The sequence below is a fragment of the Macaca nemestrina genome, chromosome X (genome assembly GCF_043159975.1).
Source record: "Macaca nemestrina isolate mMacNem1 chromosome X, mMacNem.hap1, whole genome shotgun sequence".
NCBI lineage: Eukaryota > Metazoa > Chordata > Mammalia > Primates > Cercopithecidae > Macaca > Macaca nemestrina.
In genome coordinates, this window is record NC_092145.1 from 123924694 (window position 1) to 123985641 (window position 60948).

At 38.5% G+C, this 60948-nt stretch overlaps 1 pseudogene; it reads left to right on the forward strand.

Annotated features, from left to right (window-relative positions):
- Positions 1-24511: 24511 nt before the first annotated feature.
- LOC105499039 (dolichyl-diphosphooligosaccharide--protein glycosyltransferase subunit STT3A-like) lies at positions 24512-57052 on the forward strand (annotated as a pseudogene).
- The last annotated feature ends 3896 nt before the right edge of the window (positions 57053-60948 follow it).

Here is a 60948-nt window from a genome sequence, read left to right on the forward strand (position 1 = left end):
GTTCTCTGCTCTTGAACCCTGTTTTCTGTTGTTTAAGATGTTTATCAAGACGATACGTGCACTACTGAGCATAGACCCTTATCAGTAGTTCTGCTTTTGCCTCTTGCCTTGTGATCTTTGTTGGACCCTTATTAGTAGTCCTGCTTTTTGCCCTTTGAAGCATGTGATCTACTCCCTGTTCTTACACCCCCTCCCGTTTTGAAACCCTTAATAAAACACTTGCTGGTTTCAGGCTCAGGTGGGCATCACAGTCCTACCGGTATGTGATGTCACTCCTGGTGGTCCAGCTGTAAAATTCCTCTCTTTGTACTCTTTCTCTATTTCTCAGCTGGTCAACACAGAAAATAGAACCTACGTTGAAATATTGAGGGTGGGTTCCTCTGATAGACATGAGATTTTGGAGGTTCCAGGGTGTAATGATATAGTTTGGATGTGTGTCACTGCCCAAATCTCATACTGAAATGTAATATTCAGTGTTGGAGGTGGGGTCTGGTGGGAGGTGATTGGATCATGAGGGAAGATTTCTCATGAATGGTTTAGCACTATCCACTTGGTTTGGAGATCATGTCCTCATGATAATGAGTGAGTTCTCGTGATATCTGGTTGTTTAAAAGTGTGTAGCAGGTCTCCCATTGCTCTCTTGCTTCTACTTTCACCAGGTGACATGCCTGCTTCCTCTTAGCTTTCTGCCATGATTGGAAGCTTCCTGGGACCTCCTCAGAAGTAGATGCTGCAATGTTGCTATGTTTCCTGTACAGCCTGCAGAACCATGAGCCAATTAAACTTTTATTTTTAAAATAAATTACCCAGTCAGTCTCAGGTATTTCTTCATAGCAATGCAAGAATGGCCTAATGCAATGTATATAACAATAGAATTTTCCTCATGGGGTCATTGTAAACATCAAATAAGTAAATACAACTAAAGAATATGAGTTGGCATTCAATTACCACTGTGTCACTGTCTGCTGACGTTATTATTACCAAATATACCACATTTCTGAGATTGTGAAAACACTAACAGAGAATTTGTGATAATCTTAAGGGTATAAAAATCAGAGTCCTTGGCAGGAGTTGCACACACATATGCACATGCACACACACACACACACACACAGCTCATAAAGACAGTGAAAATATGTGACAGACAATCTTGAGGTCTATGATGATTCTGGGAATGATACTATGAATGAGTCAGAGTGGTCATCAAATCCTTTTGAAATTTTTAATAACCAAACTTTCTTGACAAGAATTTTTGAGACAAATAAGTGTAAATGAATTTTGCTTTTTATTGCTTGGCACTATAATAAGTTTACGGGTTATGTGTCTTTTAAGTTAGAATTGAATATAGACACAATACAGATACTGTCAGTTTTAGTTATAGAGCAACTGTACAAAATGATGCAATGTAACTTTTTTCTCATATCCCTACGAGGCATCACTTGGGAAACAAAATGTGTTTAGACATTCTACTGATCAGAGGTGGATTCCCCAGGAAGTAAATGATGCTTCAGCATCATCAGCACCCTTCAATTGCATGGACCCTTGAATACATTGGGATTTTCTGGAAGTTGTAGAGTGCTCTAGGTAGAGAGAGGAAGTAAATTTGCCAGAATGAAACCTGTCTATATAAGCATTGTTGGCAAATTTCTTGAAGTTTCTGGGAGAAAAGAATTTGTATTTCCAAGAGTATACAAAAGTGTTGTTATTTATATTCTTATCTTAAATATATATTCAATTTCCTATATTTTCATAATCTTGTGTTATTTTCCTTAAAGGGATATCCTCAAATTGCAGAAACTTCAAATTCCACAGTATCTGGACCTGCCCATGTGATTGACTTCTTATCTTTTGGGCTAACTTCTACTATTTCATCTTAGACCCTTTCTTTACCCTACTTACCCTGTTTAATATTTGTTAATCTCTTCAATACCACTTAGTGTAAGAGAGGCAAATATTTCCAAATTAGTTTCTATTTTATAATCGGTGAGAGCTGATGTAAACTAGTACTACAGATATAATTTGAAATGTCAGTGAAAAAAATATATTGATCTATGTTTATAATTATATCGAATTGGTAGGAAAGCATACATATATATAACAAATAATTATGTCTCCAAGGCCATACCATGTGTAAATCAATGGGAGTCAATAATAGTCTTTCCTACTGATTTGAGAATTATCCTATACATTAGTTATTATCACATAATCTTCATTAAGTTTTGTTATCAAAAAGTTAAGTATCTCTAAACATATTGATGCCAAGTACAAAGTTAAATATATGACATGCATTTTGTGGTCAGAATCCTATAGAATAAATCCACTTCTGTCATTTATTTCCTAGATATTCCAAATCAGTCTTAGAATCATGATTATCTCTTTATTGAGTTAAGAAAATTGGTTTTTGAATAGAGAAAGACAAACTTTTTAAGATTAGAGTCAGAGGACTGGCATAGGAAGAAATAAGAACCAGCCACTCAATGCCCTCCAGGGTGAATGGCACAGTGCAATTAGAGTTTGGCTGACTTTCACTTTCAGGGAAAAGCCACTACTCAGAAATGCAGTGTAGGCAAAAATTCGGTCATCAAATGTCCTCCTTTTACTGAAAGTGTTCCAGAAGAATTCTTTTTTTAGACTGTAACCCTGATTCTGCAGTTTCTAACCAGACTCAGCTGAAACTGTTTAAGGGAGGCAATAGTAAACATTTTCTGCTATATTACAGTAGCTTAGCTCAGAGACAACAAAAGTCCAGATATACACTAACCTATACTTAGGAATACACATGTTTACACAAATTCTATTTATCTTAAGCAAGCATTGGAAGTATACTTACTTTTTCATTCTCAGAACACTAATGCAGGAGTGCCACAAATCTCTTTATTTACATTGTTTTTCAACTCTACACTCCAAAATCATACTAGCTAAAATAGTCCTATCTAAGGAATAGGAGATTTTCACTCCTAAATTCAGAGCTCATGCTGATATAATCATAGTAGCCTTCATCCTTTCCTTGGACACTAACACACAGAAATAAAGGATTTCTCTCACCCTTTTTGATTACATAGCTGTTGACCCTGATAGATTAATTTCTTAAGAAAATCAGCCTAAAATGTCTCCCATTCTATGCCCTAAGGAAAGCATATGGATAATTTAGCTGTTAACAAAAATGAGGATATTTGCTTTTATCATCCTCATCATTATCATAACCATCACCACCCATTATACATATAAAATAGCATGTATAGCATATAACACATTTAAAGAGCAACGAAGTGAACAATACATTTGCTAGCCAATATGATGTCTTTGTGTGGCTAGAGGAAGCTCCACTTCACATTGTGAGTCAAATTCATCTCTTCCCATGTGCCTCATTCTGGGACACAGGCTGAAGGGGCCCTAGCAACCTAGGGCATATTTTCATTATGGCAGAAATATAAATTGTCCCTAAAGTGTGCATGTAAACACACAATGCCTCCTGACCTAGGTTTGAAACTGGCACACTGTCACTTCAACCCACTTTGTATTGCCAAAGCAACTCACATCATCAAGTCCAGAATTAATGGAATGGAGATAAATAGGCATACTCCTCTTAAGAAGATGGTGGGGGGTGAGAGAGAAATATTTGTTGAAAACTGATGTAATTTATCATTGCCATCGTTTTATTTATTTAAAAATATTAGGCACCTGTCTGATAATGCCAAAATTCTTTGTGAACTTGATATCATAGTTTAATATTTTTGTTGACATTTATTTATGACACTTTGTTTCTCTGTATATGTGTGTGTTACTGTAATAGCTTATATTACAGAGCTTTAAGTGGAGTAATTTTTGGAATTTAAAGTACAATCTTTCAGATAGAATTTCCTTTACTTCTGCCAAGTAATTGATGATGTGTTCAGCTTCAGAGGTTGTATGAATTCAAGCTCCCATAGGTTTTGAAGAAAGAGTGAGTTTGTTAGGAAAGACATAGCAGTCAAATTGGCAAAGGGGCCAAAAATTCTCCTGAGAAAAGATATCTATAGTGTCTGACTTCTGTCGCTCTCAGGGTTCCACATTCTTGAAAAATCTTTTATAAATGAACTGGTTCAGAGAGTAGTAGGAAGGAATTTGGAGTGATAATTAAGGCAATTAAGGCCAAAATCAGGCCTTAAACTACTAGGATGTATCATTCCAGGGAGGTTAACTGCCTAACTACCCACCCTCAAATCTTAGTTGCTTAATATGACACAAATCTAGTACTGGCCCATGAAATGGATCTGTGTGTGTTTGGTGGATGGTCTTCCATGGAGAGATGCAGGACCCAGACTTTTCCTTCTTATAGCACTGCTAACTTACAGAGCCTCAAGGTCTCCTGCCAGGTTTTCATCTTCTGGCTACCAGAAAAAAAAAAGTGGAGAATTCAAGAGCACAGGACCCTGAATAATCTTGACTGATACAGCTCTCCCCACTATATTGCTTGCAATTCTCAGATCAAATGTACCTAGAATGCAACAGCTTAAGATAAGGAGAAATGGGAACAACCCAGGCTTTTTCCTCATTCCTCCTAGAACAGGACTACCTACAACACTTGATCTCAGTAAGCCAAGTGATCTTTGGGATATAAAACCCAGAGTGGAGTGCTTTTTGGGGTCCCTCAGCTGTGGCATAAAGTGGAGTACCCACAGAAAAACTTCATTTGCCCTGGGAAGCTTTCCTGAGCCTTGGGGAACTGGCTCACTGTGGATCCTGCACCTCTGTTTATTCTTGCTGCCTATTTGTGTATAATACATTCGCTTTCACTGACTCATGCAAGTGTTGTGTCTTGCTAGACTCATACTCTGACAGCCAGGCTTGTGCAAGACCTCTGCTAGCTGAGTTTGTGCAAAACTTCCTGCCAGATCTAGGAACCGGTGCAGAAATTGATGAGGTATTTAAAGTCCTTCCCTGGCGTTGGTAACCTATGTATAGCGTTCCCCTCTCAAGGACTGGTACTGGTGCACAGTATTCTGTGTCACAAAGGATAGTTCAAGAGATTGATTGACGGGTTAGATCCGGAAGTGGTTTGATCACTTCTATCTACGTGTCCTCATCTGCTTCAAGGAGGGTCAGGAAAGGTGTCCATGAAGAAAAGGAAGCATGCACAGTGGCTCACTCCTGTGTTCCCAGCAATTTGGGAGGCAGAGATAGAAGTATCGCTGGAGCCCAGAAGTTTGGGACCAGTTTGGGCAGCATAGCAAGATCTTGTGGCTACAAATAATAAACAAATTAGCCAGGCACGGTGGCGTATGTCTGTTGTCCAGCTACTTGAGAAGCTGAGGTGGGAGAATCACTTGAGCCCAGGCAGTCAACATGACAGTGACCTGTGACTGTGCCACCTCACGCCAGCCTTGTATCGGAGTGAGACTCTGTCTCAAAAAGAAAAAAAAGAAAAGGAAATAGGTTTGCTAAACAGAAAACCAGTGTCTGTGATGCATGGAGTGCTAAGGAAAACAGGTTGAACCTGAAAACTTCCTGTGGCTAAATAACCCAAATACCATGATATGGTTTAGGGATGAATGGCTATACAGGCAAACCCTAGCTTATAATGGTTCCACTTATATTTTGACTCCATGATGGTGAAAAGTGATACACATTCAGTACTTTGACATTGAATTTTGATGTTTTCATGGATTAACAATATGTGGTATGACACCTGCCCATGGGGTGAGCAGCAGCAGCAGCAAGCTGTGACTCCCAACCAACCACACAATCGAAAACTGATATGCTATGGTGTACTCTGTTGCCAGATGATTTTGTTCAACTATAGGCTACTGTAAGTACCCTGAGCATGTTTAGGTCAGGCTAGGCTAAGCTATGATAACTATGATGTATGGTAGGTTAGGTATATTCAATTTTCAACTTACCATATTTTCCACTTGGGATGAGTTTATTGGGAGGTAACCACCTGGTAAGTAAAGGAGCATCTGTATATTAATAGTAAAATGATGGGTTATAATGCTGGGAGGCTATGATGGTGTGTGGTAGTCACAGCTGACTGCAACAGTGGGAGAAAATAGATAATTTTATCTCCACATTCTCCCATTCCCTCCCCACCTCTTACCTCCAAAATCACCACCACAACAATAGGAACCCAAAAAAGCAAAAACAAAATCATAAAACCTGAGTAGCTGCAACTCGACCAGGAGAGGTATTACCGTATTACAGAAATGATATGTGGCTATTGAAACCACTTTGTTTTTAACAATGACACCATAAGGTTGCAATAGCATTAGTCAAAACTGGTGCTGTGGGTTCTGCTTACCTGAATGACCTTGGCAGGGCAATGAAGATTTGGGAACTGTCTCCCTAGATTGCTAGTCACAGACATTAGTCTCTAGCTTCACAGTGAGCTACCTGGCACCTGCTTCCAATGGTGGTTGTAGAATCACTCAACTTCTAGTCATGTTTCAACTCTAGAATGAAGTAATTTCCACAGCATACAATATTCCAGTAAATATTCTCCCATCCAAATACCAGGAGTGGGATGATCCTGGTGATGTGCCTATGAGGGGAGGGCTGGATAGTATCGCAGTGCTGATAGGGGAACTCATAGAAATGCTGAATTGATTATTGAAACTGTTGTTACCATATTTACAACCCTAGCATGTGAAGTAGGCTTTTTTTTCTGTTACAGTTAGTATTAGGAAACTTATGTTGCTGCCTGTTATGGAGAGAACAAAATGTATTATCAAAAAGCATACCCAAATTGTAGTGCCAGTGTGATGTACATGTGCACTTCTACAGTTTGCATGTCTGCTTGGCAGGACTGGGATTTCACCATAACTTATGAGTCCTCTGAAGCAGCACATCGACATCTGCAGGGACTCACTTTCCTTCACTCAGAAAGAAATTGACCTTGAACACTACTATCAGCTGGCAAAGTAATGATCCCATTTCCTGTCAAAACAAGCTATCTATTTGCTCAAAAAATATCTGTTGTCTAAAAGAAAAAAAAAACGCAAAAAAAAAAAAATACCCTGAATCAAGAATGCTTGAGTTTACAAATTGCATGGTTTGTACCCTGCGTGTTGGAGGTATGATTTCAGGTAAGTCATTCTTGTTTTGATTATTTCACAAGGCTGCCAGGGCAAAACAGTAGAACAGTGATGAGCCAATGGTCTCCTGGGGAAAATATAGCCAAATGACTTTTCATTTGTTTATCCTGCTTTCCTTTGTCCCTGATTTTTCTACTTGTGTTTTTTCCACAGCATCATAGGATATTCTATCTGTTCTTAGTGTGCCTGAGGAAGAACCTGACTTAAAGTGGGGGTTTCAACTCTGATGCTCATGTTCTAGGTTGCACATTCTGCAAACTGGATCAGGTTGTAAATCTTTGACTTTTGAGCATGAAGATCTCTATCCTCGTAGCACGAAACCATGCTGCTCACAAAACCACAGATGCTCAAGAGCTGACACAGTGCCACCGTTTTATTATGGTGCATTGTTCCTTGTCTCTGAGGTCTGAGGACTATTGACATTTACAGACATTGTATGTTGGGTAGTACTAGGAATTGGGATCCAGATATTGACCTCTAGACATCCTGTATTGCATTTTGGAAGTATTCTAGGGCAAAGAAAGGAACTAGGTGAATAAATAACCAAGCAAGGGAGATTCACACCTTACATTTTCAGGATGAGATATCAGTTGGTACTATATTTAAATGCAGGATTTCGAAGATTAAGCACAAGAAGAGGCCTGCCATGTTTATACCCAGGAAGTGGCCCTGAGAGTAAGCCAAGTGAATGGGGTCCATCACTGAATTCTTAAGAAGAAAGGGCAGAAAGGGCCTTGCATTTGTCCACTCAAGGAACTAGCCTGAGAATAGGTAAGTAAAAGGCATACAGGTTGAATTTCTTCTTTTACTTTGAGTTTATATGAATCCTTACATGTTAGGTGAGTATCTTGAAGACAGCAGATGTTTGGTTTGTGATTTTTTTTTTTTTGTAATCCATTCTGACAATCTATATCTTTTAAGTGGAGTATTTGGGGCATTTATGTTGAATGCTAATATTGAGATATAAAGTAGTATTCCATTTATCATGTTAACTGTTACCTAGACACTTTGTTATTTTTTTCATTGTGTTTTTTTTTCTAGTCCCTGTGAATTTTATGCTTTTAAGAGGTTCTATTTTGGTGCACATTGAGCTTTTATTTCAAGATTTAGAACTCCTTTTAGCATTTTTTGTAGCATTTGTCTGGTGGTAACAAATTCCCTCAGCTTTTGTTTGTCTGAAAATAACTTTTTTTCCTCCCTCATTTATAAAACTTAGTTTTTCACTGGGCACAGTGGCTCATGCCTGTAATCCTGGCACTTTGGGAGGCCAAGGCAGGTAGATCACTTGAGGTCAGGAGTTTGAGACCAGCCTGACCAACATAGTGAAACCCCATCTCTACTAAAAACACAAAAATTATCTGGGTGTGTTGGTATGCACCTGTGGTCCCAGCTACTCAGGAGGCTGAAGCATGAGAATCACTTGAACCTGGGAGGTGGAAGCTGCAGTGAGTCAAGATTGCACCACTGCACTCCAGCCTGGGTGACAGAGTGAGACTCCATGCCAAAAAAAAAAAAAAAAAAAAAATTAAAAGAAACTTAGTTTTTCTCATTACAAATTTTTTGGCTGAGGGTTATTCTGTTTAAGGAGGATAAAGATAGGACCGCATTCCCTTCTGGCATGTAAGATTTTCTACTGAGAAGTCTGTTGTTAGTTACTCTGGTAGGTTTTCTTTTGTAGGTTTCCTGATGCTTTTGTCGTACTGCTCTTAGGATTCTTTTCTTTGTGTTGACTTTAGGTAGCCTGATGACTGTATGCCTTGGTGACGACCTTTTTCAGTGAATCTCCTAGTTCTTTGAGCTTTTGTATTTGGATAGCTAAATCTCTAGCAAGACCAGGGAAAGTTTTCTCAATTATTTCCTCAAATAAATTTTCTGAGCTTTTTGCTTTCTCTTCTCCATCACTAGTTCTTAGATTTGGCCATTTTACATAATCCTATAGTTCTTGGAGACATAGTTCATTTCCTTTGATTCTTTTGTCTTCATTTATGTCTGATTGGGTTAATTCAAAAGCCTTGTCTTCAAGCTCTGAAATTCTATATTCCACTTGTTCTAGTCCATTCTTTAAACTTTCAACTGCATATTGTAATTCCTTAAATGTGTCTTTCGTTTCCAGAAGTTCTGATTGGCTTTTCTTTAAGATGTCTGTCTCTTCAGAAATTTTTTCACTCATATCCTGTATTTTTAAATTTTTTTATGTTGTTTTTCCCCTTCCCCTGGTATCTCATTGAGTAGCTTAACAATCAACTTTTGAACACTTTGTCTGGTATTTCAAAGATTTCATCTTGGTGTGGATCCATTGTTTGAGAGCTAGTGTGATCTTTTGGGGTTGTTATGGAAATTATTTTTGTCATATTACCAGAATTATTTTTCTGGTTTCTTCTTATTTGGGTAAACTATTTTTTCTAATTATTCTTGAATTTATCTTTTATTTGACTGTGTTTTCTTTTATTTCTTTTTCCCCCTTAGGGATGTGACTTTAATGTTTATAGTTTATTGTAGCCTAATTCAGTTCTTGGTGTTTTCAGGATGAAGACTTGTATGTGTTCGTTGGTTCTAGAGAGTCTTTGTATGATGGCTTTCTCAGATGCTGATTGTAGTGGTAATGTGCTTGATGTGAGCAAATTCACTGTCTTCTACAGGGTTGGAATGACAGAAGTCTCTTGAAACTTATCTCATTCCCCTGTGGTGTGCACTTTTTTATTTATTTAGTTTTCCCCAGTATTTTATTTACTGGCTTCAGGCCAATAAGGGAGGTGTCCACAGGTAAAAATTGGCTGGCAGTAAAGCAGATGGGTAAATGTAATACCCAGTGGTGGACAGAAGTCCCAGCCTTGACAGAGGTGGCTGAAGGAGCTCTTAGTGAAAGCATTGAGGTCTTATCAGAGAGAAGAACATGAGCCACCTCAGTTCCCTTGCCAGGCCAGCAGGAAAGCTGTCCACCTCCCAGACATACTCATGACCCGGTGTTCCATCTATTCAGATCAGACTGGCTCCTCTTTTCATCTCCAGGAATGGTTATATTCCAAGTATAGAGGAATCGTGACTCTACCCCTCGTGCAAGCCCGCACCTGCAGGGTGCTCCTTCTGTGGGGATGCAGTCGTGCTGAAGTGTTCCAGAGAGGCTGGTTATAGGTGCACCCATGCCAGGCTCCCATGGGAAAAGCCCCAACTTTGTCTGTGTGGGTGGATGAGAGGGAAAAGAAGTCCTCTTCTCCAAGACCCTTCACAAGCACTAGCGTTGCCTGACTGTTGGGATAGAGCTACAGACTTTCCCTGCTGAGCCCAGCACTGCAACTGTGCTGCTGCTGCAAGACACTTCCCACCAGCAGAAATATCTGAGACTTAAGGCTTGTCATCCAGGTTCTTTTGTCCCACGGGGTGTTCCCTTGAGGTGGTGCACTCCCTCTTCCTCTAAGAGTAGAAGTCCCTGATAGCCAGACTACTGTGAATGCTGTTGCTAATTTGGGTCTAGCTACCCAGTGTGGCTGCCATGCTCCAGCTTGGTACTGTAGAATGTCTGCAAGAGATTCAGAGATGTGACCTGTCTTCATGTCTCCCAGCAGTGAGTACCAGCACCAGCTCTGATGGGCGTGGTAAGGGAGTGACTAAGACTCTGTGAAATTCCTTGGTTGTAGATAATGTGGCATTTGCAAAAGTGCACCAGCTGCAGTAGTAGTGTATGGATTTGTGCCTCCCTTATGGTACCCAGGGACAGTACTCTGGTTTCTTAGGCAATGGGCAGGGCCATAGAGCTCCCAAAAGTTTCTGTTCTTTGTTTTTAAGTACCAGGGTGGGTTGTGGGGCAAAGCCAGGTGGGTGCTGTGTCTGGCAGGTCTGTGCTCTGACTCTCTGCATGCAGGGCAAGCAGTAGCCCTTGTGGGAGTTGGGGGTGGTTCTCTGACCATGGGGATAATGTTCCAGAAAAGAGTATATCTGCCTCTGCTGCACAGAAGAGTTTGTGCAGGGAGTGGGGAGTAACAGGCTGCAGTAAGCCCTGCTCTTCTCCCATATCCTTGGCAAGACAGATCTCACATCCACAGTTTTTCACTAGCAGCAGCAAGCTAAGTTTCAGGCTATCTATGCTCAGAACTCAAAACTGCCCCAGGCCATAAGTCTTATCCATGAAGACATGACTTTGGCTTTCAAGACCTGCCCCTCCCAGTCGGCCCATACAACCAGGATGCCCAGCTCCCAGTGCCTGTGGCTGCAGCACACTTCCCACTCACCCCAAAATCTGGCCAAGGGATTTCTTTCATACTTGAGGTTATATCGCGAAATTCAGTTGGAAGCTTCTTTCAACCTGCAACGACTGCCTGAGTTAGTTGCAGACTTTTGCAATATCCCCTGTGAGGCAGAATAAGGGAGGGCTTCCCTCAATCTGCACTGGAGACTGGGAATGCATGCAAGGCTCTTCCTGCTGCTGTTCCTACATTTATATTCGTCACTGCTCCCTAAATCAGTTCCAGTACTGGGTGGGGTTAAGGCCTTCCCCTGTGGTTTGTATTTCCAGTTTCCCCGGTTGAAGAGTATATCCTGGAGGCAGTCTCCCCTCATCTCACACTTTCGTCTGGCTCGTGGCATAGACTGCAGCCTGCCAGTTCTTTCAAAGAATGTGTGTATTTCAGTTTTCCTATTAAGTTCCTGCATTGCTTCTTGGAAGAAAATTCACAGTGTCAATATCTATACACAATTTTGTCTTTCCAAGTGGGAGAAGCATGCTAACACAGTCTCCAATCTGCCATCTTGGAAAAAAGGAAAGTTTACATTTTTTAAGATTAATTTCCTATGACCCCTATTAGTTCCTGTTGCTTAAAAGGTTGGCTAGATGTATACATGTCTTATAAAACTTATTCACGTGTTTTAATGCATTTTTAGTAAGACCTCTAGGTTTCAAAGCTGACTGACCTGGGTTTGCATCTCAACTCCTCTACACACTATCCGTAGGGTTAGCAGGGGAAGGTTTTTAAGTTAATGTCACTAAGCCCCTATTGGTAAAATTAGGACAGTAATATAGCTTATCTTGTAGGGTTGTTATGATGATTAATTATATTTTGTAAAGGTGTCTGGTAGATAATAAATGCTAAATAAAAATTAGCAATGATGAAGAGGAGGATCATGAGAGTGACAACGACGATGACGATGATGATGATGATGACGATGTTGATTACTGTGATGGGGAAGCTGATGGTGAATCATTAAGTGCCTCGTAGGTCAGACTAAAATATTTTATGTAGATGTAATGTGCAGTCAGATATTAGAGATAGAAATATTTAAAGTCACTCTAGCCTTTCGAATCCAGTAGAAGCAAACAATGAGGAATCAGAATGATGTAATCATGACTTGGCCAGAGTGCCATGGATATTGTCATTTCACCAGGGCCATTAGATAATTTAGATAGCTCTCAAGCAACAGGAGGTCCTGGTGCTTTCACAACCGACCAATTGTAACCAGATTTCACTTCCTGTAATTTCCACTGAATTTCATCACACAGAGCTACTTAAAATGTATAATTCATAGCAGAAAAGAACAATAGAATTAGGAACTCACAGACTGGGTATGTAACTGCAGCTGTCTTATATTATTCACATAACTAATTTAATGAAACATAAGACATTAATGTCTTTTGTTTACTTCAGAAAAGAAGCCCAGTTCTAGATGTATTGAAGGAGAAATTCTAGATCCCAAATGTATATCAACATACAAAACCCCAAGTGAAGAGGTCAAGCTGCACACTTGGTTTCTCGAGTCGCCTGCACGACCCTCTTCCAAGTTTTCCTTTCCTCTCCTCTCCTCTCCTCTCCTCTCCTCTCCTCTCCTCTCCTCTCCTCTCCTCTCTTTTCCTTTCCTTGCCAAAGCTTTTTCATAAACTTCCACTCCTGCTCTGAAACTTACCTTGGTCTCTTCTTCTGCCTTGTGCTCCTCAGTTGAATTCTTTCTTCTGAGGAGGGAAGAATTTAGGTTTCTTCAGATCTGCAGCAACAGATGCTCACTTATATCTCAGACTATGTAATACCCTAGCATTCCATAGTAAAGTGGGGGTGGCTGGTACATGAAGTAGGGGAGATGGAGATTGCTGTAGCTTATGTGCAATCCATCTATCAAAGGGCATGCCTAGTTATTATCCCATCCAGCTGATAACTAGGTACTAACCAAGAGCAACTCAGAAGAGGTTATAAAAGACAGTTTTTACTGAAAAATTACACCTCTCTCTCTCTCTCTCTCTCACACACACACACATATATAAATATACACACACACACACATAAAGAGAGAGAGAGGCTCCCATTATCAGAAAATGGTTTCAGGGTCCTAAAATCTAACGTGGACTTTATAATAGAAAGGTGTGGGTGGCCAGCCACCCAGGTCCTGAGGCAAGAGACTGAAGGCACAAGGTGTTCCTGTATCATAAAGAAAATATATACAATAAGAATAGTTATACTATAAATAGATTATAGATATGATTATATATAATATTATTAATCATTAGTTTGTAGCATTACTCTTTATTCCAATATTATAATAATCTTTGTTCTACAATTATAACCCAGGAAAAACAAGGCCATACAGAGATAGGAGCTGAAGAGACACGGTGGGAAGTGACCAGAAGACAAGAGTGTGAACCCTCTGTCATGCGCCACTATAGGGTTCCTTGGTCTAGCAGTAACGCCAGTGCCTGGGAAGGCACCATTACTTATCAGACCCAGAAAGGGAGCCTTCCTTTCCCCGGGGGAGTTAGAGAAGCCTCCACTCCACCACCTCTTGTGGAAGGCTTGACATCAGTCAGGTCCACCCACAGCCATCCGGAGGCCTAAATGTCTCCCTGCGATGCTGTGCTTCAGCGGTCATGCTCCTGGTCCACTTTCATGTTCCGCCCTGTACACCTGGCTGTGCCTTCTAGATAGCAGTAGCAGAATTAATGAAAGTACTAAAGTCTTTCATCTCTCTGAGAAATACATAGAAGAAATAATGACATAAACTGTCCCCTCTCTGTCTCTGCCTCAGCTACCAAATAGGGAAGGGCCCCCTGTCTGGTGGACATGTGACTGCGGCGTGACCTTACCTATCATTGGGGGTGATTCACACTCCTTACCCTACCCCCTTGCCTTGTATACAATACATAATAGCATGACCAGGCATTCGGGGCCACTACCGGTCTCTGCACCTTGGTGGTAGTGGTCCCCTGGGCCCAGCTGTCTTTTCTTCTATCTCTTTGTCTTGTGTCTTTATTTCTATGATCTCTCGTCTCGGCACAAGAACAGAAAAACCCACAGGCCCTGTAGGGCTGGACCCTACAGAAAGGCATTTAGATATTTAAAATCGCAATAGCAATAGCATTCTTGGAGCAAAATGACAATAATCCACCATGACTCGTAATTCTCTATATAGCATTTAGGCTTTATTATTGTTAGTTACAATTTTTGTATGGATTCTTACTTCTGAAATGAGACTCAGGGCTTTTAACATCACCTGTATCACCCACACGCACTTTCTCTCCCCCTCTTTGTTCTTCAGCCAGATCCACATCTGAATAAACTTTTACCATTTAATTTTTATCAAGCAAGGCAACAACACTGAAACATCTCTCAAAGCCTGCCTGAAAAAAGGAAATAACGAATCAGCGGAATCAAACACTTCTGAAGAGAAAAATAAAACATGACTTTGCCCTGGTAAGTTATGTATTTTTCATCATTATTCTGACTCATGCAAAGCCACACTTGACATGTTTGTCTGCAACTGGGAGAATAAGGTGAGATTGTCTGCAAAGACATTTGTGTAGTAACTGCCACTTGTCTCTTTGCTTTCGACATTTATTATAAAACCAAGATATGAGGGCTTCACAATGGAAATAAATGAAGTCCAGTTGCTTTAGTTCCACTAGGCTGTATAACCAACATGACCTCATTCTTGTGGTATTTGGTGATGTCCATACCCATACTACCAAATATTCTCCTTGGCTAGCAGTTGTCATGGTAACCATCTAAATTCATTCCAAGAACACATGACACATGGTATGCGAAGTCTCTTCTTCCATATGTGCAGGTGCTTGGAGGAGCCTAGTCTCTTAGTCAAGCCATGCTAAAGACAAAGAAATGTCCTCCCCTCCCACATTTGTTACAGTTGAGTCACTGAGACTGTAACAGTTGGTGAGAATGTAGTTTTTCTCACTTATTAAAAAGAGTAAGTTTTGAGATGTCATTTTAGATTGTTCCGTTGGCTGATGGTATGATACCTTTCTGTTGTTATTTAATTTCCACGTCTGATAAAATACAAACTGTGGTTTTAATTTTTATTATTTTATTCTCTCCACTACAAAACTTTGTTTTTTCTTATATTCTCTCTCTATCTCTCTCTCCCTCCATCCCTCTACCCACACACCCCCCACATGCTGGGTCTTCAAAAATTTCATGGAAAATGCACATTATGCAAAAAACTTGCACCAACATAAACTCATACTAACTTCTTATAACATGTATGAACAGGATCTAGTTGTCTGAGGCTCTAGATGAGAAGAAATATTTCATCAGTGTGAAAAGACCCCCTATCAGAGCGACATGAATTCTGCTGAAATTGAAGCAAGATCAAATCAAATTGATGGTGAAGCTTGAATGGAAGGATGGAGAAATTGTTAATGCCTTATAAAATGTTTATGGGGACAGTACTCCAAAGAAATCATCAATTTACAAGTGAATAACTCATTTTAAGAAGGGACAAGAAAATATTGAAAATGATGCCCCAGCAGCAGACCATCCACATCAATTTGCAAGGAAAAAAATAGTCTTGTTTGTGTTCTAATTGAAGAGGACCTATGATTAAGAGGAGAAACAATAGCCAGCACCATAAACAGTTGGTTCAGCTTACACAATTCTGACTGAAAAATTAACGTTGAACAAACTTTCCACTGAGTTAGTTGTTAAGAGGTACAAAACTTCAGTCATGAGATATATAAGTACTGGAGACCTAATGTACAGCATGGTGATTCTAGTTAATAATAATGTATTACTATTATCATTATTACTTAAAATTTGCTACTAGAGTAGAGATCAAGTGTTCTCACCATAGAAAGGGTAACAATGTTAAGTGATTGCTATGTTAATTAGCTTGATTGTGGTAATCATTTTATAATGAATACATTTATCAAAATATAACACTTCATACACTAAATATATACAATTTTTATGTCAATTATATTTTAACAAAGTTATTTTTAAAAGAATAAATTTAGCCACGTATGGGCAACAGATATATTACAATATTGGATAGACTCAATACTTTTGTTTTTGTTTTTGTTTTTTTTGAGACAGACTCTTGCTCTGTCGCCCAGGCTGAAGTGCATTGGTGCGATCTCGGCTCACTGCAACCTCTGCCTCCCAGGTTCAAGCGATTCTCATGCCTCAGCCTCTTGAGTACATGGGATTACAGGCCTGTGCCAGCGTGTCTAGCTACTTTTTGTGTTTTTAGTAGAGACGAAGTTTTACCATGTTGGCCAAGCTGGTCTCAAACTCCTGATCTCAGATGATCCACCTGCCTCAGCCTCCCAAAGTGCTGGGATTATAGTCGTGAGCCACCATGCCTGGCTTAGACTCAATACTTTTAAGTTTTCCAAGCTACCCAAATACATTTATACACGTAATACAAACACAATCAAAATATCAGCATGTTATTTTGTAACAATATACAAGTTTGTTTTAAAATCATGTGGAATTACAAAAGATATAGAATAGTCAAAAATTATGAAAAAAAATCTATAGTATCTGATTGAACTATTACACATTTTTAGCAAGCAAGACAGGGTAATATTGGCACAATATTGACAAATAGTTTAATGCAACAGTATATATAGTGGAGAAATATATCCACACATATGTGATCAGCTAAATTTCACAGGCTTCCAACTACTTTAGTGAGTAAAAGAGTATTTTTCACAAATGCTCCTGGAGGAGTTGGACATTTGGAAAGGGAAACATCTTAACTCATTACATCATTCAAAAAATAGTTATTCATAATGGATCCAATTTAAACATAAATGTTAAAACTATAGCATTTTTACAATAAAATAAAACTGTAATTTTAAAACATCTTTGTGACCTTAAGATGTTTTCTATAAGATAAAAACATAAACCATACAATTTAAAAATATTAAACTACATCAAATTTGAAAACCTATGCTCTTGGCCGGGCGCGGTGGCTCAAGCCTGTAATCCCAGCACTTTGGGAGGCCGAGACGGGCGGATCACGAGGTCAGGAGATCGAGACCATCCTGGCTAACACCGTGAAACCCCGTCTCTACTAAAAATACAAAAAACTAGCCGGGCGAGGTGGCGGGCGCCTGTAGTCCCAGCTACTCCGGAGGCTGAGGCAGGAGAATGGCCTAAACCCGGGAGGCGGAGCTTGCAGTGAGCTGAGATCCGGCCACTGCACTCCAGCCCGGGCTACAGAGCAAGACTCCGTCTCAAAAAAAAAAAAAAAAAAAAAAAAAAAAAAAAAAAAAAGAAAACCTATGCTCTTTATTGACCAGTTAAGAAAATTAATAGACAAATTGCAGCTTGGGGGAAAATATTTGCAAAGTACACACTTGAAAAGGGACTGGTAAGGCCGGGCGTGGTGGCTCAAGCCTGTAATCCCAGCACTTTTGGAGGCCGAGATGGGTGGATCACGAGGTCAGGAGATGGAGACCATCCTGGCTAACACGGTGAAACCCTGTCTCTACTAAAAATACAAAAAATTAGCCTATTAGTTCCTGTTGCTTAAAAGGTTGGCTAGATGTATACATGTCTTATAAAACTTATTCATGTGTTTTAATGCATTTTTAGTAAGACCTCTAGGTTTCAAAGCTGACTGACCTGGGTTTGCATCTCAACTCCTCTACACACTGTCTGTAGGGTTAGCAAGGGAAGGTTTTTAAGTTAATGTCACTAAGCCCCTATTGGTAAAATTAGGACAGTAATATAGCTTATCTTATAGGGTTAGCCCAGTAGGTCTCAAGTTTATTTTACCCAGCCCTATTCAAGACAGAGTCACTCTGGTTCAAACCCCTCTGACAAACACATTATGAGGCAAAGTTATAATTAAAATATTTATTACATTTACATAGTTTATTCTTAACAATTATGTTTGGAAAATTTCAGGAGACATTAGACAATTGTAGCTATCAGTTCAAGTTACATTTTCTACTATCCATTTTTATATTACTCTATGTTAGGCAAGTATCATAAAAGCATAGAAGTTAAATACATGCCTTTTTTTGTTGATTACTCAGAAGGCAGTTGTTTTTATTAAACTGATAATTTTAAATTAGTCTTATTGGTTAGAGATATACCTAACTCATGTGAACTAAAAGGCGTTTTAGTTTCTGTTTTTCTGATAAAATATTTGATTTCAGTGGTTACTTTTTTAAGTAAATCAAAGCGCTTTCATATATTTTAGTAGTGAAATATTACATATACATGAAACATACAGATATATATGCAGACAGATACACAGATAGAAGCAGAGGTCTAATAGCTTTATAAGATTCTTCATTTTCCAATTTTCAAATACCTTTTCTCCCACTTTTAGACTATTGATCCTTTGATTAACTGTTCAAGTGCTGTAAACAATTGTTAGCTAGACAATCCCACATTTGCACTTCCAAAGGCATGATGCAGGTAAAAATGTATATCCCAAAAGCACAGAACTTACATATAAACACTATTATTTGCTGACACAAAGAAGGGCATAGGTAAAAACCCAGTCAAGACAAGTTTGCTAGGATAATTATCTTAAACAAAGGTAAGGTATTTTATGTACAATTTAAGGCAATGCCTTCCCTATTATAAAATTTCTAGTAGTTTTGATGCAAAGAGGGAGATACCCTTACTAACGAGAATTTTTTATAGATGTAAATTTCTTTTTAAAAAGTTCGAAGCAGCCCTCTAAATATCAAAAAGCTGTAGTTTGAAAATAGATTCAGTTTAATAGGTGGTCTTTTCTGCTTAGCTTGTTTCTAAATTTGACTACTGACCTCAGCATTGAGCCCTTTAAAGAATAGGACAAAGAAAGCATTTGCAGTTTTCAGGGCCTAAGATTTAAACATATGAAAAGCAGGCACAGGTCTAAGGCAGCGCATCTAGATCTTTAAAAAATCAAGGATCTCACTTTTACACTGAATTCCAGGTCCCCTCAAAAAGGGAAGCACCATGAAAACACGTCATAAAATGCTTCCATAGTGCACGTTACTACAAAGACATTCTGTAAGGCTAATAGGTGACCCGACACCAATCAACACACTCTGTGATCAAACTCTCTCCTGCCAGAGTATCAGCTCTTGGTGGTGAGTGTTTCCATAGCCTCCAAGTCTTCAAACTGTGCCTTTCTTATGGAAATCTACAAAGAAACAAGTATCCCTCTGCAGTGATTCCCATTCACTGTAACTGCTGTCAGCAATCTCTGAAACTGCAACTTTTGTCAGTGACTTTTTAGCCACTGCACACACAAAAGTCAAATTCTCTCTCACAGTATAATGTAGTCCCTGCTACCCTGAAAGCAAAAGACATCACGTAACTCAATGCAAAAGAGAGCAAAGCTTTTGACTGGATAAAAAACCTGCCTGGGACTGAACTTCACAAGGAAAACAGAAGACCCCCAAAAGGGAGTAAGTGACATTTTTTTCTGTACTCCACATAAAGTCTGAGTCATTTGAAGTCTCCTTTGCATTTCTTCATGTGTTATCAAAAATGGCAAAGGGATGGAAAAGCAGAAGTGGAAAAAAATAGAAGAATACACAGAGAAGTCAATTTGAGGAGATTTTATGCTTTCTGAAAGGCCAAATAAGTTTTACATTTTTCTCAACAGTTATACCAACAAGATAGTAAGCGAACAGAGGTATGAACCATTTTTTTTAAAGCTTACTTGACTGAAAACATTTCACAGAAATATGATCCAAGAGAAAAAAGCAGAACAGCTTTTTATTTTTCCCCCAAAAATAATAGCCTGAATATCCGAAAACTTTTTTTTAGAGGCAGTGTCTCACTCTGTTGCTCAGGCTGGAGTGCAGCGATGTAATTAAAAATCATTGCAGCCTCAATCTCCCAGGCTAAAGTGATCCTCCTACCTTGACCTCCCAAGTAACTGGGAGCACAGGTGCCTGCCAGCATGCCTGATTAGTTTTTGTTGTTGTTTTTAATCGTTTTATAGAGACAGGGTCTCACTATGTTATCTAGGCTGAGGTCAAACTCATGGGCTCAAGTGAACCTCCCACCTTGACCTCCCAAGGTGTTGGGGTTACAGGTGTGAGCCACCGTGCCTGGCTTTGAATATAAGCTTTTAATTAAGCTAATTTATGACAATAGAGTTCTTAAACAATTATTTTCAAATAACTTAATTCATCCAGAACAAACACGAAGTAGTTTTCCCATTCAATTTGTCTTGTTCTAAAAGTAACTTTTTCCAGTTATGTGCATTAATACATTATTTTAGGCACATCAAAGGGTCCCCATTTTAGCCATTTCCGCATATGACCATCCTGGGTCAGGTGAATCCTCTGTCCTAGATATTTAAAAGAGAATACCCAAGAATTGCTGTACATAAAACCAACTGGTATTTAATTAGTTGATGACAAATAAAAAGCCAAGCCTAAATTTTAAACAGTAAAAAGCAGCTGCAATTTTTAAAGCATGCTATTTAAAACAAGACCACTGTCGCCAAACTGCCAATCTCTTCGTCCAAACCTTCTGTTGTGAGACAGGTGGAAAAGAAAAATTTCATTTATGGAGAGCTCTTTGCCCAACCTTGACCCCAACCTCCAGTCCTGAGGCAAAAGCAGAGAAACTTTGACATGAACCACCTGCTGTGAGACAGAGGCAGAGAAAAGGCGGTTTTTGTTTTGTTTTGTTTTTTACTGTAATCCAAATCTGCCCACAGGGAAAACATTAAAAAATCTCTATCCTAGAAAGGAATGGTTTGAAAAAACAGCCCAAATAAAGTGTAGACCTTGCATCAAAGAGTGGGATAAAGTCCGTATTTCAGCCGGGTGCGGTGGCTCACGCCTGTAATCCCAGCACTTTGGGAGGCCGAGACGGGCAGATCACGAGGTCAGGAGATCGAGACCATCCTGGCTACAGGGTGAAACCCCGTCTCTACTAAAAATACAAAAAATTAGCCGGGCATGGTGGTGCGCACCTGTAGTCCCAGCTACTCGGGAGGCTGAGGCAGGAGAATGGTGTGAACCCGGGAGGCAGAGCTTGCAGTGAGCCGAGATCGTGCCACTGCACTCCAGCCTGGGTGACAAAGCGAGACTCCGTCTCAAAAAAAAAAACAAAAACAAAAAAATAAAGTCCATATTTCAGTAGAACTTACCCACAACAACTAATGGGACTCCAGAAGAGAGAGAAGGCAATGGCTTCATGCTGCTATCAAGCACCCCTTTCAGACAGAAACACAGGATGATCTCGGAGAGTCACTTTGAAACATGTTGACTGTACCAGATACATCAACCTAAAGGGAAAAAAGTGAGGCAAAAATTAATATTAATATAAATAGAGAGTTTATTTCGGCCAAGTTTGAGAACTGCAAACTGGAAGCATAGATTCAAATTGCCCTGAATATGTGCCCTGATTGGCAGTACTTACAAGTGGGCTTTTAAAGGAAAAGGAAGTTCCTAAGTTGTTTACCAAGAATTTACATTTAAATAGCATGAGCTATTGATTGGTTCTACGATGTTCTTTCTATCATCAATTCCAGGAACAGGTAGATAATGGGTGAGTCAGGAACAAAATGCCTTTAAACAGTTTCTCCCATCCCAGTCACGAGTGCAGCAGGCATGACTGAAGTCCCATAATCATGTCTTTTTGGGCCTGATAAATTTTGCATACCTCATATAGCTCAGACTTCTCTGAGTCATTTTTCTTTTTTCAATGTGAATCATACTTTAATAAAGCTTATTTTGTAAAATAAAATAATTGGACAGGTGAATAACCTTTCTGGTACAGTGACTTTCATCTTACTGTCACTTTCAAAAGCAAAAAAGTAAAAAAACTAGAGACATATTAGTTTGCCATGGCTGCTCTAACAAAGTACTGCAGAGTGACCTGAACAACAGAAATTTATTGTCACAAAATTCTAGAGGCCAGAAATCTAAGATCAATGTCAGCAGGGCCACATTCCCTCTGAAGGTGCTACAGAAGTATTTCTCTCAGGCCTCTCTCCAAGCTTCTGGTAGTCCCTTGGCTTGTGACAACATAACTCTAATCTTCTTACATTCTCTCAGTGTGAATGCATGTCTGTCTCTTCATGTGACATTCTTTTCATAAAGAATCCAGTCATATTGGGTTATGGGCCCACTCTACCCTAGTATGTCTTCATCTTAACTAGTTACATCCCCAAAGCCCTATGTCCAAATAAAGTCACAATTTGAGGTACTGGGATTAGGATTTCAACATATAATTTTTTGGTGGGTGTGATACGATTCACCTTATATTTAAAATTATGGTGTTTTTATACATCAGAATTGTAATCAGCTTTAGAAATCATATTTCCAATTGTAGTTAAGGATGTTGTAAACTGTGTTATATTAAGTATAATCAGATTAATGTATACATATATAGATATTATATGTAAATATAGATATATAAATATACATGTGTATTGTATGATGTGTTTATGTAATTTTTATAAGCACAGTTCTGTACGTAAAATAAGCACCAAAATGTTAATATTTATTATCCTGTAGTGATATAATTATAAATTCTTTGAAAGAGAAGTGAATTATACGGATATATTTTCATCATTCATTCAACTTCACATGAAGTAACAATAGCAAATTACTTTAGATGACAGTTGGAAGCTATTCTTCTATCATGTAGAAACAGTCTGTATTAATAGGCCTATTGTATTATTATTAGAAGGAAGTTTCTCTAAATGTCTCTAGGAGTTAGGAGTATAATGGAAACATTTGATTTCAGACAGAGAACATCAACTGATGAGAATTTGCATGATTTTTTCACTGAGTCTAAAATTCAGATTCTATAAATGAGTCATTAAATTCTCTTAAAAATCAATTTAGCCTAGCTGTCTTTTATTCATAATATTATTTCCACACAGACCAAAATGTAGCCAAGTTTGACAGGAAAGTAGTAACAAAGACAGAAAACTTTAATTAAAAAAAAAAAAAGAGCTCTATTCCAAGATGGCCGAATAGCAACAGCCCCAGTCTGCAGCTCCCAGTGTGATCAACACACAATATGGGTGATTTCTGCATTTCCAATGGAGGTACTTGGTTCATCTCACTGGGACTGGTTGGACAGTGGGTGCAGCCCACAGAGGGTGAGCTGAAGTAGGGCGGGGCATGCCTCACTTGGGAAGCGCAAGGGGTTGTGGGATTTCCCTTTCCTAAACAAGGGAAGCCATGATAGACTGTACCTGGAAAAATGGCACACTGCAGCCCAAATACTGCGCTTTTCTCAAGGTCTTAGCAACTGGCAGACAAGGAGATTCTCTCCCATGCCTGACTTGGCAGGTCCTATGCCCACAGAGCCTTGCTCACTGCTAGCACAGCAGTCTGAGATCGAACTGTGAGGCAGCAGCCTGACTGTGGGAGGGGCACCCACCATTGCTGAAGCTTGATTAGGTAAACAAAGTGGCCAGGAAGCTCGAACTGGGCAGAACTCACAACTCAGCAAGGCCTACCGCCTCTAGACTCCACCTTTGTGGGTAGGACATAGCTGAACAAAAGGCAGCAGACAACTCCTGCAGACTTAAACGTCCCTGTCTGACAGCTCTGAAGAGGAGGTGGTTCTCCCAGCATGGTATTTGAGGTCTAAGAACAGACAGACTGCCTCCTCAAGTGGGTCCCTGATCCCCATCTAGCCTAACTGGAGACACCTCCCAGTAGGGGCCGACATACACTTCATATAGGCGGGGTGTTCCTCTGGAATGAAGCTTCCAGAGGAAGGATCAGGCAGCAATATTTGCTGTTCTGTAGCCTCTGCTAGTGATATCCAGGCAAACAGGGTCTGGAGGGGACCTCCAGCAAACTCCAACAGACCTGCAGCTGAGGGACCTGACTGTTAGAAGGAAAACTAACAAACAGAAAGGAACAGCATCAACATCAATAAAAAGGACATCTACACCAAAACCCCGTCTGTAGGTCACCAACATCAGAGACCAAAGGTAGCTAAAATCACAAAGACAGGGAGAAGCCAGAGAAGAAAATCTGAATTTTCTAAAAATCAGAGTGCCTCTTCTCCTCCCAACGATCACAGCTCTTCACCAGCAATGGAACAAAGCTGGATGGAGAATGACTTTGATGAGTTCACAGAAGTAGGCTTCAGAAGGTCGGAAATAACAAACTTCTCCAAGCTAAAGGAGCATGTTTGAACCCATCGCAAGGAAGTTAAAACCTTGAAAAAAGGTTACACGAATGGCTAACTAGAATAAACAGTGTAGAGAAGGCCTTAAATGACCTGATGGAGCTGAAAACCATGGCACGAGAACTTCGTAATGCATGCACAAGCTTCAATAGCCAATTTGACCAAGTGGAAGGAAGGGTATCAGTTACTGAAGATCAAATTAATGAAATAAAACGAGAACACAAGGTTAGAGAAAAAAAGAGTAACAAGAAATGAACAAAGCCTCCAAGAAATATGGGACTATGTGAAAAGACCAAATCTACATTTGATTAGTGTACCTGAAAGTGACGGGGAGAATGGGACCAAGTTGGAAAACACTCTTCAGGATATTATCCAGGAGAACTTCCCCAATGCAAATCAATAAATGTAATCCATCAGATAAACAGAACTAATGACAATAATCACATGATTATCTCAATAGATGCAGAAAAGGCCTTCGACAAAATTCAACAGCCCTTCATGCTAAAAACTCTCAATTAACTAGGTATTGATAGAACATATCTCAAAATAATAAGAGCTATTTATGACAAACCCACAGCCAATATTATACTGAATGGGCAAAAACTAGAAGCATTCCCTTTGAAAACTGGCACAAGACAAGGATGCCCTCTCTCACCACTCCTATTCACCACTCCCATTCAACATAGTGTTGGAAGTACTGGCCAGGGCAATCAGGCAAGAGAAATAAATAAAGGGTATTCAATCAGGAAAGAGGAAGTCAAATTGTCCCTGTTTGCAGATGACATGATTGTATATGTAGAAAACCCCACCATCTCAGCCCAAAGTCTCCTTAAGGTGAAAAGCAACTTCAGTAAAGTCTCAGGATACAAAATCAATGTGCAAAAATCACAAGCATTCCTATACACCAATAACAGACAAATAGAGAGCCAAATCATGAGTGCACTCCCATTCACAGTTGCTACAAAGAGAATAAAATACCTAGGAATCCAACTTACAAGGGATGTGAAGAACCTCTTCAAGAACTACAAACCACTGCTCAACAAAATGAAAGAGGACACCAACAAATGGAAGAACGTTCCATGCTCATGGATAGGAATAATCAATATCATGAAAATGGCTATACTGCCCAAGGTAATTTATAGATTCAATGCCATCCCCATCAAGCTACCAAAGACTTTCTTCACAGAATTGGAAAAAAATAATTTAAAGTTCATATGGAACCAAAAAAGAGCCCACATTGCCAAGACACTCCTAAGCAAAAAGAACAAAGCTGGAGGCATCACGCTACCTGACTTCAAACTATACTACAAGGCTACAGTAACCAAAATAGCATGGTACTGGTACCAAAACAGAGATATAGACCAATGGAACAGAACAGAGAACTCAGAAATAACACCACACATCTACAACCATCTGATCTTTGACAAACCAGAAAAAAACAAGAAATGGGGAAAGGATTCCCTATTTAATAAATGGTGCTGGGAAAACTGGCTAGCCATATGTAAAAAGCTGAAACTGTATCCCTTCCTTACACCGTATACAAAAATTAACTCAAGATGGATTAAAGACTTAAATGTTAAACCTAAAACAATAAAAACCCTAGAAGAAAACCTAGGCAATACCATTCAGGACATAGGCATGGGCAAACACTTCATGACTGAAACACCAAAGCAATGGCAACAAATGCCAAAATTGACAAATAGGATCTAATTAAACTAAAGAGCTTCAGCACAGCAAAAGAAACTACCATCAGAGTGAACAGGCAACCTACAGAATGGGAGAAAATTTTTGCAATCTACTCATCTGACAAAGGGCTAATATCCAGAATCGACAAAGTACTCAAACAAATTTACAAACAAACAAACAAACAACCCCATCAAAAGGTGGGCAATGGATATGAACAAACACTTCTCAAAAGAAGACATTTATGCAGCCAACAGACACATGAAAAAATGCTCACCATCGCTGGTCATCAGAGAAATGCAAATCAAAACCACAATGGGATACCATGTCATGCCAGTTAGAATGGCAGCCATTAAAAAGTCAGGAAACTACAGATGCTGGAGAGGATGTGGAGAAATAGGAACGCTTTTAAACTGTTGGTGGGAGTGTAAATTAGTTCAACCATTGTGAAAGATGGTGTGGCAATTCCTCAAGTATCTAGAACTAGAAATATCATTTGACCCAGCAATCCCATCACTGGGTATACCCCCAAAGGATTACACATCATGCTAGTATAAGGACACATGCACATGTATGTTTATTGCAGCACTATTCACAAGAGCAAAGACTTGGAACCAACCCAAATGTCCATCAATGATAGACTAGATTAAGAAAACGTGGAACATATACACAGTGGAATACTATGCAGCCATAAAAAAGGATGAGTTCATGTCCTTTGCAGGGACATGGATGAAGCTGGAAACCATTATTCTCAGCAAACTATCACAAGGACAGAAAACCAAACACTGCATTTTCTCACTCATAGGTGGGAATTAAACAATGAGATCACTTGGACACAGGGTGGGGAACATCACACACCAGGGGGTGGGGGTTGGGGAGGATAGCATTAGGAGAAAACCCTAATGAAAATGACGAGTTGATGAGTGCAGCAAAGCAACATGACACATGAATAGCTATGTATGGAACCTGTACATTGTGCATATGTACCCTAGAACTTAAAGTATAATTAAAAAAAAAACACTTTCTGAGCATAACAATAGCAATTATTTGATGCTAAATGTATTTTAGATCTTTCACATTTACAGTTTGAGGCATGGTAAGGAACTAAGACAAGGAAAATTCTGAGAGACAAGTATACGTAATACAAAAAACACCCTCTTTTCTTTTAACATTTAAAGATATGTACGTGTACTTTTAGTAGACAATGGGCTTGTAAGCTGCCTCCATTACCACAACAAACCTGAGAAGAGAAAATATTAAGAGAGAGAACGATTCCTGAAATTTTAATATTCATTTTTGTACTTTTTGGATTGGTAGAAGACAGATATCATGGACACTACGTTCACCAAACAGTGAACATACACTGTCATCCTCTATGCAAACACCGCTATTAAATATACCACGAATAACAAAACTTCATAATTGTTAATAATTTTATTTCACTTAAAATTATATCCACACTTGCTCTGGAAAAACTATGTAGGGATACTTTTCCTTTTCATCTCTAACCCGACCAATTAGTAAGCCTTACTCATTGGCCCTCCTCACTCATCACGTTATCCTGAAAAACTCTGATGCATGAATGCTAGGGGAGACTGATTTGAGTAATAATTAAACTCTAGTTTCCCTCACAGCCAGCTCTGCATGAATTACTCTTTCTCTATTGTGATTCCCCTGTCTTGATAAATCAGCTCTATCTAGGTTGCAGGCAAGGTGAACCCCTTGGACAGTTACAACACAGAAGGGAAATGTAGGTTTGAATTCCCAACTGTTCCACTATGCAGAGTCTGGGGCACTGCATTATGGTACTATGTGAAGAGGATTGTCATCTTCCAGACCCCAGAATAGTAGATCCACAGACAACTTGCACTCTTAACCTGGAAAAGCCATAGGCACACAATGCCAGCCTGTGAGAGCAGCCATGGAAGATGAACACTGCAAAGCCACAGGAATGCAGCTACCCAAGGCCTTGGGAGCCCACTCACCCTTGACAGCAGTGTATCTTGGATGTGGGACATGGAGTCAAAGAAGATTGTTTTGGTGCTTTAAGATTTAATGACTGCTCTGAGGGTTTTGAATGTGCACAGGGCCTGTAGTTCCTTTTTTGGCTGATTTCTTCCTTTTTGAAATGGGAATGTTTACCCAATGCCTACAACTCCACTGTGTCTTGGAAGTAACTGACTTTTTTTTTTTTTTTTTTTTTTTTTATTAATTTTAGAGGCTCATAGGTGGAAAGGACTTGCCTCATCTCAGATAAGACTTTGGATTTTGGACTATTGAATTAACACTGGAATGAGTAAAGACTTTGGGGCACTATTGGTAAGGCAGGAGAGTATTTGAAAAGTGAGAAGGGCATGAGATTTGGGAGGAGCCAGGGCCTAATGATATAGTTTAGATATGTGTCACTGCCCAAATCTCATGTTGAATTGTAATCCTCAATATTAGACGAGGGGCCTAGTGGGAGGTGATTGGATCATCAGAGCACATTTCCCATGAATGGTTTAGCACCATCCTCTTTGTGCTGTCCTGACAATAGTGAGTAAGATATCATAAGAGCTGATTATTTAAAAGTGTGGTACCTACCCCTTCTCTCTGTCTTGCTCCTGCTGTGCTCACGTAGTGTACCTGCTCCCCTTTCCCCTTCTGACATAATTGGAAGCTTCCTGAGGCCTCTCAGATGCTGAAAAGATGCCAGCATCATGCTTCCCGTACAGCCTGCAGAGCCGTGAGCCAATTAAACCTCTTTTGTTTATAATTTATCCAGTCTCAGGTATTTCTTTATAGCAATGCAAGAATGGACAAATACATCAGGGTTGAGCTTCTTCCTGGAACTTTTCTGAAATAAAAACTCAAGGTGCAAAAGTTACCAGTGGGTACTTTTTCACTATGTACCTCCAAACCTAGAGACTGGTTACAATTTCATCACCTTTTAAATTAAAGTAAGAGATGAAGGGGTAATGTAGAGTAAGAGAAGATACGCATGCATGAAACTTATTACAGTAAAATGCATTATATTCTGTGCTTAGTTACATATGTAAAATGTATCACAGATCTCAATTGCTTTGTGTAAGTACCCACCAGCAGAAAATTTGATATGTTAAAGTGTATATAAGAAAGAAAATGTTTCCAAAATCTCTTAATAGTATTTATTATTTTGTATCTCTTGTAAATAACAGTACCTTGTGAGAACAGTATTTTTCTAGTGAAAATGTTATAATGGGGAAATCAAGGGGTAAGACTACCCTTCCTTTTCTTTAATGTTGTTTTAGAGGACAGGTTTCATAGAACCTACTTAATATGTACAAACAAAAGTGATCTACTATTATAGTAAAATGGCAAAGACAGAGCTAGAAAGCCTAGGTTCAGGCCATTGGCACACTGTGTCTTAACTTCCTCCATTAATACCTAGCCATAAGTGGAAAACAGAGTTTATATTTGTATGCCATGCATTTATAGAATGGAAAAGAGTAGTATTTTCCATCTTGCATAGGCTCTCTGGCTAAAAGCACAAAATATCAAAGAGTAATACACAAAGCTATATGATTAAAGGACATTAGTAGCTTGCAGGAATTTTTCATCAGTACACTACTGATGAGTTTTACAAGAGCCCTATGGAGAACATTTCATCAAAGCCGGCATCTTGGAGAGCGTAACTTCAAACAGATGAGAGTAATGCTGGGCTCATATGTTGGTTACTATGTTTTCTGACATCAACTATAACATTAAACACATTAGGTGAGCAGCTTAAAGCTGTGCAGAGCCTGACAAAACAAACAGAAAACTACTTTAGCAAATTCCTGGCAACACTGTTAACTATGAATTGAGATTTCAATAGGGTTCTAGGGCCAGAACTGTATTATATTTTCTGGTGTGCAAACTCAGGCAATGGGTGTTACATTTATCACTACTGACAAGAATGAGACACCCCCATTGCTCATGGCCTCATTTTGCTGTGACACAAGGTTTGTAGGCATAAGAGGTACACTTCCCAGAAACAGGGAAGACCAGTGGAGTTCATAGTCCAGTTCAGGTCTTAACATAGAAACTCATCCTGAAAAAAAACAGCACATAAAACTACAGTTTTTATGGACAGGCCATAGCTTATGTTTGTTTCAGCAAAATTCTGAATATATGGGAGGAAATTTTGAATGTTTGTAATGTTATTTTTAGACTTTCATCATTAAGAATGAGATGTTTAGCTAAATGAGTTGATCCATCAGAATAACTTTCAAATTACCAAAGGTTTTGTTTTTGTTTTTTTCTTTACTGAATTTGTCTTCTGTGTTCATTTCATGTAATGCTGCTTTAATATTTTTGGAAACATTTCCTTTAGGAATTAGCATATTGTTTTAACATACTTTTATACAGTCAGAGAAGAAAATGAACTGAAGGAGATGGAAATATATGAAGCAAATAGGAACACAAAGACACATTGTCTTTCCCTTTTGTGGAAAGACAATGAAACTTTTTGTAGAGAATCTGAAGTTTGAGCTGATTTTACAAGTCCTAGGTCATTAGAAAGACAAGAATAAAGGACATTTCTGGCAAATGAAATGGCACTTTTGCAATCATTGCAGTGTATACAGATATTTGAACACACTAAAAGTATTGTGGTGCTTGGTAGAGAAAAAGATATTGCAAGACCAATGGGTTAGTTAAAGCAATATAATTTGGGCCTAATTGCAATATATCTTGAGTATAAAATAAAAGCATTTATCTTTATTAATCATCAATTTTATAAACAAAAATCATCTATTGCATTAGGCTGAGTAATGACAAAAACCTGAATATACATGAAAAAGAACAACATATATTGAGCAACTATCATGTGTCAATCTTATGTAACAGAATATATCATGAATTAAATCCCTATTCAGACTCCTAAAGGTCAACCTCCATGCAAAAGCTTGAGAAGAAACAATATGGCAACAGGAAGCCATACCTATAGGCCACTGTTACTGATATCTGAGTTATTTAAGAATATCGGCTCCATAGTAGAGCCAACATAAGGTGAATATACCAGAGTTCATGCCCCTAAGGTGTTTTGCATTGGGTAAGTCAACCTTTCTAGAAAGGTTTCCACTAAAAAACATGAATCTTTGCACCAGGTGATATGTGGCATTGTTTCCTGGAAAAAAAAATGTAAAGAACATTCTAAAATTCATAAGGACTCTCAAGGGATCCAGAAGAGCCAAAACAGTCTTGAAAAATCAAAAAGTTGAAGGCCTAACATTTTCTTTACAAAAAAGAATGTAAAGAACATTCTAAAATTCATAAGGACTCTCAAGGGATCCAGAAGAGCCAAAACAGTCTTGAAAAATCAAAAAGTTGAAGGCCTAACATTTTCTGATATCAAAACATACTACAAAACAACAGTAATCAAGATGGTGTGGTACTGGCCTAAAGACAAACGTATATAAACCACTGGAACAGAATACAGAGCCCAGAAAAAATTCTTGCATATTTGTCCAAATAATTGTTGACAAGAATGCCAAGACTACACAGTGGGGAAAAGACAGTCTCTTCAACAAGTAGTGAAGGAAAATCTGGATATCCACAGGCAAAAAAAAAAAAAAAAAAAAAAAGAAGTTACACCCTTACTTTACACCATATACAGAAATTAACTCAAATAAACAGAAAAAAGCAAAATGATAAAAACCAGAGGGATAAAGTTCCAGTGTAGAATCTTTATTAATTTTATTTTGCTTGTTTGTTTCTTTCTTTGGACAAAGTGTTAAGTTGTTATCAGATAAAAATAATGGGTTATAACATAGTATTTGCAATCCTCATGGTAACCTCAAATGAAAAAGCATGCAATGGATACACAAAAAATAAAAAGTAAGAAAATAAATCATATCACCAGAGAAAATCATCTTCATTAAAGGATGGCAAGAAGGAAAGAAAAAAGTAACAGAAGACCACAAAACAATTAGAAACCAAATAAGAAAATGGCAGCAGTAAGTACGTATCAAAAATAATATTGAATTTAAATAGACTAAACACTCCAATCAAAAGATATACATTGACCGAACGGATTAAAAAGAAACAAGTCCCATTGATCTGTTTCTTGTAGGAAACACACTTCACTTGTAAATACACACATAGACTGAAAATAAAATGATAAAAAAAACTTACATGGCAATGGAAACCAAAAAGAGCAGGAGTTCCCATACTTATACTATACTTATGTCAGACAAAATAGATTTCAAGACAAAAACTATAAGAAGAGATAAAACAAGGTCGTTATATATTGACAGAGGGGTCAGTTCAGCAAGAGGCTATAACAATTATATCTATATATTTGTAATATCCTCTCTCTCTATATATATATGTATATGTGTGTGTTTGTGTGTGTGTGTGTGTGTGTCTGTGTGTGTATACACCCAACACTGGAGCACCCAGATATATACATAAAGCAAATATTATTAGAGCTAAAGAGAGATATAGGCCCCAAAACAATCATAGCTGGAGACTTCACCACACCACTTCCAGCATTGGATAGATCTTTTGTACAGAAAATCAACAAAGAAACATAAGACTTAATCTGCAGTATAGACCAAAATGGATCTAATAGATATTTACAGAACATTTTATGCAACAACTATAGAATACACATTATTTCCCTCAGCATATGAATTATTCCCAAGGATAGACCATATGTTAGGTCACAAAACAAATCTTAAAGCATTCAAAAAAGTAAAGTGATATTTAGCATCTTCTCTAAGCACAATGGAATAAAATTAGAAATTAATAACAAGAGGAATTTTGGAACTATAAAAATACATGAGAAGTAAACAATATGCTCCTGAATGACCAGTGGGTTAATGAAGAAATTAAGAAATAAATTGAAAATTTTCTTGAAACAAATGATAATGGGAACACAACATACCAAACCTATGAGATATAGCAAAAACAGTACTAATAGGCAGTTTATAGCTGTGAGTACATCAAAAAGAGAAAAAATTCAAATAAACAATCTACGCATCTTAAGGAACTAGAAAAGCAAGAGCAAACCAAGTCCAAAATTAGTAGAAGAAAAACATGCTAAACATCAGAGCATAAGTTAATAAAATTGAAATGAAGAAAATGGTACAAAGGTTATTAAAACAAAAGGTTGTTTTTTTGAAAGGTTAAACAAAATTGACATACCATTAGCCAGACTAGGAAAAAAAATCAAAATAAATAAAATCAGATGTGAAGAAGGAGACATTACAACTTACACTGCAGAAATTCAAAGGATCATTAATGGTGATACAGGCAACTCTTTGTCAATTAATTGAAAAACCTAGAAGAAATGGACAAATGTTGAGACACATACAACTTACCAAGATTTAACCAGAAAGAAATCCAAAATGTGAGCAGAATAATAACAAGGAATAAGATCAGAGCCTTAATAAAAAAAATCTTCCAGTAAAAAAAAGCCCAGGAACTGACGGCTTCACTGCTGAATTCTACACAACATTTAACAAAGAAGTCATACCAATTCTACTCAAACTTTTCAGAAAAATAGAGAAGGGAATGCTTTCAAACTGATTCTAAAAGGCCAAAGTTACATCAAAAAAGAAACCAGACAAAGTCACATCAGAAAAGAAAACTACAGGTCAATATCTCTGATGGATATTGATGAAAAATACTGAAGGAAACTGCCAAAAGATTTCTGTTCTTAGGTCTCCCATTTTCCTCAACTTTGGCTGGGAAAAACAGACTTACTCTTCCTTTGTCTGTGCTTGTTGGCATTTCTGGGATATGTGCAGTTGATTTAAAACAAACAGGTTTTATTGACTGAATTGTGGCCTCCCCAATTTTATGCATTGAAGCCCTAACCTCCAATGTGACCATATTTGGAGGTAGGGCCCTTAAGGAGGTGACTGAGGTTAAATGAAGTCATAAGGATGTAGCCCTAATCTTACATGACTAATGTTTTTATAATAAGAAGAATAGATACAAGAGTTTGCTCTTCTCTCTCTCTCTCTCTCTCTCTCTCTCTCTCTCTCTCTCTCTCCCCCCCTCTCTTTTTTTACATGCATACAGGGAAAGGTCATGAGAAGGCGTTTCTGGTAGTAAGTCCATACAGGTGTGCACCTCTCTCAATTCTTGCCTCCTTTAAAGAAAGAATTCGACTGAGGAGCATAAGGCAGAATAAGAGACTGAGGCAAGTTTTAGAGCAGGAGTGAAAGGAAGTAAAGTACACTTGGAAGAGAGCCAAGTGGGCAGCTTGAGAGATCAAATGTGCAATCTGACCTTTTGATTTGGGGTTTTGTACATTGGGATGCTTCCAGGGTCTTGTGTTACTTCTCAGATTTCTCCCGTGGGGTGGGCTGTCCACATGCACAGTGGCCTGCCAGCACTTGAGAGGGGCCGCATGTGCAGTGCGTTTGCCAAAATTGTGCATATGCTCACTTGAGACATTCTTCCCGTACCAGTCCTAATGTTTCTAGAAGGTTGTATACCAATTAAACCTCACCACTTTGCCTCTTAGTGGCATGCTTGAGCCCACTGGCCCAAATCCTGAGATCTTATCTGGAAGCTGTTGATCACCAGTTTCAGGATTTTTCTTTCTATGGGAGACTGCCTTTCCCTGGTGCCAGCTGGGACCAATTATTATTTTAGAGAAACAGTGTAACAACCACCTGACCATCACCTGATGGTACCCTGACATTCCTGACGGGGGTGGCAGGGATCCCTCTCCTGCCCTGCTCATGCCTGACTAGGTGCTTACTGTAACAGACACAGTACAAAGGTAGCCATGTGCAAGCCAAGGAGAGACGCCTCAGGAGAAATCAACCCTACTGGCACCTTGATCATGTACTTCCAGTCTCAAGTTCTTTGAGAAAATAGATGTATGTTGTTTAATCTACCAGGTAGGTGATATTTTGTCGTGACCCCCCAAGCAAACTAATATACCTGGGAACTCATTGCCACGTTGTTCTTCAGGTCGCAAGGTCCCTAGGCAGTCCACCTTCTTTCCATGTTTCAGAATCTTCTTATGATTTTGTGTTGTATTATATCCAGAGTTTTAGCTGTAAGAGGGAGAACCTGGAAGGACAGTGGGGTCTTCTCAGTCTTGGTTGGAACCGAAAGTCTCTTGCCATCTTGTTTGAGTGCAAACAATTAAGGGTCACCAGGAAGAGTAGGGAGTAACTTTATTATGTAAAACCTTTCTAAATCACATGGGTCAAATAAAGCAGTCTGAACATAGATACGTGTCAGCATTAATATCTCCCTTTACTGTGACAACCTCCCCCCTTTTCAATTTATATCTATGCCCTCAGCTGAATGTGAGTAAAGTAAGCATCCAATTCTGTCCACACTTCATTGCTCTTATCTCTTTTAATTTCTTCTCTAAATCATAATGTCCACCTAGAGACCTTGACCAGCTGAAACACCTGAATTGTTTCATCTTGGCTAGTGTATGCATCCAGGGAGATTCAGCTTGCTTTAAGAAACAAATAAACACCTGTCTTTATCTTTGCTATAAATCTCCATAGATAGAGCATTGCAAGCCTCTCGCTTGCTCCATGTGCAGAATTATTCCAGCTTACTGCTGTCGTTTCTTCAAGGATTAGTAAATAACAACAATGTTTTCGGTTTTAAAAAATCAAGTATCTCTGTTATCCACAAGACACTTTAAATCTGCACCAATAGACCATTTGGGATGGAAGGCGCTTCCTGTGGCTTTTTATTGAGGATGGACCCCTTTTTCTTAGCCCTATGCATTACATTCTCTGAACGTAGAGGGTCCAGAAGCATTACGACTTCCTGGTCTCCCATTTAATTGCTCTTTAATAGTGACTGAAAGGAGTAAGCAGTGCCAGAAGTGTTATCAGAATCTATAGGGTTACATGGTATGACAATAAAGGAAGTTCTTGCTTGCCTTCTCATAGTTTAATCACATCTGGTAAGAAAATGAGCTCCTAGTTTCTTATGTTTCTGAATGAGGCGTTTGCTCACGCTCTTCCAGGTCCAACGTGCCTGACTGTCCTCATTATTTTGCTAATATTTGTAAGTGTTCAGCCGCAGAACAGTCCTGCCAATTGACGGTAGAAATCTGTAGAAAGGATTATTAATCTCTTCCCCTCACTTCATATTCTCTGTTTTCTCTAAACATAATTCAGAGTGGCCAAAACACTGTAAACTTTTTAACATCTTTTGTTGACCCAGAGGAGTGTGGCAGACTTACAAAAACTCCTGACAAGTATTAGTGCTTAAAAGTACCTTGCAAATACTTTTTAGGTTCACAATAAGTTATTACTTATAAATAGTTATAGTTAAGAACCTAAGAGTTAGTTTCTCAAATGAGTTACAGTTACAGAAAATTTAAGTCCCCATCTGCATCAAACAAAAACGCACAATTACAACACAAGCAAATCACCCCAAGTCATCTAGGCTTAATAGTAAAATCGAAACATCAGTGACTATTGTAATAAGAAACCTGAAACACTTTCTATTTGTAAAGGAAAATTTACATTTCAAATTGTACTTGGAGATGAAAATTCATACTCTCCCAGCTATACACAAAGAACCTATTAATTAAAGCCACAACTGTTTTAATTGTTAGCCCTTCGTATAGTCAACAAAGCTCCCAATTCATATAATTTACCAAATTCTAGATAGTAGTTTCTTAGAGATCATACTTCCTTACCTAATTTGTGTGTTTCAGGGTCATCCTAGAAGGCTAAGGCAGAAAAAAGCCCAGTAGGTTATATGATCCAGACCTCATTTGGAGATGAGAAAACTGACATTCAGAGAAAGTATGCGGCTTGTCCAAGGTTGCCAAACCAATTGATCCTGAACTAAAATTCAGATCTCTTAACTTCCAGAATAATATTTTTGTTTCATCAGTGGTTCCCATTTTTCAGTCTTGCATCCAAATCACCTGGAGGCCATGTTAAAAAAATAAATTGCTGAAACCCATCCTCAAAGCTTCTGATCTAGTTGATTGGGGATGGTGCCCAATAATTTGCATTTTATACCAGATCCCATATAGCTGCTGATGCTGCTGGTCTCAGGGACCCCTCTTTGAGAAATAGTGCATTGCAATGTTTTCCTCTTATGACTTATATTATTTTAATTTAAAGGGCCTCTTTTTGAATTTTACATTTTGGAAAATTTTGAAAATACACAAAAGTGGACAGAAGTATACAAGGAATCCTCACAGAAACATATCAAGCACCAACAACCATCCCACAATGGCCAATCTAAAAACTTCTAAATTTACCACCTTATTTTTAATTTTTTGCACTTTCTTTGGGAGGACAAGAACTCTCATAAATTGCAAAAGTTTAGTATAAACAACATTTTGTATTATTACCTTAGTCTGTTTCAATTTGCAGTTATTTAACATACACTATCTTTAAAACTCAATGAAAAGGTGGAGACAGTGGCAACTGGCTTCCATATTACAATGAGGGAAATGGAGATTCAGATCGTTGTTAAGTTACTTACTCAAGACTCAAACTGAAGTCTGACTCCAAAGTTTGTCTTGTCAGGCAAATGCTCTAATAAACTTCAAATGTGTCTGATTTCAAGACAAAAGCAAGTTAGCTCCATTTATTTCTGCGAATGTAGTCAGTAATGGTGACACAGCTATAGCACTTGTAGACAAATGTTAAATGATTGGTAGCCCGGGAATATTCAGATCAGTGGACTGGAGATGACTGCATTTGCAGCCAAACTCCCAATATGATTAGTTGTTATAAGAATTTAAGACACCACCATATGACTCCAATATTTATGCCAGAGTATGAGGTTGTTCTTTCTTCTGTTTAAGACCTGAGTCTCGCTGGAATTCTGCCTTTTGCCTTCAGAAAAATGTATAATCTTTGTCATTTATGAGCCTCCAACAAATTATGAGGCTTAATGAACTATCAAGAGCTTTTTGGATGAGTATTTATTTATTTATTTTCTTTTATTATTATTATTATTATACTTTAAGTTCTAGGGTACATGTGCACAACGTGCAGGTTTGTTACATATGTATACATGTGCCATGTTGGTGTGCTGCACCCATTAACTCGTCATTTACATTAGGTATATCTCCTAATGCTATCCCTCCCCACTTCGCACTCCCCACAATAGGCCCTGGTGTGTGATGTTCCCCTTCCCGAGTCCAAGTGATCTCATTGTTCAATTCCCACCTATGAGTGAGAACATGTGGTATTTGGTTTTCTGTTCTTGCGATAGTTTGCTGAGAATGATGGTTTCCAGCAGCATCCATGTCCCTACAAAGGACACGAACTCATCCTTTTTTATGGCTGCATAGTATTCCATGGTGTATATGGGCCACATTTTCTTAATCCAGTCTGTCACTGATGGACATTTGGGTTGATTCCAAGTCTTTGCTATTATGAATAGTGCCACAATAAACATATGTGTGCATGTGTCTTTATAGCAGCATAATTTATAATCCTTTGGGTATATCCCCAGTAATGGGATGGCTGGGTCAAATGGTATTTCTAGTTCTAGATCCTTGAGGAATCGCCACACTCTTTTCCACAATGGTTGAACTAGTTTACAATCCCACCACCAGTGTAAAAGTGTTCCTATTTCTCCACATCCTCTCCAGCACCTGTTGTTTCCTGATTTTTTAATGATTGCCATTCTAACTGGTGTGAGATGGTATCTCATTGTGGTTTTGATTTGCATTTCTCTGATGGCCAGTGATGATGAGCATTTTTTCATGTGTCTGTTGGCTGTATGAATGTCTTCTTTTGAGAAGTGTCTGTTCATATCCTTTGCCCACTTTTTGATGGGGTTGTTTGCTTTTTTCTTGTAAATTTGTTTGAGTTCTTTGTAGGTTCTGGATATTAGCCCTTTGTCAGATGAGTAGATTGCAAAAATTTTCTCCCATTCTGTAGGTTGCCTGTTCACTCTGATGGTAGTTTCTTTTGCTGTGCAGAAGCTCTTTAGTTTAATGAGATCCCATTTGTCAATTTTGGCTTTTGTTGCCGTTGCTTTTGGTGTTTCAGTCATGAAGTCCTTGCCCATGCCTGTGTCCTGAATGGTATTACCTAGGTTTTCTTCTAGGGTTTTTATGGTTTTAGGTCTAACATTTAAGTCTCTAATCCATCTTGAATTAATTTTCATATAAGGAGTAAGGAAAGGATCCAGTTTCAGCTTTCTACTTATGGTTAGCCAATTTTCCCAGTACCATTGAGTATTTTTTTATGGTAGTATGTGTCTGTACATAGTTCTGTATTATGCGCATTCATATTCATATACATCATAAGTAATTTGTGCACAATTATGATTCAGTATGCAGACCAAATTGTCAAACACCCATGTGTGGCAAATAAAATGCCACTGATCATGTCTTATAAAATCTTAATATAACCTCCTAATCCTTGTACTATTCTAACAATTACCACTTTTGAGATTTAACTAATTTTGTTAATGTTATCACATGTGATATGGTTTGGTTCTGTGTCCCCACCTAAATCTCATCTGGAATTGTAATCCCCATGTGTTCAGGGTGGGACCTGGTAGGAAGTGATTGGATCGTGGGTGCAGTTTCCCCCATGCTGTTCTCGTAGTAGTGAATGAGTTCTCATGAGAGCTGATGGTTTTTAAAGGGTTTGGCTGTTCCCCCTTCACTCTCTAAATCTCTCATGCTACCACGTAAGACGTGCCTTGCATCCCCTTTGCCTTCCACCATGATTGTAAGTTTCCTGAGGCCTCCCCAGTCATATGGAACTCTTAGTCAATTAAACCTCTTTCCTTGATAAATTACCCAGCCTCAGGTGATATTTTTTATAACAGTGTGAAAACAGACTAATACAATATGCCTCCCTGATTGTTTGTGACAGATATCCTTCTCTGTATTTTTGATGATTAGCATAGAACAAAAAGCAAAAGATTAGAGAAGCTCTGCTGAGCTAAAGCTTGGCAGTTACAGTTCTTTCTTACCAGTGACGGTTGGCTTTCTTACGTGATTCTGATTTCTTCTCTTCAAGTTTATTAATTTGGAATAATAGTGAATGGTTTTAGGGAATTTTGTGAAATGACAACTGTTTTTACCTAATATCTATGAAAAGAAATAAAAACATCTAATTTCTACTTTTTAACATTAAAATAGTTTGCTTCCATTTCAGATTGCTAACTAGTGTAGGAAAAGGTGTTCCACATCTTAAGTCATCAGGAAATGCAAGTTTAAACCTCAGCGAGGTATCAACAGGCCACTTCCAGAATAGTTAAAATTAAAAGGACTGACAATACCACGTGCTGAAATGAGTTCTTGGTTATAAAGTAACTGGAACTTTTACACGTTGCTGATTGGTGGTTAGACTGGTAAGACGATTTTGGAAAAAATTTTACTAGCAAATAATAAAGCCAAAAAGAAATACTCCAGCATCCAGAAATTTTACCCTTGGCTATATACATAATAGAAACGTGTACACATATGCACGAAAATACATGAACAAGAATTTTTTGTTGGGAGCTTTATATATAATGACAAAAATCCTGGAACAACACAGAGGTCCATCCACACGTGAAAGGATAAATATACCTAATATGTCCATACAATGGGAAATAACTCAGAAATAAAGAGGAATTGAAAACTGATATATTCAAAAATGTTAATGAATCTCACAGACAAAATATTGGGTGAAAGAAAGCCAAACAGAAAAGAGAACAAATTATGATTTTGAAGGGGTGGCCTGCTCCTCCACACCTGTGGGCGTTTCCCGTTAGGTGGAACCAGAGACTTGAGAAAAGAAATGAGACACAGAGACAAAGAATAGAGAAAGAAAAAGTGGGCCCAGGGGACCGGCGCTCAGCATACAGAGGACCCGCACCGGCACCGGTCTCTGAGTTCCCTTAGTATTTATTGATAATTATCTCTACCATCTTAGAAAAGGGAAGTAGCAGGATAATAGGATCATTGTACAGAGAAGGTCAGCAGTAAGACACGTGAATAAAGATCTCTGTGACAAAAGTTTGAGGAAAAGCGCTGTGCCTTGATATGCATATGCAAACATCTCCATAAACCTTTTTAGTGCGTAAAGAGCAGCATTGCGCTAGCAAGTCCCACCTTTCGCCCTAAGGCGGTTTTCTCCTTTCTCAGTAAACAGAACATACAATCGGGTTTTACACCGAGATGTTCCATTGCTCAGGGACAGGCAGGAGACAGATGCTTTTCTCTATCTCAACTGCCAAGAGGCCTTCTTTCCTCTTATACTAGTCCTCCTCAGCACAGACCCTTCACGGGTGTCAGGCTGGGGAACGATCAGATCTTTCCCTTCCCACGAGGCCATATTTCAGACTATCACATGGGGGAGAAACCTTGGACAATACCTAGCTTTCCTAGGCAGAGGTCCCTGCGACCTTTGGCAGTGTACGAGTCCCTGGGTACTTGAGATTAAGAGAATGGTGATGACTTTTCACAAGCATACTGCCTTCAGGCACTTGTTTAACAAAGCACACCCTGCACAGCCCCAAATCCTTTAAACCTTGAGTCACCACAGCACTTGTCTCTTGCAAGCACAAGGTTGGGGGTAGGGTCACAGATTAACAGCATCTCAAATACAGAACAAGATGGAGTCTCTTATGTCTACTTCTTTATATATATAGACACAGTAACAAGCTGATCTCTCTCTCTTTTGCCCACAGATTTCATTTCTAAGAAGTCCAAAACAACCGAAACAATTTCATAGTGATAGCATTTGAAATTGTTGCTACTTTCTGGGGAATATTAAACAGGCACAAAGAAGCTATCTGGACGGGGGATAAATTCTACATCTTGATCTCCTACATGTGTAAAAATCGTTTGAGCATTATATTTGAGATTTGTTGACTTACTAAAGTATTTGTAACAGATGTACAATTATTTATCCAATAGTGTAGAAATACCCTTTTGAAGTGATACTTATGGACTGACTGATTTCCACATATTCTTTCTGAGTCACCAAGTCATATCTCTGGATCATCTATCTACATAGGCAATAGAACTTATATGCTGCATTCAGGAGCAAGTGATGCTGAAATGTAGATTTGGTATCATTTTCTATTCCTAAATGTAGATGTTAACAACTTACAAACAATTTACAGCCTGCATATATCTATGTAGTCACCACAATGTACACAACTTCTTGTAAGCTATTGTTTAAATAACTACTACATGTATCCATTCTTGGAGGACTGTGATATGAGTCTAAGTGCAGAGTGTTATTTCAAATATTTACCTTTTTTGAAATTCATAAAAATATAAATGTCACATTTTTCTTATGCATATCTTATTTTCAAATTGACCATATTATTCTTTCAAAAAATGATAAATCATAAACAAACCTGTAAGAAAAGCACAGCCCCCGTCTCCAAACCATGCTTCAGATGGAACTATTTTCTTCTTAGTTTGGGCTCTCCTACAAAGGCATACAAAACAGGAAGGTGCTCTAGATGCTGAGGAAAATTGAGCCATGAAGACATCTGCCAAGAAGGCCGGGCATGGTGGCTCATGTCTGTAGTTCCAACGCTTTGGGAGGTCAAGGTAGGAGGATCACTTAAGGTCGGGAGTTTGAGATGAGCCTGGGCCAAATAGCGAGAACTCATCTCAAAATAAATAAATAAATAAATAAATAAATAAATAAATAAATAACCGAGTGTAGTGGCATGTGCTAATAGTCTTAGCTACTTGAGAGACTGTAGTCCCAGCTGGGAGACTGAGGCAGGAGGATTGCTCGAGCCCAAGAGTTTCAGGCTGCAGTGAGCTATAATCACGCCACTGCACTCTCACCTGCAAGATAGAATGAGGCCCTGTCTCAATTTTTAAAAAGAAGAAAAAAATATCTATCTGCTTAAGTGTTTTGTTTTGCTTTTGTTAAAGTTTTGCGTGGGCCTCTGTGAGTGGTTGTCCTAGATATAAAATCACATAGGGATTCCCAGGGATGAAGCTAAAGTCACAGGTTTTGTTTGTCTCTGAAAAGCTCATAATGCTCCTTCAGCACTGCTTTTCTGGTCTTTGAAATGGAGCAAACCCTTGTTCCCTGGGGATTATTTTTATATGGAAGATATTCTTAAATACCATTTTTATTTTGAGTGGTGTCTGTCCCCTAAACAGTAGACTTGACATATTATTAAATGTGTCAACTTTCCCAGTTAAAATATCTTGTTACAAGTCAGGTGCTACTCTCAATATTACCATGACTGAAACAAAGATAATGTGGAAGAAGGCGTTTTATGTCCGTAGAAGTGGTAAGAGCCACACCATGAATTGGATTTCCTTTACATGAGCCTCTTGTGAATCAGCAGATTTATCCAGTCGCTTAAAGAGCAGTTAATATTCCATTAGCGACACACTGTGAACTGTGTCAGCAATATAAGTTATTCTTCAGTCATTTATTTTATTGTAATATGTTATTGCAGAAAAATGCAATTATTGAATATCTAAGAGACATAAATGCCGAGATAAAACTGGGACATTTTCTTATGGAATTATAGACATAATGTTTGAATCTTCATTTAATCAAAGTATTTGGCTGTTTTATTTTGGTCAGTAAGTTTACAATAAGGAGAGATGAATTTTTTTTAAAAGAATTTGAAATTTAACTTACATTTACAAAATTTATAGCAATAATTTAAGTATCAATTGCCTGAAGCTATTGAATGAAAAAGATAGGAAATGCTTGTTAGGATTTCTCAAGCCTGTATTGGGGCAAGAGCACTACCAGACAAAAGAGAGGCCTGGTCTCAAATGCTGGGGAGTCTTTGTGAGATCAGAGCATTCAGAAGCTCATCACTTCACAGTTCCATTCACCTTGACTGCATTGGCTTTAACTTTATGCGCCTACATTTTAGAATTTCTCTTAGGCGTTCAGAAGACAGAGACAAATAGCAGAAAAATTCAAAAGGTGTCTGTCAGGCCGGGCACTGTGGCTCACGCCTGTAATCCCAGCACTTTGGGAGGCCGAGGTGGGCAGATCACCTGAGGTCAGGAATTCGAGACCAGTCTGGCCAACATGGTGAAACCCCGTTTCTACTAAAAAAAAAAAAAAAAATACAAAAATTAGCCGGGTATGATGGCACATGCCTGTAATCCCAGCTACTTGGGAGGCTGAGGCAGGAGAATTGCTTGAACCCGGGAGGCAGAGGTTGCAGTGAGCCGAGATCATGCCACTGAACTCCAGCCTGGGCGACAGAAAAACTCCATCTCAAAAAAAAAAAAAAAGTTGCCTGTGAGTCACGTTGAAAATTGATTTACCATAGAATGGGATTGATAGGTGAATATCTGCGCTCCTTTTGACTTTTGAAATAAATAGATGACAAAGATACTGGTGGAAATGAAAGCAGCCATGCTATTTTTTTTCTCTGAATTAAATAAATGTAAAGATGGATTTCCTCTTCTGTAAAGATGGAGTAGATAAACTTTTTTCTATTCCTCCCACTTAGTATAACTAAAATAACTTCTAAGTTATTTAAGTGTATAACTGAAATACGGAGAAAAGGAATAAAGTAGATAAGAAGCTCTGAACTCAGGGAACAACACAGCAGTGAGTTTTCCAAAAAAAAAAAAAAAAGCCTTCCCTCTTTAGAGAAAAGACTAAGAAAAGGTCAGCATAGCAGGCAGAACACTTAGACAATGACTGCTATATTCCAACCAAACACTGTAAAACGTCATTGAGGGAGCCCTCCCCTTCACCTTCACCAATAAAGAACAAATGGAGGCTGAGACTTTGACATTCCCACTCACACTTGTCAGACTGTAATGAAATGCCACGACCCCTCACTGAGGTGGTGTCAGAGAAGCACAAGTAGGGAGCAGGGATTTCACATTCATTCCTGTTCGGTGGTAATAAGGCTCTGCCCCATTCACAGTGACAAAGAAGACAACATGGAGGGCAGGATATCCACTTATACCCTGCAGTAATAAGACACTCCTGCCCTCTTAATTAGGGTGTATTCAAAGGAAGAATAGTGAAGAAACAGGATTTTCATCATCTCTTAACTGTGATGACACCCTGTTTGTGGTGTCACTGAAGGTCATGTGAGTAGCAATAACCAAATACTTATGCCTCCCAACAAAAAAGTGTCACGTAAAGCCAAGTGGAGAGCTCAAACTTCTACCTTACCCAGCAACAACGAGAGGCACATCCATGTTGAATATCAAAAGAGGCCAAGTAAAGAACCTGGACTTCTTCTTCCACCTGGCTATAAAAATGTGGTGTCTCCCTTTCCCTGTTGGACTGCTATAATATGAAACCACCTAAAAGAGAAAGTTTAAATAAGACACAGAGACTTATAACATGATATCTAAAATGTCCAGGTTTCAAATAAAAACAAAATTATTCTTCATACCCCAAACCAAAAAGCCTTAATCTGAATGAAAAAAGTTGACCAATAGATCCCAACACCAGGATCGCAGAGGTGTTAGAGTGATCTGACAAGTATTTTAAAGCAGCTGCCTTCAAAAAAATGATAAAATAAAAGCTTCAACAAACATTATGAATATGTTTGACCCAAACAAAAATAAAAACTATCAGCAAAGATAGAAAGTCCTAGCAAAGAAACAGGCAATATAAGAAAAAATAAATAAATGAACTGAAAGATGGAAAAATAAACTATGAAAACTGAGTAAGAGTGAGAAAGTAGAATTACAAGCAGACTTAGGAAACTTTTAATTCATATCAAAATACCTAGTATTAATGCCATCGAAGTTCTGAAGATAGCAGAGAAAAAAGGGCTGAAAATGTAATTACAAATATACTAAATGAAAAATTCCAAAATTTGGCAAAAGATATACATCTATAGAAAGAAAGAAACACAAAAAATCCACACCTAACATACAGCAAGGTCAAACTAATGAAAATTGAAAACAAAAAATTTTAAAAGTAGCTATAGTGATGTGACATGTTACATAAAGTGTAAAAATGTAAGACCACAAACCTACAACTATCTGATCTTCGAGAAACCTGACAAAAACAAGCAATGAGGAAAGGATTCCCTATTCAATAAATGGTGCTGGGAAAAGTGGCTAGCCATATGCAGAAGATTAAAACTGGACCGCTTCCTTTCAACATATACAAAAATCAAATCTGGATGAATTAAAGGCTTAAATGTAAAACGCAAAACTATAAAAACCTTAGAAGACTACCTAGGCAATACCATTCAGGACATAGGCACAGGCAAAGATTTCATGACAAAGACAGTTGCAACAAAAGCAAAAATTGACAAATGAGATCTAATTAAATTAAGATCTTCTGCACAGCAAAAGAAACTCTCAACAGAGTAAACCAATAACCTACAGAGTGGGAGAAAATTTTTGCAATCGATTTATCTGACAAAGGTCTAATATCCAGAATCTACGAGGAACCTTAGCAAATTTACAAAACAAACAAACAAACAAACAAAAATCCAACCCCATTAAAAAGTGGGCAAAAGACAGGAACAGATGCTTCTGAAAAGAAAACATCCATGGGGCGAACAATCATATGAAAAGCTCAACATCACTTATCATTAGAGAAATGCAAATCCAAACCACAATGAGATACCATTGTGCACCAGTCAGAATGGCTATTATTAAATAGTCAAAAAATATCAGATGCTGCTGAGGTTGCAGAGAAAAAGAAATGTTTATACACTGCTGATGTGAGTGTAAATTAGTTCAACCATTTTGGAAGACAGTGGGGTGATTCTTCAAAGATCTAAAGACAGAGATACCATTTGACCCAGCAATCCCATTCTGTCTTGTTGATCTGTCTAATGTTGACAGTGGGGTGTTAAAGTCTCCCATTATTATTGTGTGGGAGTCTAAGTCTCTTTGTAGGTCTCTAAGAACTTGTTTTACGAATCTGGGTGCTCCTGTATTGGGTACATATATATTTAGGATAGTTAGCTCTTCTTGTTGAATTGATCCCTTTACCATTATGTAATGGCCTTCTTTGTCTCTTTTGATCTTTGTTGGTTTGAAGTCGGTTTCATCAGAGAGTAAAACTCTAGAAGAAAACCTAGGCAATACCATTCAGGACATAGGCATGGGCAAACACTTCATGTCTAAAACACCAAAAGCAATAGCAACAAAAGCCAAAATTGACAAATGGGATCTAATCAAACTAAAGAGCTTCTGCACAGCAAAGGAAACTTCCATCAGAGTGAACAGGCAACCTACAGAATGGGAGAAAATTTTTGCAATCTACTCATCTGACAAAGGGCTAATATCCAGAATCGACAAAGAACTCAAACAAATTTACAAGACAAAAAACAAACAACCCCATCAAAAAGTGGGCAAAGGATATGAACAGACACTTCTCAAAAGAAGACACTCATGCAGCCAACAGACACATGAAAAAATGCTCATCATCACTGGCCATCAGAGAAATGCAAATCAAAACCACAATGAGACACAATCTCATACCAGTTAGAATAGCAATCATTAAAAAGTCAGGAAACAACAGGTGCTAGAGAGGATGTGGAGAAATAGGAACACTTTTACACTGGTGGTGGGACTGTAAACTAGTTCAACCATTGTGGAAGACAGTGTGGCAATTCCTCAAGGATCTAGAAGTAGAAATACCATTTGACCCAGTAATCCCATTACTGGGTATATACACAAAGGATTATAAATCATGCTTCTATAAAGACACATGCACATGTATGTTTATTGTGGCACTATTCACAATAGCAAATACTTGGATCCAACCCAAATGTCCATCAATGATAGACTGGATTAGGAAAATGTGGCACATATACACCATGGAATACTATGCAGCCATAAAAAAGGATGAGTTCATGTCCTTTGTAGGGACATGGATGAAGCCGGAAACCATCATTCTTAGCAAACTATAGAAAGGACAAAAAACCAAACACTGCATGTTCTCACTCATAGGTGGGAATAGAACAATGGGAACACTTGGACACAGGAAGGGGAACATCACACACTGGGGCCTGTCATGGGGTGGGGGTAGGGGGAAGGGATAGCATTAGGAGATATACCTAATGTAAATGACAAGTTAACGGGTGCAGCACACCAACATGGCACATGTATACATATGTAACAAACCTGCATGTTGTGCACATGTACCCTAGAACTTAAAGTATAGTAAAATAAATAAATAAATAAATCACAATGAAGTATTACTATACATGTATCAGGATGGGTAAGATTAAAAATATTGAAAAGACCAAATTTTTTAAAAATTCAATTTAATTTTAAGTTTCAGGGTACATGTGCAGGATGTACAGGTTTGTTATATAGGTAAACATGTGCCATGGTGATTTGCTGCACCTATCAATCCTTCACATAGGTATTAAGTCCTGTGTGCATTAACTATTTATCCTGATGCTTTCTGTCCCCCTGCCCCCTGACAGGTTGCAGTGTGTGTTGTTCCCCTCCCTGTGTCCAAGTGTTCTCATCATTCAGCTCCCACTTATAAGTGAAAACATGTGGTATTTGGTTTTCTGTTCCCGTGTTAGTTTGCAGAGCTAAGCTCCATCCATGTCCCTGCAAAGGACATCATCTTGTTCCTTTTTATGGCTGCATAGTATTCCATGGTGTATATGTACCTCATTTTCTTTATCCAGTCTATCATCTAGAAAAACCCATCATCTCATCCCAAAATCTCCTTAAGCTGATAAGGAACTTCAGCAAAGTCTCAGGATTCAAAATCAATGTGCAAAAATCACAAGTATTCCTATACACAAACAATAGAAAAGCAGAGAGCCAAATCATGACTTAGCTCCCATTCACAATTGCTACAAAGATAATAAAATCCCTAGGAAAACAGTTAACAAAGGAAGTGAAGGACCTCTTCAAGGAGAATTTCAAACCACTGCTCAAGGAAATGAGAGGACACAAACAAATGGAAAAACATCCCGTGCTCATGAATAGGAAGAATCAATATCGTGAAAATGGCCATACTGCCCAAAGTAATTTATAGATTCAACGCTATTCCCATTAAACTACCATTGATATCCTTCCCAGAATTAGAAAAAAACTACCTTAAAATTCATATGGAACCAAAAAAGGGCCAGTATAGAAAGACAATCCTAAGCAAAAAAGAATAAAGCTGGAGGCATCACACTACCAGACTTCAAACTATACGACACGGGTACAGTAACCAACAAAAAAACAAAATGAAAGCAGACACGCAGACCAATGGAACAGAATAAAGACCTCAGAAATAAGACCAAACATCTACAACCATCTGATCTTTGACAAACCTGACAAAAACAAGCAATGAGGAAAAGATTCTCTAATAAATGGTGCTGGGAAAACTGGCTAGCCATGTGCAGAAAATAGAAACTGGACCCTTTCCTTACACCTTATATAAAAATTAACTCAAGATGGATTAAAGACTTAAATGTAAAACCCAAAACTATAAAAACCCTAGAAGAAAATCTAGAAGTACCATTCAGGACATAGGCATGGGCAAAGATTTCATCACAAAAAAGTCAAAATCTATTGCAACAAAAGCCAAAATTGCAAACGGCATCTAATTAAACTATGGAGCTTCTGCACAGCAAAAGTAACTACCGTCAGAGTGATGAGGCAACCTACATAATTGGAGAAAATTTTTGCAATCTATCCTCCTGACAAAGGTCTAATATCCAGAATCTACACAGAACTGAAACAAATTTACAAGAAAACGACAAACAAACCCATTAAATGTGGACAAAGGACATGAACAGACCAAACGCTTTTGAGGATGTGGAGAAACTGGATTTTACATACATTATTGGTGGTAATGGGAAGCAGCAAAACCACTCTGAAAACAATATGTCAGTTTTCACTATAACTAAACATGCAACTGCCATATGACTCAGCAATTGTACTCTTGGGTATTCATCCCTAATAAATAAAGTGTGTGTTCACACAAAAATCTATACATGAAAGGCGGGCGCGGTGGCTCAAGCCTGTAATCCCAGCACTTTGGGAGGCCGAGACGGGCGGATCACGAGGTCAGGAGATCGAGACCATCCTGGCTAACACGGTGAAACCCCGTCTCTACTAAAAAATACAAAAAACTAGCCGGGCGAGATGGCGGGCGCCTGTAATCCCAGTTACTTGGGAGGCTGAGGCAGGAGAATGGCGTAAACCCGGGAGGCGGAGCTTGCAGTGAACTGAGATCCGGCCACTGCACTCCAGCCCGGGCGACAGAACGAGACTCCGTCTCAAAAAAAAAAAAAAAAAAAAAAAAAAAAAAAATCTATACATGAAAGGTCATGGCAAATTTACTTTTTAGTAGGCAAAAAGCGTGAACAATGTAGATATCTTTTAATAGTTAAATGGCTAAACATATTATGTTAGCCATGTGAATATTACAAAGATTCATGCTATGGAATACTACTCTGTGGTATAAAAGAACATATTATTTAGGTACAACAACCTGGTTAAATCTCCAGAGAATTGTGCTGAATGAAAAAATCCAATCCCTAAATGGAACATACTGGATGATCCCACTTATGTAATATTTTTGAAATGACAAAATAATAGAAATGGAGAACATACAAGTGGTTGCCAGGGGTAAAAGAGAGGATTGGGATGGCATGGGAAGGAGCTTGGGTACAAAAGGACAACATTAAAGGAGCCTGGTAATGGTACTGTTGTGTATTTTGAGTATATATATACATGTCAATATCTTTTTGTGCTATTATACTAGCACTAGCAAGATATTACTATTAGGGGTAACTGGGCAAAGGGTATATGACATGTCAGTTTTTTATTTTTACAACTGCATGTAAATTTCAATTTTTAATTTAAGAAAGAATATTAAAAACATGTTTTTAAGTATAACTACTTCAAATTTCTTCCTAGGGGCTTTCTTTCAGTGAGTTAATGCCCTAAGAAAGTTAATTCTACTAGGGAGCAGTTCTTAGCAACAACACCTGTGACCAGAAAAATAAGAATGTGTAATTCTAAACCTCTCTTGGATGAGGATACTATAAATCTTTATTAAAAGCTATTTGACTCAGTTGGAAAGAATATGCAGAAATTGGAGCCCTAATACATCACCGGTGCTAATGTAAAATGGTGCAGGTGCTGTGGAAAAGAGTATGGCAATTTCAAAAAATTAAAAATAGAGTTACCATATGACCCATTAATTCACTTCAGGATATATATCCAAGAAATGGAAATCAAAGACTCGAAAATATATTTGTATAGCCATGTTCATAGCGGCATTATTTATAATAGCCAAAAGGGGGAAGGAACTTAAGTGTTCATCGATGGATGAATGCATACACAAAATGTGGCATACACATACAGTGGAATATTACTCAGCATAAAAAGAAATTTAATCCCATCACATACTACAACATGAAAGAACCTTGAAGATATTATGCTAAGTGAAATAAGCCAATCACAAAACGACAAACACTGTATGCTTCCACTTACTGCCTACGGGCTTTCTTTCACACATGTGTAAGTTAATAGTGTGAGTACCTAGACTAGTCAAAATCATCGAGACAGAAAATAATATGGTGTTTGCCTGGGGCTGTGGAATGGAGAAAGAGGGAATTGTTGTTTACTGGGTACAGAGTTTCAGCTTGGAAAGATAAAAAGAGTTTTGGAGATTGACACTAGTGATGGTTGCACAGCAATTCGAATGTACTTAATGCCACTGAACTGTACACTTAAAAATGGTTAAAGGGTACATTTTATGCTATGTATATTTCACCATAATAAAAAATGTTAAAATGAAAATGTACTTGACTCAGATATGTAAGGTGCCTCATAGTATTTTTTTTTTCTCTATCTATCTGGCTATATACTTCATCTTCCTCACCCCAACTTGGTCTGACTTTGGTAACATGTGGACACCGTCAACCTTCTATGTTTTTTAATCCATATACCAGTATTCTTGTGCATCCTCTTTACATGAGTCTAAAAGGAAATCCATTTGCTAAGTTCATTCAGAGTATAGAATTTATGCTTGAAATTTAAGAGTGAAGGATAAACTTATAAAACCCAGGTATAATCCATGAAACCCAAGGATAGGCAATACAGACAGACATCCCCAGAATATGAACAAGCCATCGGAATGTCATTAGTAAACAAACACCTCCAATTTGTCTCTCGATGTATATTTGCCTTATTTCTCTATCTGAAGTCAGGAATTGTTGATGCTTTTCTTGCTGCATACAGTGCTACCTCTCAGCCCCCAAACTTACCTGAGTAGGCGAGACCAAATAGCTTCTTCAGTTCCAATGAGAAATGCCTAGAAAGAGAATCTAATTTTTTTTTTTTCTAGGTCGATTCCATGTCCCTTATTCAAGTAACCATGGGGTCATGTGGGAGAATAAACATGGATATTGAGGATGAGTCCAGTTAATCGAGAGTTTCATCAGTTACTACTAGTACCTCCTCCATAATTTCTTAATATTCACTGTCCAATACCTGACAACCTTGTCTATGGCAAATTTCTGCCTGAAGGCTTTCTTTCACCCATGTGTAAGTTAATGCCCTAAGAAGGTTAGTGCTCTTAGGGAGCAGCCTTTTGAAATGACAAATAGGAATTAGAGGATAAATACTGGATCCAACATTCCCCTGGAAAAGGAAGGGGATGACTCTGAGGCATATATTATTCCGGATTCCAGAGGTCTCCAGTAGAAGTGAGCCCCAGTTGCCCATAGCACTAACCTTGTAATAACACACCCTTTTCTGGCTTTATCCTCTTTTTCATTTCAATTTCTCACTCCCCTAATGGTGCTTCCTTTGGTCAACTTCCAAGTAAACTATAATACCTCAAATTCCCATCCAAGGTTTTATGGCCTTCATTCAGTGCTGGCATGATGGAGGGAAACAGAAGAGGCCAATAATTGATAAAGATAAGAGAGGTAAGCAAGAGCCATAAAAAAGTGGTATCTACAGTGGTATCTACTGCTGAGTCAGTGTACAGAAAGTAAATATGGCTTGAACACGGGAGGAAGATCTGATCTGTGCAGAACAAGAAAGAATAATTGTTCCAGAACAGGGCTCAAAGTCTTTAACCAGATCATGGAGTAAAATAATTAAGAGGCAAGCCAAGTAAAATTCATAACTTTGGAATCTTAGCAGATTGAAACATAAAGGGAGAGGGACCCTGCTGGATGTCTGGATACAGAGGATTCCTCACCTGTGGTCAAGGACTTGAAGCATACTAAGGATATTTCTCAGCTGAGGTCCAGTAGAGTGAATTAATAGATACATATATTCTTAGTTCACTTGAATAAAGATGTTAATCTGTCTATGCAGACTCTATAATATGGCAAACATGGTAAAAGCATATAATATGGTATCATATGGTAAAATATACAATCTATGTCTCAATTTAGGTGAATGTAGTTCTTCTTATAAGAGGAAATGATTGTTTCCTTATAGGTATAATTTTTTAAATAAGACCTTCAGCTTAAAGCTCAATAAAACATAACATTTTCGGGCTTAAAAACAGAGTACTTCAGACTCAGGTACATGTTAATGTACAAGCAAAGATATAAAGATTCAACAACCTGATATTCAGTGTAAATTTTTTCACTCTTGCAGAAAAGGGTATAAAAATTACATAACCACCACTAAAATGTAGACACTGAGGCTCTTCTCAGTGATAGCTGATGAGGAAGAACCATTCCAATATCCTTAACTAGTTGATTGAATTGCAGTTTTAGATAACTCTTTAAATGCTATGCACCTATTGAAACAGAGCAGAAAGAATTTTAGTAATCGATTATCATCTATATTTTTAAACTACTGGATACTCCATAGTAATTTTTACTTCAAAGTGGTTGGATTTCCTTTATGAATTACACTGACAAATCACTAATGGAATATGAGTTAAAATGAATCCAGAGACACCAGTAAAAATGGCATGCTCTGTTTCTTCTTTGATGTAACCCCTTCTGCTCTACAAATTTGGCAAAGATGGATACAGTATAAAAATAAATAATCAAAGAGACTTGACAAGATAAACATTTTCATAGACCAGAGACAAAAATAGAAGGCTGAAGTGGTTAATGGAGCTGAAGTACTATATTCCAAAGCAGGCAATAGAAGCTACAACTTCATCTCCTAGCAGGTGGGAAGGACTACAGATCCGTGTAAAATGGAGAAATAAAGTTGGCCTCAATGGTTAAATCCAGGAGCTTATGATTAATAAAAGTAGGGTGAAAATATACTGACAAATGGTGCCTGAGGCTACAATTTTTGTGGGGTTTCCAGGCAACATAAGCCTGAGGATACGGGCATAGCCTCAGGACAGGGCTGCCTGAGGCTCAGTCACCAGTCTTGTAAATCCTTCATATCCCTACCAGGGAGGAGGCACAAACCTTGATTATAAAATAGCCTCATAACTTCTTGTCAGGGAGGAGGGAGACAAGGGAATTAAAGAAAAATAAAGCAATGCAAAGCAAAAAATATGTTCCCCTCAAATAAGCCTGTGATCCACAATTCTAAAATGCATGAAGAAATCTAAAGCTAAGAAATACAACCAACATTTTAAGTGTTCTTGCCATGAAAAATAAGTATGTGAGAAAATGTATGTTAATTAGCTCAATGTAGCTGTTTTACAATGCATACATATTTCAAAACAACATATTGTGCAGGATAAATATATAAACATTTTGTCAATTAAAAAATAAATTAACTTTTAAAAGTAAAAATATAACCAACTAAATACAGAACAGGATTGCCTCTCGATGATGTTAATTGTATGAAATAATTTGACAAATATTTTATAATAAATTTGGTTGGTATACTCAAAGAGATTAAAGCATAACATTCAGAAATGAACAAGAAAGTATTAAACAAGTTACATATATAAAATATGAATATTAAAAATAATCAGGTTGCCAGGGTTGGGCGCACCGCTGAATAGATCGCTGAGGGAGCCTAGGGGATTGCTTAGGAATTCTGGCCAGCTGAGTGTTGTCTGTTGCCACCCATTGATGTCAAGATGACTAAGGCTGGATGGATTTTTGTGGTTGTCCTATGAGAAGGCAGAACACACTTCTGAAGCTTCTCATTATGTCAGTGGCCACTATGTTCTTTCTCCAGCTGTCTCTTTGCTGTCCTGAGATTTTAAAGTGTTATCTATAAGGTTAATCCACACTTTAGTTATCAGACTACCAGGTCTCTGGCTAAGGAAGAGTTTTATAAATTCTATAGCTTATGTGATTGGAGAGCCTAGTCGTCATTGGGATGAATCATTGGAGGAACAATTTACCCAGGCTTAATTATCACCCCTGCTGCAATCTACCACATACTCCAATTTTTCCAAATCACCATGGACATTCAGAATGTCTGTGTGTCTCCTCCTTCATCATTATTGTCATTGCCACCTTATGAAAGAGCTCAAGGATGCAGGCACTGGGCTTCCTTTTGCTGCTGTGTTTGCTATGGTTCCCACATATCTTCCAATCTGTGACTGGCTCATATGATAAGGAAGGGATTGCCATCTTTTGCATCCTACTCACCTACAATATGTGGATCAAGGCAGTAAAGACTGGTTGTATCTATTGGAGGCTAAGTGTGCCCTTGCTTACTTCTACATGGACTCTTCATGGGGAGATGTTGTGTTCCTGATCAACTTGATCCCTCTCCATCTACCGGTGCTGATGCTCACAGGCTGTTTCTCCCACTGGATCTACATGGCCTGCTGTACTGTTTACTGCCTGGCACTATTCTTTCTATGCAGACCTGTTCTGTGGCTTTCCAGCCTGTCTTTTCATCAGAGTGCATGGAAACCATTGGGGTTTTTGGTCTCGGCCATATCCATGCCTTTCTGGATTACCTGTGCAAGTTGAATCCACAGCAAATTGAAGTTCTTTTCCAGAGTGTCCTCTCTCTGGTAGGCCTTATCCTTCTCACTATGGGAGCTCTCTTCATGCTAACAGAAAAAAATCCCTCCCTGGACATGGCATTTCTACTCACTGCTGTATCCTTATGCTAAGACCAACATCCCCATCATCGCTTCTGTGTCTGAGCATCAGCCATGACTTGATCCTCATACTATTTTAACTTGCATTTCCTTGTCCTTATGTTTCTAATTGGCCTCTATTCCTGCTTTAGCAACTTGTTTGATGCTCAGAGGTTTAACATCATGTATGGTGTGACCAGTGTGCACTTTTAAGCTGTAATGGTGCGTCTAATGCTAGTATTGGCGCCTGTTGTGTACATTCTTTCCAGCACTGGAGTCTCCCAAATGTTGTCCACATATGGGAAGAAACTGGACATAAGTCATCCTGACAAGAAAAGCAACAGGATTCTACCTACCTGATTTAGAATGAAGCAGTAAGTGGGATGATATTAATGCCAAAATGGCCTTAGTCCATTTTGGCTTTCTTTCTCATCCCCTACACTTTTTACTCAATCCTGGGTGAAGAGTAAGGCCTTCTCTTCTTCCTTCACCCTCTATGCCTGGGGTGGATATGACAGTAGCATTATTTCTGATGACTACTGAGAAGCATATTATTGGCTTTTTCACAATACTCCAGAGGATGCAAAGGTCATATTATGTTGGGATCATAGCTACCAGATTATAGCTAAGGTGAACTGGACAATTTTTGTGGACAATAACACATGAAATAATACCAATATTTCTTGAATAGTTCAGGCAATGGTATCCACAGAGTTTCGAAAACGCTATGAGATCATGAGAAAGCATGAGGTCATTGTTGGAGACTTCACTGAGTATTGCTATGATGATATCAATGAGTTTCTTTGGGTGGTCCAGATTGGAGGTAGCACAAACACAAGAAAATATATCAAAGAGAATGACTATTGTACTCCAGTTGGGGAATTCTGTGTGGGCCATAAGGGTTCGCCAGCACTGCTCAACTGCCTCATGTACAAGATGTGTTACTACCACTCTGGACAGGTCTACACAAAAGTCAACCATTCATCAGGCTTTGACCATGTTGGAAATGCTGAGATTGGGAATAAAGGCTTACTTTGAGTTTTATGTCCTGGAGAAAGCATATATCACAGAACATTGGCTGGTTAGGAAAGACAAGGTAAAGGACCTGGATAATCCAGGCCCATCAAGGACATAAATGTCATGTCCAGCTCTGATATGCTTCACACTGAGTGGATCATATTTAGGATGTTGAAGATTTTTTTTATATACCATTTATAAGAACACATCTAGATGAGATTAGAATTGTATGCAACTTTTGTCCTAGGCAGTATGGCTGGGCCAAATAAAATAACTTTTACAATTCTAAGCAGGTTACCAATAAAATATCATGGCTTTACTGTGCTCATTTAAAGGGAGGAATAAAAAATAAAAATAATCGAATCAAAATATGAGAAATAATAATATCAAAACAGAAAGTAATTAATAAACAGGATAAACAGTGCCTTGGAGGATAGCACTGAACACTTCACTTACCACACAGCAAAGCAATGAAAGATGGAAAATATATGTGCAAGCATTTAAGATTCTCACAAGATTTATTGAGATAGTTTACACTAAAACTTCAGGCACTAATCTCCTGTAATCTCTGTTCCAGAATACAGAGAAGTAGACAATGGCAGGGAATAAATATTCAATATAATATTAGCTATTTTTCAGATGTTGAAGAGAAATGCCTGTATTAAATGAATAGTGCATTTTAAGTAACAATCAGAATAAAATAATAATAATAAACATAATTAGATCAATTTCTGAATATGTAATAGAAAAATTTTAGGAAATCAATAATAAAAAAGTCTTAAAAGTTAAAATGGTTACCTAAAAGTTAGTAATTTGGCATTCTAGATTTCTCACTATCAACAAGAAAAACCACAGAAAATGGGGTAAAAGCTTGAAAGTATTGAGATGAAAATTATTTATGAACCCAGAATTCTATATTCCAGCAAAAGTGTAATTTGAAAGGAAGGGCAAAATGAAGACAGTTTTGGAAACAAAAAAAAAAGAATAAAGAATTTGTTACAAACAAACACTTACAATACTCACTTTGGTTAAAAGCAAGACGCTAAATGAATGCCATTTTTCAATTTCCTGAAGATAAAGTTCAATATTGTGTTTACTGGGAAGTTAGTTAGAACTCAAAACGTTCCTTAAGTTCCTTACAATACCCCTGGCTTTAGTTCATTTTGTGTTGCTATAACATAATACCACAGACTGATTATTTAAAGAAAGCTGGAGATTTATTTCTTACAGTTCTGGAAGGTAGGAAGTCCAAGATTGAGAGGTCAGATCTTGTGAGAGCCTTCTTGCTGTATCATCCCATGGTGGAAGGTGGAAGGGTCAGAGAGGGAGGAAGGGGGCTGAACTCATTTATTTTTTCAGTGACCCATTCCCTCAATGACTAATCCACTCCTGCCATAATGACATTAACCCATTTATGAGAGCAGAGCCCTCAGGGCCTAATCATCTCTTAAAGGTCTCATCTCTCAACACTGTTGCATTGGGGATTAATTTTATAACACATTAATTATAAGGGACACGATCAAACCATAGCATTTTGCCTCTCGCCACCAAAAGTTTATATTATTTTCCCAGTGCAACATATATTCATTCTATCCCAATAGTCCTCAAAGCTTTGACTTGTTCCAGCATTAATTCAAAACACCAAAGACCAATGTCTCATTTAAGTAAGATATGGGTGAGACTCAAAACATGACTCATCCTAAGACTAATTCCCCTCCAGCAGTAAACCTGCAAAACTAACAAGTGACATGCTTTAAAAATGCAATGGTGGGACATGCATGAGATAGACATTCCCATTCCAAAAGTAAGAAATAGGCAAGAAGAAAGAAGTAACTGGTTTCAAGTAAGTCCAAAACACCGCAGAAAAGACAACATGAAGTCTTAAAGCTGGAGAATAATCTCCTTTGACTCCGTGTTCCACATCTGTGGCATAATGCAGCCGGGATTGGGTCTCCAGTGTCTCAGCCAGACCTGCCCCTATGACTTTGCTGGGCTCAGTTCACACAGTAGCTCTAACAAGTTGGAGTTTCCTACCCGCACCTTTCCCAGGCTTGAGTTGAATGCTAGTGGCCCTACAGTTCTGGGATCTCTGGGTGGCCTTTTTCTCTCAGCTCCACTAGGTATTGCTATAGTGCAAGCTCTCTGTGGCTACCCTGACTCCATATTGGTGCTCAGTATTACCCTATTAGGGGATCTCTGTGGTGGCTCCACCCCAGCAACAAGTCTGCCTTGATGTCAAGAGTGTCTGCTATATCACTTAAAATCTTGATGCAAGTCATACAGCCTTACAGCTCATACACTCCACATGTCTTTGGAGTCAGCACCATGTACATATCACCAAGGCTTACCCTTTGTGCCCTCTGGAGCAGCAGCATAAGCCACACGTGGGATAACTTGAACCAAAGGTAGAGAAGTCAATGAACATTGCACTGGAATGCAGGGAGCAGACTTGAGGTGGCTCAGGGCAGTGAATGCTGAGGTCTTGTTTGTGCCTCCCTGGAAACCTTGCCCTCAAGGTCCTAGCTTGCCTCAAGGATCTCTGAAATACCTTGAGGGTCATCCTCCCATTCTCTTTGTGAATAACACCTGGATTCTTTTAATCCATATTAATCTCTTTAGAAAATGGTCTCTTGGCCACATCCTTGGTTTGCTTTCCTAAAGACACCTTTTTCACTCTTCACATGGTAAGGCTGTGAATTCTCCAAATTTTTCCATTCTTCTTCCCTTTTAGTTGTAAACTTCATCTTTAAATAATTTCTCTCTACTTGCATCTTACTCTGTTAGGTTAAAAGTAGTCATGCGGTCTTTCCGTATTTTACTTAGAATTTCTTCTGCCACCAGATATCATACTTCATTGCTCTTAAATTCTGCCTCTATAAAGCCTTTGGCCAGGGACAAATTCAGCCAAGTTATTTGCAACATTATAGAAAGAATGGTCATAACTCAAATCTCCAATACTTCCTTCGCCTTTCCGTCTGAGACTACATCAGAATGACTTTTACTATCCATACGTCTACCAACATTCTGATCATGACACATTATGTAATCTCTAAGACATTTCAGACTTTCTCTAAGGTTCTTCTCCTCTGAGCCCATGCCAGCATCACCCTTCATGCTCTATCTAGGCTCATATCACCCCTCATATCAATTAGGCTTTTTCTATCCTGGTCTTCCAAATTCTTCCAGTCTTGTCTTAGTACATTTGTACTGTAATAAAGAAATACCTGAGGCTGGGTAATATATAAAGAAGTGTTTTAGGCTCATGGTTCTGCTGACTGTACAAAAATCACGGCACCAGCATCTGCTTCTGGTGAGGGTTTTAAGCACTTCCACTCATGGTGAAAGGTAAAAGACAGCCAGAATGTGCAGATTACATGGCAAGAGAGGAAGTGAGAGAGAGAGGGAAGGCATGTGCCACCTTCTTTTTAACAAGAAGTTCTTATGAGGACTAATAGAGAGTGAATTCACTCATTACCACAAGGACTGCATGAAGCCAGTCATGAGGGATCTGCCCCATGACCTGACCACCTCCCATTAGGCACCCATCCCCAATACTGAGATCAGATTTCAACACTTGGAGAGTCAAATATCCAAAGCATAGCATTCTGCCCCCAATACCCTAAATCTCATCTGTTTCTCACAGACAAAATACAATCATTTCATCTCAGTGGTCTCCAATGGTCCCCAAAAGTCTTAACATGCTCCAGCATCAATTCAAAATTCCAAAGTCCAAAGTCTTAAGACTCAAGGAAAGTTCCTTACAGCTATGAGCCTGTAAAATCAAAATCATATTGCTTACTTCCAAGATATGATTCTAAAAGGGAGAAAGAGGCCAAAGGAAACTGGAAACAGGCCCCACATAAGTTGAAACCCAGCAAGATAGGCATTAAATCTTAAAGTTCTAAAATAATCACCATGAACATCATATCCTACATCTTGGGCACACTGGTATAAGGGGTGGGCTCCCAAGGCCAGGGGCAGCCCCTCCTTTTGCTGGGTGCAATCCATGTGGCT